The 71323-nt window shown below is 48.1% G+C and overlaps 1 protein-coding gene across 1 annotated transcript; it reads left to right on the forward strand.

The window, feature by feature from the left end:
- Positions 1 to 31152: 31152 nt before the first annotated feature.
- DUSP5 (dual specificity phosphatase 5) lies at positions 31153 to 43863 on the forward strand. Its single transcript, XM_032423444.1, has 4 exons — positions 31153 to 31712; positions 36285 to 36433; positions 39442 to 39661; positions 42370 to 43863. The coding sequence occupies exons 1-4, from the start codon at positions 31334 to 31336 to the stop codon at positions 42768 to 42770; spliced, it is 1149 nt and encodes a 382-aa protein (XP_032279335.1). The 5' UTR covers positions 31153 to 31333; the 3' UTR covers positions 42771 to 43863.
- The last annotated feature ends 27460 nt before the right edge of the window (positions 43864 to 71323 follow it).

Below are 71323 nucleotides of genomic sequence, written 5' to 3' on the forward strand. Positions count from 1 at the left end.
CTCTAAGAACCCACTGCTCCTGAATCCTGACCTTGCACAACTCCACTAGCCCTGAGGCCCCGCATTCCATCCTCGGGGTTTAATTCACTGGGGCTCTGAGTCCTCCCTTCAACTACCCCCAGGGTGGGACACATTCACCGCAGGGAAGAAAACAAACCCACAGCTGCTCCCTGTGGACATAGGGAGAACTGGGACTTGCTGGAGGGCAAGAGGCAGAAAGGGAAGGAGTGGAAAAGTACCCCAGAAAGCCTTCCCCTGCTTCCAGCATGGCGTCCTCCAGCCTGCAGGGTGGGGCTGAGCTTCCACCTTTCTGTCCTTTAACGCACATTCACTGGGCGCTGACTTCGTGCCAGTTGCTGGGCCGGGTGCCGGGGACACGAATTTGTTCAATCAAGTTCCTTGAGGGGAGGGGAGGGTGGGTAAGACCCTCTCTTTCAATTCACAAGAACCTCAGAGCCTGGAAGATAGAAAAGGGAAGCTCAGGGGCTGTAGAGCCCCTCCCTTACCTTGTACCCCTCCCGTCCTTGCCTCTGTAGCCCCACCTTCGGTCTCAGTGCAGAGGGGACGCATAGGCTGATGGGACAGGAAGGAAGCTTGGGGCGGGATGATCCCCTTCTGCTGAGACAATCAAAAGTCTTCCAGTGCAGGCATCTCTTAGTCCTAACCCCTAAGAGTAGAAGATGTTCCCCTTCTCCCTGCCCCCACACGAGTCCCCAGGACTTTCTCCTCACCGCCACACAGGAGAGGTGACAAGCCTTTGTTCCCCACTGGAGCCCCTCTTTGCATTCCAGGTGAACCCTAAAAGGCACAACTAATGCCCTTTACCTAGAGCAGTGGTTCTCAAAGTCTAGCAGGAGGATCCATCATATCCAATTACCTGGACACTTGTTAGAAAAGGAAATCCCAGGCCCCACCCTAGGTGGGGGGGTGCTCTAGCAATCCACTTTAACAAGGCCCCCAGGTGATTCTGTTGCCTCTAGTTTGAGAACCACTGGCCCAGAGGACGATCAGGCAAGAATTTACTGGGGGCTGGGTGGGAAGCGGGGAGAAGGGAAAAGGACACCCCAGTGGCCTGGCTGGGGCAGGAGGTGGGCTTCTCCAAGGGAAGGAGCTGGGTCAGTTTCAGGACCGGGACTCCGGTCCTCCCCCCAGCCTGGGGATTCTTACAGTGGGCAGGTGCACAGGTGGAGATCAGGCCCGTGGTTTTCAGGGCTTTTCAAAGGGATCGGAAACCCCCAAATATCAAGAGCCTTTCTTTGAAAAGCTGTTAATTTATTTAATCCACAATTAACATTTGAATACATTGTTACTGTAAAAAGTCAAACCATACTAAAACATAGGGAGCATCAAGGAAAGTGCTAGACCCCTCCCCAGAAGCAGCCACTGTTTTCTGTTTATACTTTGGGAGGTCTCTGTGTATATATATATATATATATGCATAAGTACACAGTGGGTGTTTTTACACAAACAGGATAATGGTGGGTGCGTTATGCTTCAACTCCCCACCCCCTCCCATTTAATAATACATCTTAGAAAGCCATCCCAGGGCTGGACCTCTTCTCAACAGTGTCTCTGGCATGGTGGCTACTGAGACAAGAGAAAAATACATGTTCACACCACCTCAGGGTATCCTCCTTTTCTTGGGCCCTCCACATCCACCCCCCTCCTCAGTGATGCCTACCCTCCCCCGGAGCGTGCACATGCACACACACACACACACACACACACACACACACACTGGCAAGGATCCAACGTGAGGAAACCCTCCTTGGCCCTTGCCCAGCCTGACAACCCCTGGACCCGCTTTTGGCTCCTGGGCAGGCATTCCTTAGCCCTGAGAGGATCCTCCCTGGAACCTGCGGGCAGACGGACAGACAGGCCCTGGAAGGCTGTGTCGCCACTGAGAGCTGTGTTTGTGCATGCGTTTATCCTGAGTGGGAGTCCAAAGCTTTCCCTCAGATTCCCAGAAGCCTCTGAAACCCCAAAAAGGATGAAAAAAATCACAGTTGTAAGTGGATTGCCCCTTAATGGGGAAGAGCATGTCAGTAAAAATCATTCCTGCCTTTCTAGAGTGTTTTCTTGCTAATTAACAGCTGTGGCTCCATGGGATTGGGACAGGGGCAGCCTTATCCTCGCTGTCCGCTCCAGCCTGCGCGCAGGGAAGTGGCGGCGTGAGAGGGAGGAAACGTTAAAGCTGGGAGTAAGAGCAAGGCAGGAGAGCAACCCCACTTCCCCGGGTCCGATAGTGTCCTCCCCAAATCTCTGTCCTGCCTGGAACCTCGGAATGCGACTTTATTAGGTCCCAAATAGGGTCGTTGTGGATACAAGTAAATTAAGCTGAGGTCATACTGGAGTAGGGTGGGCCCTTAATCCAACGACCGCTGTCCTTTCGGAAGAGACCAAACACGGGGGCCACGGAGGGGAGAAAGCCGAGGGAAGAGGGAGAAGGAGGACAGAAGATGTACCTGCAAGCCAGGAACCTGCAGGACGGCTGACAGCCTCCAGAAGCCTGGAGAGAGGCTCCTGGGGCATCAACCCCGCCCCCCCCCAATCTGGGACTCCCAGCCTCCAGAACCGGGAGAGCGTGCATCTCTGTTGCTTAAACCCCCAGCGGGTGGCACTTTGTTACGGCAGCCCTAGGTAAATACTACACAAGACAGAGGTGGCAGAAAGTAGACTTGGACCCTGGAGCCGCCTTCCCAGATTGCCCCGCTCTCAGGAACTAGAAGGGCCGAGTGTCTTGGGGTCAAGGAGTCGGCACTGTGTGCGACACAAGCTGGGGCTGCGCTCCCTCAGGTGTGCAGGCAGCCCTCGGCCTGGACAGACGTTCCCTACTAAACAGCCAAACCAAACACATGTTCCCCTCCAGGCCCCCGAGTCACCTGCCACTTGGCAATGAGTGGACTTCAGCCCAGTTCCTGGCTGGCAGCACTGACAGGCGCCCATCTGCTCCGGAAGCGCCAGCCTGGATAAACACAGCCAGGCTCTGCCTCCCACGGTTGGACCAGCCGGGCCAGGCCGGCCGTGCGGAAGCCCTGGGTCTCAGGCCTTAGACCCCCAGGGTCACTCTCCACCCCTACCTGGCCACGCTGGCTACTCCGCAAATGGGAGGAAAGACGCAGGAAAGGAAAGCTCATTGCAGGTCTTAGCCCACCTCCCAGGTCACTTCCTCAAATCCCTCCCTGCTGGGCCCAGGGTCACTGCCCCCTCCCACCTGCCCTCCCCTCACTCACGCCCACATCAAGCCATCTGCCACCCTGCCCCCCACCCCGCCCCCCATGGCAGGCACCAGAGCCTTATGACTCAGCGCCCAGCCCTGAGGCTGCTCTGTGGGTGGCCACTCCGGAACCCGCGGTGGGGAGGGACATACTGGGACGGGGGCCTGAGCTGGGGGTGGGGCAGGGGGAGAAGACACGTGCAGACCCCAGGCGGCCTTTCCCAGAGCACCAAACCCTGACGGCACTGCCTTCATCCGGTCCTTAAAGCAGACCGACTCTCCGGCAGAGGTGTTGCCTAAAACATAATGGTCTAATTAAAAAGCACCTAATTCGGTTCCTTTTTTGCCTCCAGGTTCCACCACCTGTTCTTCCGGCCCTGACCCCAGGCCTGATTGGGGCCTGTTTCTCTAGTGTATTCCGCCAGGATCCCTTCAGGGGCCACTCCCAATCCCTTACAGCCCCTGGAACAGGACATTCACTCCCGCACACCCTTGAGTGGATAAATTCCCACGAAGGTATGAGACATTTCATGGCAGCTCCCTGCAGACTTTGAACAAAGGATCTGACCTCAAGGGCTTATCCCAAGCACTAGCAGCAGTGGTGAGATTGTAGGTGTCCTTCTGGGGAAAGGAGTGAGTCAGGGTGGAGAATGTCACCCCTACAGTGTGGCAGGACAAGGGGCTGCATCTTGGGCAGGTGGCTCCAGGTGTGGTTCTGAGTCAGGCATGGCCCCCTAAAACTTAGCTCTAGAGGAAAAACCTGCAGGCTGGGCCTGTCCCTCAGCTGGAAGGTTGTGATTTGAGGCCTGGCTCCGCCCCTCCAAGGTCAGGACAGGGCTGGAGGATCCAGCCCCAGAAGGCTAGAGTTCCCAGCCTGTGGGAGCCTGCTTTGGGCAGCTGTTCACTTGGGCCGAGCCCCTTCCAAAGGCCCAGCTTCCTCCAGAGCCTCTTGTAAGCTGCATGGAGATTAGCCACCTCACCTCAAAGCTTGAAAGCAGGTTCTCTGGGTTTGGCCCTGGTTCTCTCCCTTACCTAGCGGCCCCTGGGCTCCACCTGAGGATTCTCCTGCAAAGCCAGGCAGGGGTGCTCCTTCTTCTTCCGAGCCCTGTTCCCTCCAAAACAAGCCAACAGCCCCGGTTCCATTTCAGAGTGGTTGTTCTCCTGTGGGTAACTAAAACGGAACAGATCGGGCCGAGCAAAAGCCAAGAAGACTGGCAAGTTCTGAGACACCTCAAAATTGGAAGAGCCTGAATGTGTTGAATCCTGGCTCTGCAGCAAGACTCCTTCTCTGCCTCAGTTTCTTTAGCTCCAAGCGGGGTTCCTAAGTGTACCTGCCCCAAAGGCTGTCGTGAAGGTGAAATGAGGCAGAGAATTGTGAAAACGCAGTTCGTTCGACATGTCTGGTTCCTTCTTTCCTGGAAGTGCTCGCGGCCTAGCGACAGTAATAATAATAGTCACGTTCATCATTCATTCTTTCTGGGTCCCCACAGTGAGCGTCAGACATTGTCTGAGGGTTCAGCCTACACCACCTCCCTGAAGTCTGAGTTCCTTTACCCCAGTCTTTCTTTCTTCCCACACTCTTTTCCAGGAGACAGTTCAACACCCCCAGGCATGCCTCTCCCCTCCCCCTGGGCATTGGGATATTTTCCAGGCCAATGCTCCCTCCCCGGAGAGTCTCCCAGGCACATGTGCTGCTTCCCAGAGCAGGAAGGTGGGCAGAAAACAGCCCCAGCTGGAAAATCAGAGTCTGTGTTTCTGTGCAACTTCTTTAGAATAATAGACTTGGAGAAAAAACCAAAACGCTCCACTCAGAGAGATTCTCTGTTTGCCTGGGTACTCCCAGCCTGCCCCATTTCACAGCTGCTGAAATTGTGATTTTCCTGAGGCCACACAGCAAGTAAGCAGCAGAGATTCCACCAACATGGAGCACCTGCCAGGTACTGCGTCCGCCCACTTAGTAAACACTCACGGCTGTCTCACCAGGCTCCAAGCACTGCCTAAAGCACCATGGACGTAGAGACAGCGAATGGCATTGAAATTCTCTGGAGAAAGATCAGACCCCAAACAAGTCGCAAAGGTCCCTGCTGACACTGGTAAATACTATAAGAAAACAAATCGGTATGGGATGGAGTGGTGAGTGGATTTAGGGGAGGGGTGCCCTGTTTACTTAGAGTAGTCAGAAAAGTAACACCGAGCAGAGAACTGAGTGATGAGACGCAAGCACGCAAAGAGCGAAAGAGGTGTCCGGTTAGAGAGAACGGCAAATGCAAAAGCCCTGGGGCAGGAATACGCTTGGGTCTTCAAGGAACAGGAAGAAAGCCAGTGTGGCCGGAGCAGTGAGAGTGAGGGGCAGTGGGAGAGGCCAGGAGAAGAGGGAGGCAAGGGTCAGGTCTTGCTGGGCCTCACAGCCATGGTAACGAGGCTATATTCTAATGGCAATAGGAAGCCACAGGATGGGTTTTAAGCAGGGCAATAGCTGTTATGACTTACGGTTTAGAAAGATCGCTCAGGCAGCTGTGTGAGGAGTGGATTGAAGTGGGGCAAGCAGCTGAGGAAGCTACAGAGACCTGGACCACCGTGCCAGCTGTGGGGATGGAGGGAAGAAAAAAGCAAATACCTTGACACTAACACTGAGCCTGAGGCCTGGCATCCACCAAGTAATACTCAACACAAAGCTGGGAGCCCGAGAAGAGGGTGCTGGTGGCCCGATGAGTGGCCAGGGTTAGGAGATGGGGTGGCAGTGGCAGGGGGCTGGGGAGGCTCCCTTTCCCGGGCTTAAAGCCACACGAGACCAGCAGCTTTGTATGGGCAAGGCCAAACTTTGGGGATCCCACATCCTTCTTTCAGTTCCCTAATATGTATGATGTCTTTCCATTCTTAAAAGGTCATTGTCAGAGCCACTATCTGTGACATATATATGTTCCAGACATAAAAACCTGGGAGTAATTAGACTAAAAAACAGCCTATATTCATTTTTATATTTCAAAATTATGTTTAACTCCTACCTACACAGGACAAAAACTTCAGAGTGCAAGAGCACACAGCAAGAAATAACTGTCCCTCCACCCCATGCTCATCCCTAAAAAATATTCTGTTATCTATTCATCTTTAATTTGTCCAGAAATACTGTCAGCACATACAGACATGTATATTCCATATCCTACTTTAAAATATGGAGCTAGCATAGTATACGATTTTGTACCATCTTTTCACCAAACAATATTCCATGAAGATTGTTTCATATGAGTCCGTGAATACTACCTCATGCTTTTGCAGCAGCTGCATGGTACACCATTGCACGGCTGTATCTGATAGAAAAATAGGTATTGAGATAATTTGAGATAATTGAGATAGTTTGGGCTAATAGAAACTGGATCACCACAAACACTTTCATATATAGGTCTTTGGTGTTTCCATCAAACAAATTCCTAGAAGTGGAATTTCTAGCTCAGGAGAGAATTACATTTTTTTTTCTGTTTAAATACATATCAACAGATTGCTATTTGGAGCAGTTGGAGCCATTCACTCCCTAGTCACAGCCCTAGCTGACCCTGACAGCATCCCCATCATGATGTCAACGCAAGGCATTGTCCAAGGGATTCATCTTCCCCAATCTCATGACGCCTGACGATGTGTGCACATTAAGTGTAAGCCCACCTTCACTGGCATGGTGGATATTTTCACTCCCACACTGTGGATCAGAGAGCTGGCCCCAGGACAAAGCCAGTGTCCCTGTAGAGAGGACAGAAACCATAGGCGGGAATAGTATAGGCAGGGCCAGCCGTGAGGAAGCCAGGGCCAGAGAAGGCCATGGTCGCCTCCACAGACATGCAGGCTCCGGCCATCAAGATGCGGGAAGGAGAGACACAGGTCAGAAGCCAAGAGACCAGTCAACAGTCAGGTCCATAACCCTCTCCACCAGGACCAGACACAGCGCTGCCTCATCTGCATGCCTGGGCCAGCCTGAGGCCCGGATGTGAGTGTCATGGAGCCATGTTAGGGCCCTGGGAAGTAGGTCACTTGCTGGAGGAGTAGGGAATTTAAGGGCAGAGATAAGAGTGGATGTTGACATCTGGGACCAAAGCCCCAAGTTTCCTTTCTTCCCACTATAAACAGGTTGGTGGCTGTAAAGCTGGAAAATGCAGGCTCCATTAAAACTGAGAGAGAGAGAGAGAGAGAGAGAGAGAGAGAGAGAGAGGTTTCTGTCAATAAACCACAGTAGCCACATGAACCTAAGTTTAGCATCTCTTAGCCTGTTTGGGAGCCTCTTGACTGCCGACTCTTCTAATGGGCTCCACTTCCGTGAACTCAAAGGTGATAGAATCAGCTTCAGCAAAAACAATGTGCTAAATAAAGAAATGCAATCAGAGCTGCTGACCTTCAACAGAAAACTCTTTTTGTAGGCCTTGGACTTGAAGTGAGGAATGTGTGCTTTGAGAGGGTGTGTGTGTGTGTGTGTGTGTGTGTGTGTGTGTGTGTATGTGCTAAGATTAAGAATTTCCGGGGTGGCTGGAAACAGAAAGTTCTACCATGTTACTAAGACTTACCTATTAAAAAAAAAAAAAAAAACTTAAGAAGTTAGAGTAAAGAGGGCAAAGAAACCTGAATGCTTTGAAATGGACATTAGGGCCCATATGGATGTAGGGGGTATTACTCATAGATAGGATTCCCAAGGGGGTGGGTTTTTAAAGTCCTCTCCCAGGCTCATGGGACATGCCTGAACAGGCATTTGAAAATCTTCCTCTGGAATGCTCCAAGGCGGACACTGCCAGGCACGAGCTCCCCAAAGCAGGCCCATGCTAGAAGTTTGTCTCCATAAAGAGCTTGCTGAGACCTGAGGGTCCGAATCAGGCAGTCATGAAGGCCCCCAAAAGGGTCCCAGGGCATTGGCGCAGAGAAGCCCAGAGAGCAATCTGCTCAGCACCGACCATCTGAGATACTGGGGTTCTAGTTGTTCACCTTTCTGGATGAAGATGGTCTCTACATCTTCTCCAGCTTCCAACTACGTCTGTCTTTCATGCTGCCTCCCCATCCACTCCCCTGTCTCAGGCAATCAGTAAATGAACCATTTTTGATCCTACGAGTCCAAAACCCTTTTAGGTACAGTGGGGGAGACAGAAGTAGGGTACCAAGTTGGTCAAGATGTTGGCAGTGGGGGCTCTTACATAAGGTGGTGGTGGGGGATAAGTAGGTATAATCACTTTAGAAAACGATTTGGCACCATCTTGTATGGTTGAACTTGCACACACCAATAACCTAGCAAGGAATTCCTCTCCTAGGTTTATACCCTGGGAACTCTTGCACCTGCGTGAAAGACATGTACAAGGATGTTCAAAGAAGAATTGTTTATAATAGTAAAATTATGAAAAAGCCAGATGTCCGTGACCAGGAGAAGGAAAAAATTGTGAATTATGGTCTATTCCCATGATGTAATATTACACAGCAGTGAAAATAGATGAACTATAGTTACATGCAGTAAGATGGATGAATCTTAGAAATAAATGGTGTGTTAAAAAAGCGAGTTTCAGAAGACTATGTACACTAAACCATTTTTTCTAAAGCTTAAAAACAAAGCTAAACAACTTTTTTCTAAGGAGGTCATACAAATTTGTCCTAAAATTGTTCTAGAGCAAGAGAATACTAAGCATAAAATTTAGGACAGTCGTTACCCCTGGGGGCAGACAGGTTATGGATGGGGAGGAGCCCACAGGCAGGGTCATGTCTGAGTCATGTTCTAGTTCTTAGGCCACATAGCAGGTTATAAGGGTTAATTTTATTATTATGTTTTATTTGTTGCCTATGTCCTTTTATATCAAAAATACACAATAAACATTTTTTAAAAGATTTTATTTGTTTGAGAGAGAGCAGTGGGGGGTGGGGGAGAGCAGAGGGAAAGGGACAAGCAGACTCCATGCTGAGCACAAGCACAGAGCCCACAGATCCCACAACCCTGAGACCATGACCTGAGCTAAAATCAAGAGCTGGATGCTCAACCAACTGAGCCACCCAGGCACCCCCACAATAAACATTTTTAAAGAAACAACTCCTGCTCTGAGTGAGATGGCCATCTACATGAGAAGACAGAAGCACAGACCCCCCAAAAGACATTTTGTATGTGATAGTATAAGAAAGAACCCTATGAATGATTGTACTTGTTTGGACTCTTGGTTGCAAGTGCCAGAAACCAAATTCAAACTAGTTCAAGCAGAAACAAGTTGCAAGTAAATAATAAGTAAATAAGTAAATCTGGCTCATTCATTGAGGTGGGGCCAGGTCCAGGAACTCTAAAAACTCAAATAATGAGCAACTCACATCTTTCCTCTCTCTGCTTCTCTCTGTGTGTTGGCTTCATTTTCTCCCACCGTGGACCGGTAGCTTCCATCTCATAAGGGGAGAAGGGGTGCATGTAGATAACCCCAGCCTGGCTTGCATCATGCCAGTTTAGCAAACCCTAAGGAAAGACAGAGAGGCTTTTCTCCCTATGTTCCATATCCAAAATCCCAGGCAAGGATTCTGATTGGCATGCTTTGGGTCATATGCCCATCCCTGGGCCAATCATGATGACAGGAGAAAGGACATGACGGCCCCATCTAATCGCAGGGAGTGAAGGAGGTGTGGCTCCCTAGAGAAAAGGGCATGCCCTCATCAGAGGAAGGAGCGGAACCGAAGTCCACTCTCAGGGCTCAGACAAAAGGGCAACAGGAGCTCAAGGAGCAGAGACAGCAGGGAGGCTCTTTGGAAGAGGAGGTCCTAACAGTGTGGGCTGAAGAAGGAGCAGAATTGGAGGCCTTGGGTAGGGAGGCGAGGAAGCTCCTGCCAGACCCTGGAGGCTGGAGACTGACTGTGTAATGCAGGAGTGGCTCTGGGTGACCCTGGGGGAGCCATTTTAATTGTTCTGTGGGTTGGTCAGCTCCAGGGTGTAAAAACAAACCCTAATGGGAGGGATTCCCTGGTAATGGAAAGTCGGTTCGCAGAAGGCAGAACACAGGATGTTGCAGAAGCCCGGAGGACGCCCCCACATGGGCCTCGGGCTGACTCAAGCGGACGCCTGGGGCCATGGAGGGGGCAGGCTGGGAAGAGAACACAGCTCTTCCTTCTAGAAGGAGTTGCCTAGAAGAATGGTTTCCAGACAGGCTGATTTGGCTCACCACCCCCAGACCATAGCCCTCAGCTAGTTATGTTCCAGAGGGGCGGCTCAGCATGGCGACCAGTGCCCAGCGGGCCTGGGGACCACTGTAACGGCCTAAGGAGAGGCAGGGACCACCCCAGGCCCAAGAGTTCCTGCTTTAGAGAGATCAACAATGCCACACATCCATTATGAGTCCAGGGCTGTAGAGTTTGCCATGGATTGGAATCCCCATTCTTCCGTGTGACAAGTAAGTGACCTGAACAATTTGCCTCACTCTGAGTCTCAGTAAAATGCCCCAAATACAGTAGTTGTACCTACCTGAGGAGTGACTGTGAGTCTCAGATGAGAAGAGGTTATGGTTGGCATGAGGTTCTCCATCAATGTTTGCCATGGTTATAGCCATGATGTCATGACTTACAGAGTCTGTTAGATGAGAGCTGTGGGCCCTGGACAGTTCAGACAGCCACTCAGAGGCCAAATGACCCCTTGTTGAGGACCCTGTAGAAGACGCTGTGTTTTACATCTGAAGCACTTTCCCAGCTCAGGGCCTTTGCACTTGCTGTACCCTGCACTTGAAATATACTTCCCTTGGACTCTACATCGCTGGCTCCCCATCATCTAGGCTTAGGATAAATGTCATCTCCCCACAGAAGCCTTCTCTGATTGCCCTAACTAAAAAAGGAACACCCCGCCCCCCCCCCCCACTGTTCTATTACTCTCTTTTATGGTCTTCCTATCATTATTATCCTCTGATTTAAATTTATATATTTTATTTGCTTTTATCTAAGTCCCCTTTGGAATATAACCTCACCATGGACAGACACCTGTTTTACCTTTACTCCTGGTTACCATGGCAGATGACAGATGCTTACATGTTTGTGAAATGAATAAATGAAGAATGCTCTGGTAACACTCAGACCTTGCATTTCAACTGAGGCTCAGAGAGGTTCACTCACATCTCCCAAGCATTTATTTGCATCTGGCTCCTCAGAGTTCCTGGCTGTGAGGTCTTTGTTCAAGCCAAGCAATGAAGACACCAGAGCTGGGCACTTACCTCCTGGCCCCCCCATACCAACCTGGCCCTCGCTGGAGTTCACGTGGTCCATCCAGAACCGCTGTGTGGGGTTTACGCTAGCCAGCTGGGGATTAGCGAGAAAATCCATTGGTCTATTAATGCACATTCGCAGAGTGCCTGAGTATCTGCCCTTGGGGAGTGTCCTAGGCTGATCTGGGGAGACAAGGCCTGGTGGATATCCTCCTTGGCTGCTGTCCCGAAGCCTTCTCCATAGCACCTAGTAGGTGGTATAATGTCTAACTCTGAAGGACGATTTATGATTTCAGACTGATAAAGATCACTGAGATGAAAGCCTAACCCTCCAGTTTGCTGATCGGCTTGACCTTCTCTCCCTGCAAGCCACTGTTTTCAAGGTAAAGTCTATGCTCCATCTATAATGCATCATGAGATGCTTGTAAAATACAAAACAAAACTAAACTAAACAAAAAACACAGGCTCCTAGCCAGCCTGGACCTGCTAGATCAGAATCTCTGCAGTAGGTTTTGAAAGCTGCATTTTTCTCAAGATTAAGTAACTGGGCAAGATCACACAGTGAGTGATTGGTGGAGCAGGATTCACATTCACACAGCTGGGCTCTAGAGCCTGTGCTCCTAACTTTTGCCCAGTGGTGGCTCTCCATTCCCCACAGCCGCCTGCCCCACCAGGGACTCCGCAACGATTGTCTCACTCACTTCCATCTGCACCTTTCCCCTTCCAACATGCAGGTCCAGTTCCCCTGCTCGTGGCCTCCTCCTTTCTTTGGTTGCATGCAGTGAGTACGTCTGTCTCCCCGGTAAAGTCAGAGGGCAAGCAGTTATACGGGTCACTTCTGCAAATCCCTGGAAGCCAGGACAGGGCCTGGCCCAGACCAACTCCAGTGTCCGTGGGTGGCTAGAAGGATACAGTCATCCAACCAATACTTATTGCGGCTACCATGGGCCAGGCCCTTTTAGGCACTCAGGATTCGGCAGTGTAACACCAAACAAAAATCTCAAGGAGCTCACATGCTACGGGTGAAATGTACATGTGAAACAATATTGGCTTCTGCAAAGCCTGCTGGGAAGTAAATGAAACAAACTGTAAGTGTGAGAGAAAGGTAGAGCTCTGGGAGCTGAAGCAATCAGGGAGGGCTTCCTGCAAGAGGCGTCATTGGTACCACCTTCCTTATTGTTGAAATCACCTAAGACAAGGTCTTCTGAAGACTTGGATTTTCTCCCTAGAGCCTCACTCCTAGTGGCCAATGCTAAGGCCCTGGTATATCAGGCACTGTTCCTATAGTTCACAGCACCTTGACCAGGGTCAGCAGGAAAGGTTTGGAATACTTGGCTAGAGGGGCAGAAGGACAGTTATTAGCGGTAATGTTATTTCAAGTTAAATCATTGTTGGAATCCAATCTTGACCTGCTTCTCTTGGGTTGCTTTAGGATTAAATGCTTAACTTGGGCAAAGGAGGAGAGTCAATTAATAGAAGGCATCATTGCCGTTTCGGGTAGAAAATGGTCTCAAACAGTCCCAGCTCCTGTCTTACCTTAGTAGTCAAGAAGGAGAGGTAGGAGATAATCTGGGAGATTCTCAGATTATGCGGCACCTTGCAAACTATGGTGAAAAAAACTGGATTTAACTCTGAGATGGGAAGCCATTGGAGGGTTTTAAGCAGGGTGATGATGAAAAATCACCAGCTGTTTCGAGAATGAACTGTAGGGAGGATAGGGCAGAAGCAGAGATCAGTTAGGAGGCCACTGCCAGGGTCCAGGTGGGGGGCGGTGGCGGCTTGGACCAGTAGCAGGAGAGGAAGCTGAGAGAAGTGGACAGACGGGACTTTTGGACGCATCAGATGTGGCAGGGGTGGGACACAAGGGAAAGAGGAATCAAGGAGGACCCCAGGTTTGGGGTAGATAAATGGGGGTGCCATATTCTGAGATGGGGAGGAACAGGAAGAGCATGTTTAGGGGAAAAAATCAAGAGTCCTGTTGTGTCCACGTTGGTGGAGGCAGGCCGAATAATGCCCCTCTAAAGATGGAGACTGTGAGTATGTGACTTCAATGGCAAAACGACCTTTGCAAATACGACGAAGTCAAGAATTTTGAGGTGAGGAGATTATCCTAGACCCAATGTCAACACAAGGGGCCTTAAAAGTGAAAGAGGGAGGCACTGAGTCTGAGTGACTCAGTGTGAAAAGGACTGAGCCCACCATTGCTGGCTTTGAAGATGCCGGAAGGGAGCCATGAATCAAGGGAGGCAGACAGACTCTAGGAGCTGGAGAAGGTAAGGAAATGGCTTCTCCCCTCGAGCTTTCAGAAGGAACACGGTCCTGCTGACAATTTGCTTTTAGCCCAGTAAGACCCATTTTGAACTTCCAACCAAGTTCTGTTCTACCTCTCTCTCTTGCCCACAAAATTCCATCCAGAGGAGCATCCGTGAATACTCAAACGGGCCACGCTGGTCCTGGCCTTTGGACCTGGAATGTTCTTCCCCTGATTCATACATTGCTGGCTCATTTTAATCATCCCATCATCAGTTCACATGCCGGCTCTTCAGAAAGACCGGTCTGGCTCGTGCTCTGATTGCTCTTTCTTTTCTCCAACCCTGACCACAGAGGCTGGCTTTGCTGAGTGCATTCGTGTGTTTCCTGTCTTCCCCACTACCAGGAAGGGCCATGACAGCAGGGAACTCATTTATCCTGTTTACTAATGAATTCCTAGTACCTGAGCCAGGGCCTAGAATATAGTAGGTGCCCAATAAATCAAATAAAAACAAATGTGATTTAAAGAAGAAGGGGCACCTGGCTGGCTCAGTCAGTGGAGCATGCAACTCTTGATCTTGGGGTTGAGTTTGAGCCCCATGTTGGGTGTAGAGATTATTTTAAAAATAATATCTTTTAAAAAATAAAAATAATAAAGAAGAAGAAAAGCCAGTCCTTGGTTTATGTCTGCAGAAATCTAGAATCTGAATGTCATCAATTAGCTCCCCTTGAATTCACTGAGCCTACTTGGTGCTGCTTCCGTGGGACAGATGGGCAAAAGCCAGCCTCACTACTTGCAGGAGCTCACAGCCCAGGAGGAATGCGTCAGAAGGAAGGGAAGGCTGAGAACTCAGATACAAGACCCTTCTGACAAGTGCCGCAGAGCAGAGGAACTAGAACCCCGGGAGCCCAGAGACGTCTGACTCCACCTGGGAAGAGAAAGGAGGAGATGCTATTTGAGGAGGCTGGGGGTCTGCAGGCTGGGAGAAAGGTCCAGAGAAAGCTCTTTTAGCTGTTTCTGAGAAGGCAATCCCCATTAATAGAAGACATTTCTGTCTGAGGAATACAAGCAGCCTAAGATGCAACTTTTGCCCTCAATAGTTTGTCATCTAGCTCTGGAGACAAGCAGTAGACGTGCCCCGCACGGCGTCAGGAGGGACGCAGTGCAGAGAGCTTAAGGTCCCGAGTTTGGGGTCAGGCAAGCCTGTGCTACATTCGCTCCCACTTCTGCCCTGACTGTTGCGCCTCAGTTTCCTTATCAGAATTTTCTCTCCTTCACTGGGTTGTTGTGAGGCTTGAAGCAGATAATAAATGCAGCACAAAACCGTGCACCCAGTAAGTGTTCGATAAAAAGCAGCCATTATTATTAAAATAAGTAGGTGGGACACTGGGTGGGACTGTCTTCATGTTTTTGAGATTTCAGTGGTGGGAGGGAGGGACCTCTCTAAGAGACTGAGGCAAAGGGTCTGTGACAGGATCCAGAAATCTGCAATTTCACGCCCCCCCCCCCCCATAGTGATGTTTAGGCCAGTTAAGGCTGGGAACCCTTGCCCTCCGCGTGGCCATGTTCAGCAGGCCAGACTCCTCTGCTTTTGCCCTTCAAGGCAGCAGCATTTGGCTGCCTTTCTCTTGGAGGCTGGATGCCTTAACCTTGCCCTTTAACATGTAGGCGTTGGAGAAATACCTGGGCCACAGATCCCTGGGTGCAGGGTAAAATGCAGGCTGTGGGACCTGAGGAGACCTGCATAAGAATCTATAAGGATGAGCCCCAGAAATCTACAGAGAATGGAGTTCCTGAAAACACTGCTTCACCCTGCCCTCTGCTTGGGGTGCTTGGGGTGCCTGCCCCACCGTAATTCACCTGAGCTTTGTCTTCCAAGGCCCAGACACCACCTCTCCTGTCCCCCTTACACCCAGGGCTGAGCCCCGTTCTCTCGCCAGGGTCCACACTCATCTGTGATTGCAAGTATCTCACCACGTCGCGGGGTCTGGGTATGTCATCTCCCAACCCAAACTCCCTCCCTCACACAGTGTGTTCATTCACCGATCTAACCTCAGCTTCCAGCAAGTGGTGTGCACTCAGCAGGACCTGCGTGAATCTTCCACGTATCAGTGGGGGGGTTAATCTTTCTCCCCTCCCCCCATCTCTCAGCACAGTAAAAATTTTAGAAGGCAAGATTTACATCCAATCACTGGCCTTGCACTACAACCAACCTACTTGGTGAAAGGAAAGGCTCACTTCCTTGATGAAGTCAGGACTTCTCAGGGCCGCTAGCGACTAAGGCTGGGCTATTCTCATCTAATCCAGATTAACAACTTCCTAGCAAAACTGGGTTTTTACATGCTGATCAGTCTTACTTAATGACTGGACATTCCCTGTTTTCCACTTTCCAGCCCCTGAGGGCTGGCCACACCCAGGAAGCCAAAGGGAACCAGCACCCGGAACCAAGATCAAGGACCATTGTCCTTAGGTTTAAGCTACAACAAATGGCTTAGAGTCAAGTCTTTATAGGCCTGTAAGGCTCTAGGCAGTCTCCCTCCCCATCCCCATCCTCTAATCCTCTGCCTCTTATTTCTTGGACATGATCTCCTGCAACTCATTTCAGCAAGGGTTTCTCAAATTTGGCCCTAGTGATGTTTGGGGCTGGGTAATTCTTTGAGGAGCAGGGGAGGCTGCCCCATGCACTGTAGGATGTTGGACAGCATCCCTGGACACTAGTAACGCCCCACCACAAGTTGTGACAACAAGTAAGTTCTCCAGACACCACCAGCTGTCCCCTGGGGGCAACTTGGGGAGCAAAATCACCCCCTGTTGGGGCCCGCTGGTCTCATCTACCCCATTCCAGCCCCATGGCCCTCCTTGCTGTTCTTGCTCCCAGCTCAAGGTCTTTGTGTTCGCTCTTCTCTCCACCTGGCTAGTGCAGGGTCTCTCCTGCACTTCCAGATCTTTACTCAAATGTTATCTGCTCATCAAGACCTTCCCTATTTAAAATCGCAACCATCCTAATAATACCTACAACCCTTCTTTGCTAATTTTTTTCCATGACATTTATCACTATCCCACACACCACAAGTCTTACTCATTTTGCTTAGTTGTCTACCAACCTCCAGAAGAATGGAGCCCCCTGATTACGGGATTTCATTTGTTCCTTTGCTGTTTTATTTAGGTCTTCTCTGCCCACTGCTGCGTCCCTGGGCTCAGATCTGTGACTGCCACACGGCAGCACTCAGCAAGTATTCATTGAACAAATGAATGAATTAGCTCTGATTCCTTCCTGCCCCAGAAGCTCCTGGCTCAGGAGACAGGACAAACCTGAGTCACTTTTCCAGCTCTCTCGCCATCTAACCCTGTTACTGGGTACTGTTGGGGTACTGTTGGGGTGGGGGTAGACTCTGCTGGGCCTGTAAACATTTTACCCTTTCCTGAATCAGTGTTTCCTTTAACTGCCCCACTTTTGAAGATAGAGAAGATCACATGGGGCAAGGGCTTTCAGAGCTGGCTATTAACAAGCAGATGTTCTCTTTTCTTTTCTCGCCTCTGTTTTTCTGAAAGATTTTATTTATTTATTTGCGAGAGAGAGAGAGTGTGAGCAGAGGGAGGAGCAGAGGGAGAGAGACAAGCAACTCGGCACTGAGCACGGAGCCCTACACACAGGGCTCCATCTCAGGACGCAAGATCATGACCCGAGCTGAAACCAAGAGTCAGATGCTCAATGGACTGAGCCACCCAGGCGCCCCGGTCTGTTTCTGTTTTATTCCACCGTGGGTCTTTGTGCCAGAACCATAGTAGTTTATTTATTGTAGCATTATAATATTGAGCCTTTCAGGCCATGAACATAGTATATTCTTTCATTTAATTAGCTGTTAATTTCTTTCAAAAATATTTTGTAGTTTGCTGTGTAGAGGTCTTGCTCATTTCGTTTGAGTTATTCCTAGGTATTTGATTTCTTTTGATACTGTGGTAAATTGTATCATTAAATTTTCTACTTTCAGTTACTAATTGCTAAAATCTAGAAACAAAGTTGACTTTTGAATACTGACCTTCTATCCAAAGATCTTGCTTAATTCATTTATTGATTATAATAATTTTTATAGACTTCTTTAAATTTTCTGGGAACATAATCATGACATGTAGGAATAATGACAGATGTATTATTTTCTTTCCAAAGAGTATACCTTTTATTTCCTTTTCATGCCTTTTTTTTTAATGAGTAGATACTGAATTTGTATTTATTTATTTATTTATTTATTTATTTATTTATTTATTTTTGATGTCGTGTTCCATGATTCATTGTTTGCATATAATACCCAGTGTTCCATTCAATACGTGCCCTCTTTAATACCCATCACCAGGCTAAAATCCCCCCACCGCCTCCCCTCTAAGCCCTCAGTTTGTTTCTCAGAGTCCACAGTCTCTCATGGTTCGTCTCCCTCTCCGATGTCCCCCCCCTTCATTTTTCCCTCCTACTATCTTCTTTTTTTTTAAACATATAATGTATTATTTGTTTCAGAGGTACAGGTCTGTGATTTATCAGTCTTACACAATTCACCGCGCTCACCATAGCACATACCCTCCCCAATGTCTATCACCCAGCCACCCCATCCCTCCCACTCCCCACCACTCCAGCAACCCTCAGTTTGTTTCCTGAGATTAAGAATTCCTCATATCAGTGAGGTCATATGATACATGTCTTTCTCTGATTGACTTATTTTGCTTAGCATAATACCCTCCAGTTCCATCCATGTCATTGCAAATGGCAAGATTTCGTTTTTTTGATGGCTACAAAATATTCCATTGTATATATATACCACATCTTCTTTATCCATTCATCTGTCGATGGACATCTTGGCTCTTTCCATAGTATGGCTATTGTGGACATTGCTGCTATAAACATTGGGGTGCACGTACCCCTTCGGATCACTACATTCATATCTTTGGGGTAAATACCCAGTAGTGCAATTGCTGGGTCATATGGTAGCTCTATTTTCAACTTTTTGAGCAACCTCCATACTGTTTTCCAGAGTGGCTGCACCAGCTTGCATTCTCGCCTCTGTTTTTATGGCTGTGATTGTCACAGGAAGGCATGTGCAGCCTCACAATGCCCCTGCCCTTGTGCCCAAACCATATAAATATTTATATGCATATATGTGTGCACACACACACAAGTTATACAAATAATAATAACAGCTGACCTTTTCTGAGTGCTTCCTGAATTCCAGGCATTGTGCTAAGCATATGCATCTCCTTGCTTAACCCTCTAATATCCCAGTGAGGTTGCTTTTGTTATTATTGTCATCCCACTTTTACCAATGAGCTGCAAGAGCTTCGGTGCCTGATGCAGAGACACAGATCTGAGTATGAAGCCAAACAGGATGGTCTGACTCCAACATCCCCTCATTCCTAACCACTACAATAACTGCCTCTCTCAAAAGATGTGTTCATTACCAGAAAGGCAAACAGTAAGCAGGGAGAGCACACTGCGCTCCCCAGAAGGAACTGCTGTTAGCTGATAACTTTTATACTAGAGAAGTTTTTATACCAGCACAATGCATGTAAGTGAGTTAAAAGGTCACTGGGTGGCTCAGGCATCTGCCTTCGGCTCAAGTCATGGTCCCAGGGTCCTGGGATTGAGCCCCACATCGGGCTCCCTGCTCAGTGGGAAGCCTGCTTCTCCCTCTCCCACTCCCCCTGCTTGTGTTCCCTCTCTCGCGCGCTCTCTCTCTGTCAAATAAATAAATAAATAAAATCGTTAAAAAAAAAAAGGTCTATAGCATATGAACACACACCTGTCTGGGTAAGCGGGTTTCCCCTTTTCCTACAGTACTAGTGCCAGACTCTTTGTTCCACTTGGTTTTTTCACTCTAATAATACATTTTGGACTAGAGCTTTCAGCTTCACTAAGGTGATGCCTCCCCTCCTGGGAGCTAGCTTTAGGTTGATGGGCTGGCGGCTAGGGCTCAGGATGAAGTGATGTAATGAAGACAAGCTAAGGCTGAAGCAACACGTGCTGGCCAGACAGCAGCTGTACGGGTTTGGATTCTTAACGAGGTCCAGAGGTGCCTTTAGAAGGGGTGTTTGGTTGTTGCTGCTTTTGTTTTTAGCTTAAGTGGCTCAGGGTACCATTGCCTTGGCTGAGAAATGAGTAGGCCTCCCTGCCTGAATAAGCAATTCTCAAAGGAAGCCCTTGGAGACTGGGCTAAGGGAGCCAAGGGCTTCCATTCCTCAGATCTTTAAGGATGAGAAGCATGACTCCCTGCTCAGCTTCCAGGCATAGCCACTGTGCTAGGCGCCCGACTCCTGGCAGTTAGTTCATTTCATTCGCACAATCCTACCACGTAGGTCTCACTACCCCCATTTTAAAGATGAGAAACTGACGCTCAGAGAAGTTCATAACTCACCCAGGAGCACAGAGCTAGTAGGATGCAGCGCTGTGTCTTTCTAAGGCCTCGAAGAATCACAGCAGAAGGCTGGAGCTGTTTGAAATCTTGAGACTCCAGCTCCTTATTCTGGGTAAATGAAGCACACAGCCCGGGGCCCAGACAACGCTGGCTGCAGGCGGCACGGCCAGTCTAAGGAATTGGCTCGGGCTCCGGTTTTTCAAACTACATTTGCTGTAACAAACCTCCAGGGAAGTTGGTTGAATTGAATGAAAAAGAGTTAGTTCTGTATCCTGGTGGCCCACAGGCATTGGAGTAACTGACTTCCTGAAGAGGATTTGCCCACAGCTAAACAGGATTAGCTGCCTGTCAATATGAATCAAGGGCGGGGGATCCTAATCGGTAACTTCCCCCGAAGAGAAAAGCTCTACACCTGCCAAGGAGGGTCAGCTGATGGAGCTGGCCCAAGGGGAGTGTGGGGTGTAGGGCTATTATTTCCGGAAACCTAAGACTCCAGAGAAACTGATCTTTCAAACAGACCCACTCACTCCAGCAGGCTGCTTACCAACAGGGACAGTCCTTGAATCTGGAGCGCTCACCCCAATCTGCCAAAACCACGTGTGTAGCCCCTGGGAAGTCCTTTGTTTCAATCCGTTCTTGAAAGAAATGCAACCCTCTGTCCAGAGGTGTGTAGGGAAAAATGTCCCTCAATGGGAGACCCAGGTAAATAAATCATGCCAAATCTGTACTGTGGGATTCACCCGAGGCCCCCCCAAAGAATAAAGGACATCCACAAGATGACAAGATCACTGAGACCTACTGGTAAATGGGAAAAAAATGAGTTGCAGACTAATGAACAGAATAAAGAACTGAAAATTAGGAAAAGATACAAAAAGGGTATCACAACTTCACGAGGAAAAATTTAGAAAATACAGAAAAGTAGGGGGGATCACCCCTACCCCACCTCCCACCCTAAAAAAGAACACTTGTAGGGTCCTATAAATTTCTCTCCCGTCTCCTTGACAGATGTGATCATGTCATATAAGGTGGGGGTCAGCACACACCGGAGTGGGACCAGGGTGCAAATCCCAGGGCTTCCCCGCCCTCACCTGGGTGAGCCTCAGTCTCCAAATCTGTTCTGTGGGAGTAACTGCACCCGCTCAGGGCTGTTGTATTGATTATATGAGGCCAACAGGGAAAGCACCTAGGCAGTGGCTTTAGGAAATAGCACTCAATAAAGGCGGCTATTGTTATTATGTCTAACCTGCCATTTCCCTTAACGTTTTAACATAATTGATTCTGAATGTTATTCAGAGGCTTTGAAAACATCACATTTAATGGCTGCTGGATATACCAATTTCTTTGCCATTCTCATGAGAAATGTTTTGGCTGCTTCCATTTTTACCTTCTTATAAATAGCTCTGTGATGAACACTGTTGTGAATATAGCTTTACCTCCCCCGGATTTTGGAGATTTTCCTTAAGATCATTTCCCAGAAGTGGAATTACTAGGTCAAAGGGTAATAAACATTTTTAGACTCCATATACATAATGCCTGCTTGCGCGAAGCAGGTGTTAGTTCCTAGACCTAGCCTCCCCCCACCTTCTCTCCGGTCCCAGAACTCCCCTGCCCCCCACCAGGGTGATCTCCCTGGAGATGACACCTGGCTGCCTCCCCCTCCCACCCCTGTGCTGTCTCCCATTCTGTCTCCTTCAGCTACAGAGCCTTTCTCCTCTCTCCCGAGTAAATGCTCCCTGGTTTTCCCTTCCTACACATTTCCCCAGCCTGCCCTGACTGCTTGGGCCCTCAACCATCTCCTCTCCCCCTGATTTTAACCCCCACCCCTCCTTGAATCTATAACCAAGTCCAGCCTGACTTGTGGACCCTCTTTCTCTTTCAGAGTCAGGTCCGTAACAACCGACCGTAGGCCCCTAAAGTCAGGAATGAATTCTTGAGCTCCTCTTCCTTCCCCACTCAGCCCAGAGCTGAGCGGTAGGGTGCTCGGACCATACTGAATTTCATGTATTCATTGGGCCAAGTGGAACTATGGAACAGGTTACAGCTATGGAACAGGCTAAAGCTTATGGCTGCAAGGGCCTTAAGAGCTGGCTCTTTGGACAGAGGGAGAGAGAGAGATGTAAATAATCAAATGTAGCTGTGAAGGACAGGGCCTTTGATGCAAGTTTATAACAGAGGAGAGAGAAGGAAGGGGTCAGCCCAACCTGGTGGACTTTGCTCAGGGGATGACACTTGAATGCCTTGCTGTGTGACCCTGAACAAGTCACTTAGCCTCTCTGAACCAGAGTGCCCCCATCTATACTAGGCTCACCTTCGCTGGGATGTAATTCACAGGTTAAATAAGTTATTCAGCTAAACTTGCCCAGCCAGAGGCATGCAGCTGGTACTCAATAGATGTTTCTCATGGTGAAGTCTCAGCACAGACATGTGGGTTAATAAACTGTCTGGGTAGCACTGACAAGGTGCTTAAGGCCATGGGACTCATGCATTTTAGCTGGCCTGTTCTCACTTGGGATCTAAGTTGCTGGGTGCCCATTTCTTCCAACGAGAAGCAAGTTTCTTGGGGGATCTAGCTGCCCGGGTCTTGAGTCCAGAGTCTGGAGGGACATGCATAAGGGCAGGCATCTGCCAGGTGTGATATATGCTTACAAGGAGTTTGGTCATGAATCATCTTTGCCTCCAGTGTGGTTAAGCAGTGGGATAGAATGTTGAAAATGTGTCTTTTTAACATCCTTTTCCTGGGCACACAGCAAACTCGCTCCCACTTAGGCTGCAAATCATCCCATCCTAACAGGGAGGACTTCGGACAAGCTGGCCAAGGAATGGAGGCTTCCGGGGGTGATGTCACCCAGGGCTCGAGGAACGCCAAGGGCACCAGGCTGAGCTCTCTAGTTATTCATCTTCCCTGTAGTCAAGGCAAGCTCAGAGCAGGCCCATCCCTACAATAGATGCAGCTCAAGGTTATGGCCAAGGTCAGGCCTGTTAGCAGTGTCTTTTGGTGGGGGTGGGAGGGGTAGAGCAGGGATTACTGGCCTCAAGTTTTGATTTAAAGCTAAGCAAATACTTAGACACCACCTAATTCAATTCTCCTTCCCTTTTGAGGAGGGGGAAACTGAGGCTCAGAAAGGTTAAGAGATGTGCCCAAACTCACACAGCTATGGCAGGAGTTATAAAGCTAGGACTTGAACCTGCCTCCTGGTACCTTGCTCTTTCCAAATCCCACTGATGCAATAAGTCTCATCATTCTCTCTTCTATCTGGGGTTACCTCTTAACCCACCCCTACCCCCCATATATACTAATCACTATAGTATTGACAATAGAGCTACTATCTATTGGATAAGTTCCTGAAGTAAGCCCCACGCTAAATGTTTAGGACGTATTACCTAATTTAAGCTTCAACACCTCTAGGCGTTAAGTACGAATAACTCCTTGCTACTCAAAGTGTGGTCTTTGGACCAGCACCCGCAGCATCCTGTGGGAGCTGGTTGGAAATGCAGAATCTCAGGCTCCACAATGACGATTTGCATTTCAACAGGTTCCTCTGATTTCATGCACATCAAGTTTGAGAAGTGCTGCCGTAACCGATCTCCCTTTGGAGGCCAAGGAACTGATGCGCAGAGAGGAGAAGAGGCTCCCGCGGTGTCCCACGGCAGGGCAGGTGTCGCCTTAGCCAAAGACCTTGCTCTGAACGCTTGAGGTTTAGGAATGCTTTCCACTCGTTCTGGACCACGGGAGATAGAATTCCAGACCCCACCTCTCCCAACAACAAGGAAATGACTGATGAGAAAGAATATCCCAAGCGCTTTACGAAGTACTTTCATGTCTATTATTTTGTTTCTACTTTACAACTTATTAATTATCCCAACTTGATGCAAGAAGAAACTGTAGCTCAGAAGATACAGTTGCCACTGGCCACTCTGCTCCAGAACCCAATTTGTTGGGGTTGGCGCGGGGTAGCATCCTGACAGCAGGAGAGACTACTGTAGGTAGCACGCAGATGAAAACCTCCCATCTCAATTGTCCTATATTTTAATTTCTGCTACAAAAAAATAGAATTAGATTATCAAACCTCAGATTCTTTCTTTGGTTTAAGACAGAATAAGGGTTTTTTGTTTGTTTGTTTGTTTGTTTGTTTAAATGAGTCTCTGTAAAGTTAATTTCGGGAATGACAGAGGAGGTAGTATTCAGATATGACAAAATCCATGAAGGTGGAAAAAGACTGGAGTCTGGGAAACATCTTCAAACACCACAAGACACACAGGGAGGGGGAAAAGAGAGAGGGAGGATGGGAGGAGAGGGAGAGGGAGGGGGAAGGAGTGGAGGAAATAAGCAGCCAATATCTCTACCCAGAGGCTGTTGACATTTCAAGTCTGGGTGGTTTCTCCCATCCTCCTTGCCCCCAGGGTGTCTTACTGTGTAGCTAATACAGGCTCACTCAAGGGTGCGCACGTGCACGTACACACACACACACACACACACACACACACACACACACACTCATACTTGCACCAGCTATTTATCTTTCCGGCTTGAATCTAGAATTTCTAGGTTGAAGTTCGGGAGACCACAAACTTGCTCCTTCTAACCTCCTCCCACCCCAGCCCACTTCCTATGGCATTCAAAAATGCCCCTGCCTTATCAAGACCGAATTTGAAGAGCAGAATAGGCACTGGGATGAGGCTGGCCTGGAGGACAGAAGTCCTGCTCCCATCCTTCAGAGACAGCCCGTGGCTCCTCCATGGAGGGGAAGAACTGCACCTCTTTGCTTTCAGGAGTTTGCTCTCCCAAATCATCTCTTCCTTCCTCTAACCATGTCCAGGAATTTTTTTTTTTTTTTGGTAGAACCCAGGAACTGTGAATAAATGGACATTCTCTGCTGCACCCTGGTTTCATTCAGGGATCACAAGTAAAGAGTTCTGGCAAATAAACAAAGAGTTTTCTAGGAGTTTGGAAAACCATTATTGTGAGGAATGAGGACTATTGTCTTAGAAAAGAGACAGTAGAGAAGGGACAAGATGACTATTCACATATTTCAAACAGGGTTTAGACTTATACAGTGTATTTCTCCAGACACAGAAGGAAAGTATGGAAGATAACAGGGAGGTCGGCTTCAGTTCTGTGACCTGGGTCAACTATAAAATGGAGGCAATAGTACTTACATCGTAGGGTGGTTGTAAGAATAAGTGAAGTGCTCAGGATATCCCTGGCATCTCATAATATCTCAGAACATGCTTGTTTCCTTTTTTGGCCTCATTCAAAAATGTCTCCTGAGGCAGTAAGCTTCCTTTCTGGAAAATTTCAAGGTAGAATTAAAATTCCTTACTGCCAAGATTCTGTGCTTCGGTGCCTCTAATCACTTTTCATAAAGAAAAATAATGGCTCGCATGGAGCCCTCACCATGCTCCAGGCACACAGAGGAGGGCTTTTTGTAGGCACTTTATTTAATCTTATCATCCCTATGAGGTAGGGACTATTATTAACCTCCCCCCCCCCTTTTTTTTTCTCCAAATGAGAGCATTGTGGCTTAGAGAGGTGAAGTAACTTGCCTAGGTCACACAACGAGTAAGAGGCAGACCAGGGACTTGAACTTCAGGATGTCACACCCCCAAGTCCTTGCTCTTAGAATTGGCGGGGTTATTTATCAAGTCCCCACTCCTCTTCCAGGCTCACCTGCTCTAATACTCCAGGCTTTAGCCATCTCTTTTTGTAAAATGTCTTCATTTCTCAACATTTTCAAAACCACCCAATTTCGCAATTATTGTGTGAACAGCATCTTGTCTCTCCTGCCTTACTATAAGTGGGTCTGGTGATTTTTACTCTTAACTATCTCCCTATACTCAGTAGACTTTCCGAAGAACAAGTTCATAGGCTTCTAATAATTCTTTGATTGCCAGCTGCGTTAGGCAGCTCCTCTTCCCTGCCATGCCTACCCCCATCTTTTTTTTTCCTGTGCTATTAGAAAAGTCTTTTCTTGGCTGGAACAAATACTACAGTCTGTTCAACTAGCTAACATTCATTGAGTTCTTAATAGGCGCCAGGCAGTGTTCTAAGTACTTTACATATATTAACCTATGAGCTACAGAAGAGGAAACTGAATGTACCAGGGCACCAGGATTTAACCGAGTAAATGAGTAAATGCTTTGCTGATGGATAGTATTAGCAACAGTGGCCATACAAATATCTTTGGCTTGCATCATGCAATACAGCTTTATGTACATTCTGTCATCATCAGTCACCATCAGCAAACAGACATTAATGTCCCTATTTTATAAAAGAGGAAACCATGGCTCTAAGAAGATGAGTGATTCTCACCAGTCACACAGCAAGTGCCATGGACTCATGAGGAAACACTGTATTGACCCCATTCCAAGAAACCTGGGGGCAAGGGAGAGAGAGGTCCATGGGGAGAAAAACACCCACGCACACAAAAGTCATTTACAAATATTAACTCAAGAAGAGGGGCACCTGGGTGGCTCAGTCGTTGGGCATCTGCCTTCGGCTCGGGTCATGATCCCAGGGTCCTGGGATCGAGCCCCGCATCGGGCTCCCTGCTCAGCGGGGATTCTCCCTCTCCTGCTCCCCCTGCTTGTGTTCCCTCTCTCACTGTGTCTCTCTCTGTCAAATAAATAAATAAAATCTTAAAAAAAAAAAAAAAAAAAGGAATAAAAGCTGGCCACAGCAGAGATTGGATGGGAATCCAGATCTTTGACTCCTAGTCCAGTGCTCTTTCCTTTATGCAAGATGGTGGGAAGCAAGTCTAGGGTCCAGACCTGGCTGGCAGCCTTGATTTGGGATCATAAGCCTGAGAGAGCAGAGAAGAAGAAGGAGGAGGAGGAGGAGGAGGAGGAGGAGGGGAAGAAGAAGAAGGCGGCAGCATTTTTACTTCCCTCCATTTTCCACAATGAGCATGTGCTACCTGCATAATCAGAAACAAATAAATGAAGAGGGGGGCAAAATTCATCCTTCTGAGAGGATCCTTGGGCAGGCCCTGGGGTTGCCCTGGGCCCCTCCCTGGCATTTTTGGGTCCTTTCTGATCCATTGTCACTGGCCACCTGGGCCCACCTTATGGGCAGGGGGCTGGGAAGCAGGGCTGGGAAGAAATCCCAGAAGCTCCTACTGAGGCTGAGATGAGCCGAGACGGACACAGGAGTTCCCAGGTCTGTGTAACTCCCTGACACTGGAAGCTGAACGCTGTAGGCCCACAACATTTTTAAAAGGGTGACCCCGACCCTCCAAAGGGTTAGAATCCCAGATCACAACGATGAACCAGGGCGTCAGGGTTAGGATGACTGCTCAAACGAGCACCGAGAAACCTAAAAAATCTTCTTGTCCGGGCGCCTGGGTGGCTCAGTCGTTAAGCGTCTGCCTTCGCCTCAGGTCGTGATCCCGGGGTCCTGGGATCGAGCCCCGCATTGGGCTCTCTGCTCCGCGGGAGGCCTGCTTCTCCCTCCCCACTCCCCCTGCTTGTGTTCCTGCTCTCCGCTATCTCTCTGTCAAATAAATAAATAAAATCTTAAAAAAAAAACAAAAACAACTTCTTGTCTCCCTTTGAGTATAATTGGCAGGGAGAAGAGGCCCTGCCTCATGTACTCACAATATTAATTTAAATTCTGCTTTTTTTCCCTGAACCCATCCTCACCCCCATTCAAAGCAGTAGGGTGGACAGGCATGAGTATTTACATAATTCCAATCTCAGACACCTTCCTCTCCCTGCTAGGCCTGTGGCCGATGAAGCCCAGTTCCTGACCCTAGGAAACCGTGTGTCCACAGCTTCTATCTTGCCTCTTTACCCAGGGTCTAATGCTGTGATTTATATACTGTGGCCAACTTTCTTCCCAGGTGCTTCCTAAAAAGCCAGCTGCAAGTCTCAGCAAGCACTGAATTCCATCCTACCACATGGATCGGGCTCCCACCACGTGCTGGATGTTATGACGCAGGCACAGTTGGTGAGATAAATCCTCAGTGTGGCCTGGGAGGTTAATGGCAGGACAGATGACACTCACGTGTCAGGTTGGGGGAGGGAGAAACTGCACAAAGGTGAGACCCTAGGAGGGCAACTGATTAACAGGCTGCGGATAAAGGGGGTAGCTTCTTGGAGGTGCAATGGTAGCTCTGGAGCTGTGTGTGAAGGTGAAGGATCCCTATACAAAGGAATGAGTTGTGGTCCTGTCGAAAAGCAGCAGTCAGTAAAATGCTGGGCAAGTTTAGGAAACAGGCAACAACTGGAGCCTGGGGGAGGGGCAGAAAGGAAGGAGAGAAACAAGGTTAGAGATGGGTTCTGGCCAACTGGCCAGAACGAGGAGGACCTTGGTGTTCTACTAAGGAATCTGGACTTTATCAGACAGTGTGTAGGTGTCATTGAGGGTTTCCGAGCAGAGCAGGTGGGCTCTATGCTCAGATCCATGCTTAAAAAGATCACATTGCAGAGGATGAGAGAGCAAGGAGAAGGCTTGGAGGTTGGGAAACAGGACACTACTATACAGCCCAGTATGGGAGATGATGGGGCCTTTTAACTATAGCCATGGGCGGAACGAGCTACATAATTTATGGGAGCTGGTGCAAAAAGAAAATGCAGGGTTCCTCGTCCAAAAATTATTAAGAATTTCAAGAGAGTGACAGCAGAGCATTAAACCAAGCATGGGGCCCCGTGTACCAATACAGGTCAGACACCCATGAAGCCAGCCAGCCCTGCCCCGGGACTGGAAAGGGCAGAGTCCTGGGACCTGGTGATCTGTTGGACATGGAAACAGAGGCTGACAGATGACTTTTCTGCACTGGCTGCCAGGCCACCCCCCCCCCTTACTGGGTACCCCCTTGAGTGGTCCATGATCACCTCTAACTTATTAACACGTCTGAATGTCACCCCCCCTCCTGCTGCTACTCACCCAGATCTGTTCCTGTAGGTTCTCTATCTAAAGGTGTCACCATTCACCCAATTACCCCAATTACCCCAGTTGAAAACCTTGGCGTCCCCTTTACTGTCTCCCCATCCCATCCCTTCCGGCAATTTACTTCCTAAACGTTTCTCCCATCTGCGTGGCCTCTTCAATCGCTGCTATCACTGCCAAGTTCCGGCAGGCCCTTATCAGCTCAGGCCTGGATTACCCACAAAAGCCTCCTATCTGTCTCCCTGACTCCAGTCTGGACCCCTACCCCCACTCTCAAATAAAACATCCTCCACAGTGCTGCCTCAGAGAGGTTCCCAAATGTCACCTGACCAGGTCACTGAGTAAGACCCCTCATCCAGGGCTGCTCCAGCCAAAGGATAAGATCCAAATGCCGTAAATGGCACACAAGGCCCTCCGTCATCTGACCCTGCTTAATTTTCTAATAAATGCCAGAAGTGCCTTGGTCTCCCACACACCAAGCAGGCATTTTGTTTTGTTTTGTTTTTCTTTACCTCTAGCAGTTTCCTCTGCCTGGAATGCCTTCCACCCTCCCCCTTCGAGGCCTGGCTAACCTCAATTCATTCTTTGAAGTTCCCCTCAGCTCTCCCCTGCTCTGGGAGGCCTTCTCCAGGTCCCCACTCCCTACAGCCTGGATGCTTTTCCATACTGACTGCAGGACCTTACAGAGGCCTGGTGCTGCGCCAAGCCTCCTCTCTGGGCTGGGGCAACCCGAGCAGAGAGTGGGTCCTGCTCACTTTGGTGTCCAGCCCCCAACACAGAGCCTGGCCCTGTGGGTGCTCCAGGCTTGCGTGGCTCTGGCTGAAATGTCTGGTGGTGGATGTTGCTGGTGACACTGGGAGACAACTGCAGGGAAGGCTGGCAGGAATAACCCCACAGAGAAAGAAAACCCCCACATCCCATCTTCCTTAAGTCTCTAGTGTCTGGGCCAGGACAGCGCCTCTGATTGAATGCCGCTGTGACCCAATAGCAACTATCTAGCGTCCGGTTTGATTGCCTGTGATTTCAGAATTTGATTTCTGCTTCCTTCTAAAAACCTCATTCTCCTCTGTCTGTAGTAAACAAGCACCTTTCTAGCGGAGGCAGGCTGTTTTCCACTGAGCAGCCCCCTCCCCACTCCGGTCACGGGTTAGAGGGTAGAAGCATGTTTCCCTCACACCTGTCCCTGCAGCGAGCAGAGCCCTGGCACAAAGCTGACCCTCAATAAATACTTGCTGAATGAGGGAACGTGTCCAGTTCACTAAGACTGGGGATGGGAAGCCTGACGTTGCTGGGGACTGGTGGGGGCAGACAGCCTGGGATTAGACTTGATCCACAGATAATCCCCCAAATCCAGAAGCCACCTGGATAGTTGCCTGGACTGAGCTCCATCAACGGATGCATGTTGATGCTGCAGCTGATTCCGTGACAGACTTTCCAGGGGCCAGAAAAGAGCTCCTCAAAAAACAATTATTCTAATTATTATTGAAGTGTGACGGAGAAAAGGCTGTTAGTCCTTTGCTGGCTCTTCTCTCCATTTTTACTTTTAGGTACTTTTATTATGGATCATTTGAAGCAAACAGAAAAGTGCAGAAAACAATATCATGAACCCAGTATAAGGTACCCATCGCTGAACTTCAACGGTTACCAACACAAACCCAATCTTGAGTCATCCATAATCCATCCCTTGAAGCCAATCCCAGCTATCATCTCGTTTCACGCGTCAAGACTTGGGTGAAGACCAAAATCCATTTCCAATTCATCTGGGGGCACTGGCCCTGGGCTCCCCTCGGCCCGGCCTTGGCTCGGTGCCTGGCAGGCCCCCACCCAGCAGGTTCGGCACCTACGTCTATGAAACTCAAAGCCGGATTGTGCGGCGCCAGGCCCTGCCTCCTCCGCTTCCTCCTCTTCCCGCACAGCGTGGGTCACCTCGGCCTCGTGGCGTTCCTGACACCCCACCGGCAGCCCTCGGTGATGCGCGAGTGAGTGTCTCTCCGCGCAAAGCCTCAGAAAGCGGAGGGAGGCGCCTTCCACTTCCTCTTTCTCCGGCTGACTAACGCCCGGCGCCCGCCCCACGCCTCCGGCTCCCCGGGGCGTGGCCACAGCCCGAAGGGGCGGGGAAATACCCATATTCGGCCTTATATGGGCAGCCACGTCACAGGCCGCACAGTCATTCACATAAAACGCGGCGCTGCTGGCGGAATCCCCGGCTTCTGGGGCGGCGAGTGGCCGAGCCGGCTGCCGAGCGTCCGGGGCGGGAAAGAAGAGTTGAGCGGCCGCACCGGCGCCGGGCTCGCTCGCTCGCTCGGCCGGCCGCAGCCTCGTGGGTCGCCCTCCCGTGCCTCGCCAGCGGGCACCCTGGCCGTGGGCACCTGCGGGGCGCGCGGCGCGGGACCGCGGGGCGGCGGCATGAAGGTCACGTCGCTCGACGGGCGCCAGCTGCGCAAGATGCTCCGCAAGGAGGCGGCGGCGCGCTGCGTGGTGCTCGACTGCCGGCCCTACCTGGCCTTCGCCGCCTCGAGCGTGCGCGGCTCGCTCAACGTCAACCTCAACTCGGTGGTGCTGCGGCGGGCCCGCGGCGGCGCGGTGTCGGCACGCTACGTGCTGCCCGACGAGGCGGCGCGCGCGCGGCTGCTGCAGGAGGGCGGCGGCGGCGTGGCGGCCGTGGTCGTGCTCGACCAGGGCAGCCGCCACTGGCAGAAGCTCCGCGAGGAGAGCGCCGCGCGGGTCGTGCTCACCTCGCTGCTCGCCTGCCTGCCCGCCGGCCCGCGGGTCTACTTCCTCAAAGGTGAGCGCGTCGGGGCCGCCGAGCCCCTGTCACCGCCCTCCCCCCCCCACCTCCGCCCCCCGCGCGGCGAACGCCCCGGGGCTCTGGGGTCCCCTTCTCGTGCGGGGCGCCTTCCGCGACCCGGCACCCGGTAGTCTCCACTTGCCCGAGTCTGCGCCCTGGGGCTTGACGGGCGCTAGGGAGGGCGCTGCCAGTGTCAGCCCTCAGAGCGTCCCCCTCCCCACCCGCGTTCCTCGAAAGCTCCCGGCCGCCTGGGTGGGTGGGGTTGGTTGCGCAGCCGGGGGCGCCGCTTCTCAGCCGCGGGGGCCGTCGGCTCGTGCTGGGCGCGGGCCCCCGTTTGCTGGCGCCGGCTTAGCCGCCCTCGCTGGGGCCTGGGCTCTGAGCCTTTCTGACAGGCAGATCAGGCGGGATCAGCAGGTCGCGACCCCCCGGAGCGTGGCGCCGCGGCGTCCCCTCTCCTCCCGCCTGGACAATTAACGTGTGTTAGGCTGTCTTCACCGACCCCTCTTGCCTTTTTGACCCGGGCCAGTCCCTCCCCTTCCTTTCCACTTCATTTTACTGCTTTTTATTGTTTTCCTCTGGCCTTCCCTTCTCCCCTCCCAGGCCTTTCTCTAGCTCCATTTGGAGCTGACAGCCTTCCCACCCTTTTCACCTTTTCCCTCAAACCCTCCCCCCCCCACCCCCGCAGATCATCCCCGGGGCTGGCCTCCTGCTGTCTGCCAGGGGTGGGAGGCTGCCGGCCAGCGAGCCCCAGGATTTAGGAGAGGTGTAGCAGGGTGGTGGTGGAGGGGATTCCGTCGCCTTTGGTTTGAGATGCCCCAGAAGCTGCCCCACCGGTCCGTCCATTACACCTGCTGGAGAGAGGACTTCGACTTCCCCGGCCCGGGTAGTGAGTGACTGACTTTCAAATTACAGAGCATTGATTTCTGGGTCACTTCCTATGACTTCTCCCGCCTTGTATTTAGGTCCTTTGTAACCTCCAACGTACGGAAGACAGTCCACAGTGCTGAGATGAGTTTTCAGCCCAAGCTGTGCCCCGAGGCCCTGCCAACGCTGTTGCAGACACCTTGAGAAACAGCAGTGATGTGGTTCAGAACTCGGGTGCAGTGAACTGAGCGTTGAGGGCCCTGTTTCAAAACCACGCAACTTGGGGAATTTCACACACTCCAGACCTGGAGAGCACACTCGGAGCCCCCACCTCTATTAGCACCTCTTGCAGACTGTCCCCTGTTGATTCCTGTTAGGGAGATGACAGGCAGAAGATGATCATCTTCCTTCTCTACCAGCCTCAGCTTGCAGGAGAAGGAGGGATGCCCTCCAAGCGCTGCAGAAATTTCACACTTAGCCCGGGATTTCTTTCTCTTCCTGATGGTGGTTTTTGCCTCCCGTTCTTAGCCATGAGTACAGGAAAAGCTACTGCCTTCCCAGTAGCATGAAAGATATAGTCCAGGAAATCCCCCGTCCTACCTCTGCTCCCCACCCCTCTCCAGGGGGGCGTCATGCTGACTGTTTAGAAGTTACTGCCACAGGAAGTAAGCGGCTCTGTAGACTCACATCTCGGGAAAATGCATGTCTAAAATGTTTTTTTTTTTAAATGACAGTAACACACACAGGTAAAATTTTTAAAAGCACAAAGGCTGTACGATTAGAAGTGGGTCTTCTGCACGCCCTTGAACCCAGTTCCACTCTCCAGAGACAGCCACCAACTATTTTTTGTTCGTCTTTAGACAAATTAGTTTTCCACCAGTATCTTTAAAAAATAGAATGGTTTTGTATATTTCCTGTTCCTGCTTCTTACACTTAACTAGATCTTGGGAGATTTATCCTTATCAGAGCATACGTGTCCATTTTACTTATTTTTTTATTTTTAATATTTATTGGAGAGGGACAGAGAGGGCGCATGCGAACAGGGGGAGGGAGAAGCAGACTCCCCCGCCTTAGCAGGGAGCCAGGAGCCCGGCGCAGGGCCCAGGGCTTGATCCCAGGACACTGGGATTGTGACCCAAGCCAAAGGCAGACGCTTAACCTACTGAGTAAGGTGCCCCTTACTTCTTAAACCAGTCCCCTGGTGGTAGCCAGTAGGTTGCTTTCAACCTCGCTATTTGAGGCAATGTTGTTGGGTATATTTTTTGTTCAAATGCTTTACGTGTGCAGTCTTCCAGTGAGATTCTGAGAATTGCCAGGTTGATAGTTGTGTGCATTTTAAATTTCAGTAGGAATTGTTGGATACTTAACAGTATCTTTTATCTTTAGTGTTACTTTATAACACTACGAATGTTAAATTGTTGTCCAAGAAAATTTTTATTTCTTCATCTACCTCATGTCCAGATATGATGAATTCAGGTTTTAATCTAGCAGCATTTCAGATCTTGGGGGCAATAATGACTTTTATACTTCCCTTTATCGTCCTCCACCCCCCCCCAAAATAACACTAAAATGGGATGACAACCGAATGGCATTGTCAGTATGTATTTATATACAGTGTCCATGCAGCTTCTCTGCTCCCTTGGTCATGCAGCGGTGATCAAAAGCAGAATCACTCTGAAGAGGATTGAAGCAGCCAAAAGAATTCCCACAGCTCTTGCAGCTCAAGTGAGGCACCAGAGAACGGTCGTCTCTCCCTGCCTCTGAAGGGAGTGGGTGAAAGAGACCATCTAATCTGAAGGACTCCTGACCCCAGCTTGAAGAGACAGCCCCTTGTTTATCTGTCCCTCAACTACACTGAGCAGCTTTGTCTGCCTGCCTTATTTTGTCAACAGGCAGGCAGGACCCGGCCCACGGCCCACACCCGCACCTCCTGTCTGTCCTGACAGCCATCTCTTTTAAGTGTGCTATTTAAAGACAAGAATTGGGGTGGCCTGAAGGCTTGTCTTTCCCAAGCCTCATTCTTGGGAAAGTTTGGGAGGGCCTGGGCCACTCTTGACTCCATATTCCCATCCCGTATCACTCAGTTTGTGCCCTGGAACCCAAAACATTGGAGGCCCAGGCACAGGAAGTGACTTACTAACTAGGGTCACCTCTTCCAATGAAGCTGTGGGTCCCTAAGTGTGACCTTCTGTCTACATCCTAGGAGGGAAAGGGTCCAGGGGCTACGGTGGGGGCAGGAGGAAACTAAGCCACAAACACCACCACCTCCCACCTCCGTTACTCCCTGGCGTGTGGTCTCCTATCATGACCAGGAGGACCAGAAGCTCATCTGGGGAGGGCCCAATGGGCTTTTTGTTGAAGTGACCACAGAGGAGATTTGAGTGTACTCAATGGGGGCGGGGGCAGTTCCAGCAAGCTGGGAGGAAGCAGTAATGGCAAGATGACTCATTCTAGGAATTGGCTGCAGCTTCTGGGAGGGAGCTGGAGACCGCCATGTTATCCATTAACCATTTGTCTACTGCAGGGGTTTAAGGCCACCGTGGGCTCCACTGTGGGCCTATCACACCACTAAGAGACAGAAGAAAGGGGACTTTGTGGAAAATACATGGGCTCGGAATGCATATTTAATTGATGATTTGACCCTAGGTGAATTCTCTGGGTCAGAAAGAAATAGCAGGTTTTCTGGAGGCTCTCGGAAGTCCCTTGGGTCCTTTTGGATTGGGAGTGAGGGCTTCCCCAAGTGAGACTGTCCTGTTCACCTGGCAGCACTTGGCATGTTTTTCATTTGGTTCTTTCCCATTGAGTTCTGGGCCTGAGACTTCTTTAATATGCCCAAGTTTCTGTGACTTGGTCAGAAAGTATTTTTTACCTTAAGTGACCCATCTGGAGAAGTTTAAATGTAATATTAAGGATTTTTACAGTCATACCTGCTGGTAGTTATCATTTGAGGACTTGTAGGGAAGAAAGATCAGGAGGGGAAGCTAAGGAAGATAGGAAGGGTAGGTGGTCTTGAAGGGGAGAGAAACAGTTTTTACATATTGGGACTGAGAATTAAGTTCTAAAGGCCTCGTGCCTCCAGTTTGGTTTGGAAGGTAATTAACTAGATTGATTACTCAAAATTGGACCTATAGAGAGGATTGTCAGCAGTGTTCTTTAGCTCCTTGGGAGTGAGAAAGGGCAGGGCTGTTTTATTGCACTGAGTTTAAGCCTCATATTAGCCCCCATTCCCTTATGAATAGAGGGGATTGCATCTATAGTCCAGTTCAGAGCTAATGGGCTAGGGATGAAACAGACCAATTCAGGAGTCTCTTCTTGCAAGTGAATGCAATTTTGCATAATCACACCTGCATTTTAGATAAGTAAGTGAAAATAGCTTTTGTTTTCTGGAGGGATTTTGTTAATATTGCCAGATGTCAGAGTTCCTTTCAGCTGCTTCTGATAGATGCAAAAATTAATCATTGCCTCTCTGAACTATAACTTTTTAGAAAAGAGGGAATGTGTGTTTGTGTGTGTGTGTAGCCCATTTCTGCTCCAAAGCTATTAGTTGGTTTGGCTCAATTTTTTTTACAAGACCAGAATCTATGTTAGCTTAATATTGACTCTTCCACACTTAGGGTATTGATTAATTCTGGACATTTTCTAAAAGCCTGAGAAATCAATGCTTAACATCTATCTTCCTTTTTTTCTTTTTTTTTAACCTTGCAGGAGGATATGAGACTTTTTACTCGGAGTATCCTGAGTGTTGTGTGGACGTACAGCCCATTTCACAAGAGAAGGTTGAAACCGAGAAAGCCCTCATGAGCCAGTGTGGGAAACCAGTGCTCAGCCTCAGCTATAGGCCAGCCTATGACCAGGTGAGTGGTTTTGGAAATGCCGTCTTGGCTGCGGACTCCGTTCCTTCCTCGGCCCCCTGGCTCTCCCCCTCCCCGCTCCGTAGCACTGGTGCGTTCTTCTGTGGATCCGGGTGTCGGCAGAGCCCTCTAGCTTCAGAGAGCTGTTGCTTGCCAACTTGAGTTTCCATCCAAGAGTAAATGGGCTTCTTTCCAGCAAACAAGCTGACAAGAGCAAAGGAGCCACAGGACGCTTGACAGCTTCTGGAGAAAGGGGGAAGTGAAAGATACATTATTATTAGTTGGCCTAGGAAGTGCAGAGAAGCTTCAGAATATCAGTTTAGGTTTCCCTGAAGATGTTTCAGAGCTGACTTTCAGGCTTCCTGTGTTAATCTTCTTTGTAATTGTTCATGCTCTGCAGTTTCTGCAAACCAACCTAGTACCTGTGGAGGTGTGTCTTTTTGTTATTTTTAACTGAAACGGGACTGGGGGAGGGTTGTGGGGAAACTACCCTTTGGATGGCTAAGCAGGCTCTAAGGGTTTCTGCTGCTTACAATTCCATAAATTCTGAAACCAGAGAAGATCAAGAGACACTGTAGAGGATTTCATGCTCCTACAAATATGTAGGTTTTTTTTTTCCCTTCCAGGAATGTTACTTTCTGGCAACTCTTTAAAGCCTGAAAGTGTGTGAAAGGCTCAGTCAGGGGTCCCCTTCAGTGCTGGAGGATGAGGGAAAGGCGGGCAAGGACCCAAAGCTGGCAGAAACCAGAGCTCAAAGCCCACCTTCCCATTTTACAGAGGGGAAAAAATGTGTCTCACAGCTGGAGTTGATCTCTTTGCAAAGAATCCTGTAGCTGGGCTGGCAACAGTAGGCCCAGAACGCCTCCCTTCTCTTAACTCTGGTTCTTTTCAAGGCCTCGTTCTGTTTTCCACAGAAACAGAACCTCTTTTGGAAGGGGCCCATCCTAGGCACCTGACTTGGTGGGAGGAGCTTTTCAAGTATTTCCCACAACATGTACTTAACATGTCCAGATCATAAGAAGGAAGACGTCTGGATGCTGCCTGGCATGAGCAGAACTCTGCCCCTGGGAATAAACTTCCCAGTAAAGCCAAGTGACTTCCCTGAAATGGGATCCCTGGTTAGGAAGTCTATTAGCTTGGCAAGGTGCCAGGGTTATTATTTTGTTTGTTTTCCTTTATTGAAAAACACAGCGTATGATGAACCCTCAGCATTCAAGCCATGGGCATGTGGTTTAGCTGGATTTCTATTTTCTGTTTGTTTGGGTGGTGTTTTCCCCTCACTCCTCAGAAAGTGAAAGAGAAACGAGAATTGTCAGGATGTTGCAAAGGCACAGCAGACCTTTGGCCAAGAGAGGACTGGGGAGGCCCTGATGTGTCTCCCAAGGTTCATCGGGGAACCCCCTAGTGCTATTTCTTAGAAGCGCTCTGCATTGAGAGAAGCCAAGCAAGGTTGTGTTAACCTTTGGGGTTTCTGAAGTCCTTTGGTTTCTTCCTCTTGAGTCTAAACAGAGGATTCAGAAAAAGAAAGACACATGGTTTCAGGGGTGTGTTGTTCTAGGCTTTAGAAGTACTTGGGTAAGATTCCAGGCACTAAAGAGAGGGAGAGATCTATGTAGGTACATCGAAAGTGTTAAGTCCAAGGGCCAGCTCTAGTAGGTGCTAATAAAAATACTGGTTTTTGGGGTACCTGGGGGGCTCAGTCGGTTAAGCACCCAACTCTTGACCTCAGTTCAGGTCTTGATCTCAGGGTCGTGATTTTGAGCCCCTCACTGAGCGTGGAGCCTACTTAAAAACAAAAACAAAAACAAAACTGGTTGTTACTCTTACTATCTTTGGTAAAATCCTCTATGACTTTCTTCTAAGTGGCCAAACTGGCCTTTGCTTGAACACTTGATTTCTCAGGAAAGAAAAAGCACACACCACATGCCAGGTAATTTAAGCGTTGCCTTCGGCCAGCCCTCATCCTACACCCCTTTCCCTATTACGAGTCCGGCAGAGTTTCCGTTCTGCTTTTATTCTGGGACAGGAAATGGGAACACAGGAAACGGATGGATGATATGAGAAAGGCTCCCAGAGACTCAGCCATTGCCGCCGCCGCCCCCCACCCCCAAGCCCAGTGTTTCTCTCTCAGTCTCTGGGGCCTCCCATTGTCCCAGTTATCTCTGGTTTTTCTTGCCACCCTGGAGCTGCTAAGGCTGCCAGAGTCTGACCAGCTAGCTGTTTTTAACTTTGCCTCAGGGTAGATGGTCTCAGCTTCTAATTGGGATCCTCCTTAACTGGAAACCTGGTGTGTGGGTGGCCTTCCGAAAGGGTAATGATGTAAGCATCTCTCACAAACCCTCAGTCCCACGTGACAAAGATCAGGGGGAGGAGGGACCCCTCTCTCCTCGGCTTAATAGGTTTTCTTTAGGGATTCCAGGTAAACAGTGGTCATTTCCACTTCCAAGAAGCAACCTTTCTGGGGGGCACACTTTAACATCTCTGAAACCCACATGTGTCTTCGGATCAATCATCGGGGTCCTAGGTTTGATGAAATACGCCATGAAAATATCAGGACTGTAAGGTGGGGGCACTCGTCTTGAGTTTTTACCTGTTCCGTCTCGAAGGAAGCCAGGGACTGCCCCAAGGTTAGAAGGCTTGCCCTGGTGCTGCTGGGGCAGCTGGAACGTGAGCATAAGCCTCTCCGTTCTTCCCCTTCACGCACATCTTCTCCTCCTTGTCGGCACAGGAAGGCTGCTAGCGTTCCCTACCTCGATATGTGTAAGAAAATGAAACATCTTTGCTGCGTGGGCTTGGCTGTCACTGAGTCACAAGGCAGCCACGTCGGGTAGAGCGTTTGCCAGGCTCTCCCCACACTCTGGGCTGAACTACCCTGGCTCTGAACTCTCCACCTGGAAACCAGAAAGGGAACCTCCCACCTTACAACAAGTAGGTCGGGGTTGTTTTGCTTCGTCTACTAAAGGAGCAAGCTAATCCGATATTTCCCGGCTGTCCTTTTCCCCTCCCTCCAGGGCGGCCCAGTTGAAATCCTTCCGTTCCTCTACCTTGGAAGTGCCTACCATGCATCCAAGTGCGAGTTCCTCGCCAACCTGCACATCACGGCCCTGCTGAACGTCTCCCGGCGGATTTCCGAGTCCTGCACCACCCACCTACACTACAAATGGATCCCCGTGGAAGACAGCCACACAGCCGACATTAGCTCCCACTTTCAAGAAGCAATAGACTTCATCGGTAGGTTCAGTCACTCGTCCTCAGTCGTTCGGGGAGCCCAGTAGGGGCACCTGTTCTCGGTTCTGAGGTATCGATGGAGGCTGCTAGCCTTTGCCAAGAAGAAAAGTGTCTCGTCTATGCGACCACCAGGAGTTGGAGCCAGGAAGGGCTGCAGCCACCAAAGAGGCAGAGGGCAGGATTCGAGTTGCTATTAATAGGAGTTTTAATTTGCAAGATAAATGAATTAATATAATTTTATGGCAGTACTCACTGCCGCTCTTGTTATTTTTCCTAGCTGGGTGGGAAGCAGAGTGTGTCCGTGCGTAATGCTCCACGCCAGGGAAGCAAGGGAGGGAAAGAACGATCCTCACTGTGCTCCTACGTAGGTTGGGGCATTTTTAGAAAGCCAACAGAAGGATTGAGAGAGCACTACTTACACACCGAGCCCCGAGGGCCCTGGCAGCTTTTCACAGTCTTTGGCAGACTGCTTTAGGGGCAATTTGTTTTGCATTTTCAGCTAATTTTGGATTAGAGATAGCATTTGATCAAGCTCCATGCTCTGTGCATAGCAAAGTTGGCATCTTTCATGTGTGTTGGGCAGTTATCATTTAGTCCCCTGGACAGGCCTGGAAACCTCTGGCCTCTCTGCCTGGAAAGGGCTCCTGGCCTTGAGCATAGGCTGGATTGTTCCCTTGTGTGACAGCTTCTCTTTCCCCCCTCTCTCTGCCTCGGTGGCTGTTTCAGGTTTGCAGGCACGACTCCCTAACCTTGTGGCCTTGCCTTCTTCCCCTGTAACACACGTAGGTGTTGAAGCTGAGATGTGACTTTCCTTATCTTGTTTTGAGGGCTTTTGGAGGGGGAAAGGCAGGTGTTGGGCACAGCAATAACTGTTCAGGGCAGGTAGCAATTAAGGGGACCCCCTGCAGCCACATGGTGGGCCCTGTGCTCATCACACGTGGTTTCTCCTCTATAGGAAACCCACTGGGAAAGTCTCCAGAGGCAGAAGGCTGAGCCTGTCCTGGTCCTCTGAGCTTCTGGGCTGACAGGATTACTTTGGATCTCTGAGAGGCAGCCCAAATGATGGGTTCAGAATGGGAACCCCTTGACATTGTCTCCCTGACCCTGGGAATGCCTTGCCCTTCTCTGCCTGTTGTTTAATTACCTGGATAGCTACTCAGTGAGGTCATGAAACCCGCCCCCATCCATTTCTCAGAAGCCTCCCTCTCCATCCTGTGTATTGTGTACACAACCACACAAACCCACAGCCTTTTGAGAGCACACGATGCTTTTCCCCAGACTCCTTGCCCTGCTGGTGAAAGGGGGGCACTGAGCCCATACCATGCACTTGACCCCTTCCCAGGGGAGGGCCTGGAAGGGCACGTGGTAGACAAGCCCTGAGGGGCAGAGCAAAAACAGCATACTCTAGGCCCTTTGCTTTCTTGGACGTGGCACTGGGCAATTAAAAGCTAGTCTACAAGGAGCAAAGGAAGATCGGAGTCATGACTGTGCAATCCTAAGGGTTGGGGTCCCCTTTGAACTAATTTACAGGAACTTTTTTTCTTTTGAGTCAGACTAAATTGGGGGTACCTCTAATGAGCTACACTGTATCCTTTGGGACTTTTGTTCTGTTGAGGAAACTCCGGGGTTCCTCCTTGACTCTTCAGAAACTTGATCTTTTAGATCTTACAGATTCATTTGTAAACTTCTTGAACTTGAGGAGGGAGCTGCGTAAGGGAGCTGACTTTATTTGCCCTTCAAAACCTTAAGTGTTTTTGCACACTGTGGCTTTACATTGTACCAGGTACATCAGACTTCCTGTGTTGTAATGTTGTAATTGTTTCCTCACTAGCAAGAGAGGGAATTGGAAAGACTGTTTTTTGTGGTTTTTAATTGATGTGTGTATATATATATATGCGTAACCTTTCGCCCCTCGTTTTTAACTGTTGTAGTTCTTTTGGGGGGAGGAGTGGAACAGAAAAGGAGGGAGACCTTGTCATATTGAGCTAAAGAATGCTAACTGATGGTGGTAGCTTTATAGCAGTGAGTCCCATTGTTGTGCAAGATGGAGTTTGCAAAAGCCATTTATATCTTCCAGTCTAGTAAGCGTCACTTAGCTAGGGCTATAATTAGTGGCTGTGCACTATTTATCGTATGTTTGGTGGTGGGAACCCTGGGAGCTGAGCCAAGCATCCTGCCCTGGCACAGCCAGACAGGGTACCCAGGGAGGCTGGCAGGCCTCTAGCAGGAGAGGGCCTAGGTCCTCCCCATTAGAATCAGATCCCAAAAGGCAGGAATTGCTTTTCTGAGTCAGTCTTTGACCCTGGGGCGCTCTCAGAAAAATGTACCTACCCAATAAATTTCCATGCAATTGTCAAGGATTTTGCAATGTCCTCTTGAAACCCATCCGTGGAACCCAAGTTAGGATGGCATCTCCAGGAAAGGGAGTACTACCCCAGATCTAGCACCTTCAGGGGCAGAATCTGTGCAAGTATCCTGGAAAACAGGGAAGCACGTCTGAAGATTAGAAAGGCCCTACGTGGGGATAGACATTGGGGAGACCCCATGAGCTCTGTCCTTGCCAGTGGGCATTAAAGACTGGGAACCTCAGCTCTTGGGCAGATGTGACATTATGATGACTAGGTTACTTTTGTGTTGAATCCTTGTATCTTGGCATCATTGCCTTTGGGTTCCAGTCCCAACTCGTCCTCACTGTCTTGTCTTCCTTCCAGATTGTGTCAGGGAAAAGGGAGGCAAGGTCCTGGTCCACTGTGAGGCTGGGATCTCCCGTTCGCCCACCATCTGCATGGCTTACCTCATGAAAGCCAAGCAGTTCCGCCTGAAGGATGCCTTCGATTACATCAAGCAGCGGAGGAGTGTGGTGTCGCCCAACTTTGGCTTCATGGGCCAGCTCCTGCAGTATGAGTCTGAGATCCTGCCCTCCACGCCCCAGGCTCCCTCCTGCCAAGGGGAGGCAGCAAGCTCGTCATTCATAGCCCATTTGCAGACACTGAGCCCTGACCTGCAGGGTTCCTACTGCACCTTCCCTACCTCGGTGCTGGCCCCGGTGCCCACCCACTCGACAGTCTCAGAGCTCAGCAGGAGCCCCATGGCCACAGCCACCTCCTGCTAAAACCGGGATCGGGGAACGAGCCCAGCCCCAAGAACAACTGTGATTCTGCTTTTTTGAAACTCGTGGACATTTCATACCTGTGCAATACTGAAAACCTCACTCTGTCCTGCTGCCCCGGCGGGACAATGAGCGGTCACCAGGCTTGCAAACGTGCTTGACGCTGACGGCGGGGATAGGTTTTGGGGACCGAAGGAAGGCCAGGCCATGATGAGACCACAGCGCGTGCTGACTACTGTACTTCCAGACCCCTGCCCTCTCAGGACCGCCCGGGCCCAGCACCTCCGAGCTCGCCTTTCCATTTCCAGCACAAGGCAATAAATACCCACAGCAACGTGGGAGAGCGCAGTGGCTAGACCGGGAGAAAAGGCAGTGATGAAGCCAATTCATTTTGAAGGAAGCACAATTTCCACCTTACTTTTTTAACTTTGGCAGTCTCCGTATCTGTCTGTTGCTTCAGGGCATAAGCTGATCACCACCCAGTCAGGAAAGCAACCCTGTCCAGGGCTTGGAGGGACGCCATCTAGATGCTGATTTGAACCCTCCCATGTTTCCGAGACTCCCTCTTGGGTCCAGGTGGAGGCGGATGGTTGAAGTAGCAAGACGTCGACCTCTCTGGGTGTCCTTTCCACTGTGGGTTCTTCCCTGACTTCGGACTTCGCATGATTTCTTACTCATACTTGAACCTTCCTCGTCACCCCTCTCCTCAAAGCATCTCTTGTGTCGTTTGAAAGGAGTTCTTCAGACCTTAGACCAAAAATCACCCCTTTCAGGGGGTGGCAGCGGGTGCCAAGAGAAAGAGGGACCCGCCACGTCCGGGTCAGTGGCATTGACACGGTCGTCTCCCCAGCTTGCTGTCCTTAATGTGTGCTTGTCTCGTCTCATGACACACGTTATCTTCCCTGCCCCTGGGGGTTGTCTTCAAGCTGTGGACTTCTGGGGTTTGCAGATTTTGTAATGTGGTACTTCTTTTTTGTCTGTAGGTTCTCTCCGGGGGAAAAGGCAATAATTTCCTAAAATCCATATGAATGTGAAGAAAAGCAGTATGTTACTGGGTGTTGTTGTTGTTGTTGATGTTGTTTTTTATAGTGCAAAATAAAAAGATGAAAAGAAAAAAAAGCACTGCTTCGTGTTGGTGAGTTGGGGTAATAAGGTAGGAGTACATTTAGGTGGGGACACAGCATATTTCACTGGATCCAGACGAGCACTAGGGTGACGGTGGCTGTACCACTGTAGACTGAGTCTGCATCTGCTCACGGCTGGTGACCTTAACAATGCAGAATATTGTTTTCCAACTGAGAGGCTTCCCTAAGCTCACTTGCAAGAGGAGTCCTTAGGTGCCGGCCACACGGAGAGGTGGTCAGAGCATCCACCCATTCAGGGCTCTCGACTCCCATGAGCCCAGGCAAATTGTTCTCCTTGAGCCTCAGATGCTTCATCAGTGAAATGAGCTAGAGGATCCCCAAGGTCCCTTAAAGCTCAAGGCCCTTGATCGCAGCAAACCTGAATGCCAAGCTTGTGGTCAGCCTCCTTTTAGTGCCTGGCACATGGCAGACACTTAGAAAAGGTTGGAAAAATGCCCAAGGGACAGAAGTGAACTAGGTGACAGTTCACCGTAAGTGCCTGCCCCGGTTCTTTTTCACCCTTGGGACTAATTCTGCCAGGTAATTCCCTCAGTCAATGAGTGGGTTTATTTTATTTTATTTTTTTTTAAGATTTTATTTATTCATTTGAGACAGAGATAGAGCATGAGCAGTGGGGGGAGACAGAGGGAGAGGGAGAAGCAGGCTCCCTGCTGAGCCAGGAGCCCGACGTGGGGCTCGATCCCAGGACCCTGGAATTATGACCTGAGCCGAAGGCAGAGGCTTAACCATCTGAGCCACCCAGGCGCCGCAATGAGTGGGTTTAAATCCCAAGCTGGATCGACTTGTCCACTGAGTTGTTTCCTATGTTGGTGGAGGAAGGAAAGAACAATATTGACTTCTCCCCACACCTGTCGAGGCTTCTGCCTCAGCCTAACTCTTGGGGCCTGTTTCCTAATCAGGACCTGATGTGGGAGTTCCAAACATACCCCTCGGTTCTGGGGGGCCCAGAGAGATGGCCTGCTCCCCCGCTCAGGCACTATGTCCACAAATAGCAAGATGGTGGCCTAGCCCAGGGTAGCTCAGCTCTTTCTAAACATCTCACCTCAAAGGCTTGGCTTGAGGCCTTGTTCTCTGCAAGCCTTTCCTTTTCGCCCCTCTCCCTCCACAGATTCCTTGGCAAGTCCTCAGGGAAGAATGCCACCCACGCCAGAGAGGCTGCATTTCCTTCACCTCATGCCCCTCATCTGCATAAGCCAAGCAGGGCTTTCACGGAAAGTGGAGTGAAGAACGTCGGACAGGGAAGAGGGAAGTCCTGGCTTCTAGCCCTCACCTTGCCCCTAACTCTAGCACTTTGGAGCTAATCTAATAACCTCGCTGGACCAAAATTCTCCAGGGTTTGGTCATGTTGATGCCTGAGTTCCTTCTGGGGCTTCAAATCCCTGAGCCTCTTGGAATGTGACCCGGAAGCCTGACCAGGTGCTGAGTGGCTGGAGGGGCCTGGAGCAGGGAGAGACGGGCTGGGAACCTGGGTGCAGGCTGGGGTGATGTGCTAAGCTGCGTCCCACTTGCTGACATTTGCTTTATTGCATTAAAGTCTTTCTCTGAAGGGTGAGTAAGTCCTCTAAATCAGGCATATGAGGATTGCTCATAAGCCAGTGAGTCACTGGAGGGTAAGCCAAGTGAAGCCCCACAGCTGGGGATGGCTTTTGACTCTCACTCCCTTAATAATCTCATTAATTACACCTCCATTTGTGTCAAGACCAACTTCTCACTGGCTTCCAGTGCCAGGTGGGGAGTTCAAGGTGGTGGTGTCTGGCTCCTTCATCCCCAGTTTGTGAAGAACCACCTCTGTTGGTCTCTAGCCCCAGTGCTGGGAGAACAGAGATAGTAGTTCTCCCCTATTCTGTGTCCCAGCTGTGGCTGTGGGTGAGCCCCTTCAGGTCCACCCCCGCTCCCGAGCTGGGCCCAATGGGGGCAGGAAGTGTATGAGCAGTCACACACCAGCGCACTGGCAGACGCCCTGTGCTCCCGTGGGTCTCCTTCCTGTGAGGATCCAGGAAAAATGCTGCCCCGGTCTCAATACCCTCAGAGGCTCTATGTCTCTGAATCGCTGGTGGTTTATCTTCTGCACACCATAAAGCTCACGCCTGCCCTGTTTCCCTCCTTGCTCAGGCCATGAGGCAGCCCAGAAAGAAAGTTTTCGCCTACCTTGTGACAATTATATAATTGTCTGCAATGACTTTATGGCATGTTATTTTGTTTCCATTAAAATTTCCCAATTTTCTTTTATTTCCATTTCCACAGTGACTTACAAAAAAAACAAACCCACCCTTGGGTGGTAAAGATTAGACATACCACGATGCATTTATGGAATGAGGTGGTGTATAAAAACATGGAAAGAAGCCTGTTTCTCCTCAGTGTTGCAACTCTCCATCTCACTCTGAAGGATTCATCCACGAGACTGGCTTCCTTTGCCTTCTCAGTAACTCTGCCAAGGTCTGTATTCTTTCTGGGATAAACCCTGTCCAGACCCCAAGCCCCATGGCTAGGGCCCTCATTCCTTGTCTCTCAATCTCTGGCACTGCCCTCCACTTCAGCCCTGTATTCTGCTGCTGGTAACATTTAATGGGCAGAACCCTGGAACAGATGGACAGATTGCTCAAAGCCACAATACAGCCCCTCCTGATCTCTACACACCAGATGAGAGGGATGTGACTCCATGCCTAGATACCCATCACTGCTCCATCCACTCAATGCTGAGCACCTGCTAGAACCTGGGGGAATGAGAGCCAAGTGGTCCTACCCTCATGGAGTTCATAAGCACTAATGACTGTCACTGGACTTTCTGTCCCAGACTGGAGCTGGCCTTTGAAGCCCCACACAATCCCCTTCCCCAGCTCCCCTCTTCTAGGCTCCAGCTTCATCCTCTCCCCTCTGGTCCCAGCATACTTCATGCCCCAGCTCCCTGACATGGCAGCCTGTACACATTGCTGTGTTTACCTGTGCTAATAACTGAGCTCCGCCTTGGTGCATCCCTTATTTCTCTTGTATTGTTTACTAACTTGTTTTGAACGCTGTATTTAGTCTTGGCCCCACCTCCGCTCTCACTGGAGTACAAAAAAGAAGTGAGTTCTTATTGAGCCCTAGTCTTCTCTCAGTCATTTGGCTAATACCAAAAGTGTGCAGGAAGCACCTACCATGTACCACAAACCAACCTAGGCGGGCACCCAGTCATCGTCAAATCTAATGCTCACCACCACTCCGTACATTTTTTACTATATCCATTTCCAAATGCACAAGCTGAGCCTCAGAGAGATTAAGTAACTTGCCCAAGGTCACACAGCTAGTAAATTGTAGAGCAAAGATGAAGTCATTTCACTGAACTTCTACCCCTCTGAGCACCTGGGATATATACTAGATGCTTTTGTCCATTGGGCTTTTGTTTGCAAGGAAGAGTCTCCTCAGACCACATTAAGGAAAAAGGTTTGTGGATAGATGCAAATTGTGTCTATTTGCTCTTGACACACTGGCTTTCTGACAGCCACTACACACGCCATGTTCCCTCCTGCCTCAGGACCTTTACACATGCTAGTTCCTCTGCCTGGAACATGTTTCTCCCCTAAATTCACCCTTTAACTAAATAACTCCCACTGGTCTTCATGTCTCAGCTCAAACTTCCCCTCTCTAGGGAAGCCCTCCCAGACCAGGTCAAATGTCTCTGTTCATCTCTCATAGCTTCCTATCTATATTTTTTCTTCATATTTCACCAAAGCTTAAAGATTATTTATTTATCCATGATTATCCTACTGTCTCTCTTCTCCAGACAAGCACCAGGAGAGCAGATTACATTGCATTTCAAGAGGGCCCCAGGGGGGCACTTGGGTGGGTGGCTCAGTTGGTTAAGCATCTGACTCTTGATTTTGGCTCAGGTCATGATCTCAGGGTCCTGAGATCTGAGATCGAGCCCCACATTGGGCTCCCTGCTCAGCAGGGAGTCTGCTTGAGACTCTATCACTCTCCCTGTGCCCCTTTCCCCCAGCTCACATGCTTGCTTGCTCTCTCTCTCTCAAAAATAAATACATAAAAGAATATAGATCTTAAAAAGAGAGAGAGAGAGAGGGACCCACCATGGGCCTGATTTATAGTGGGTATTTAGTAAGTATTGATTGAGTAAAGGAGTGAATGAACAAAAACTGGGAAGGAAAAATGTCAGGACCAGAAGCTGGGCTCTCCATCTCTCCACATAATCTCCTTTACCCCATGCCATTTGCCAATTCTTTCCCAATCCTAGAGGAAACAAGTTTCCTAGATTTAATGACTGTCACCCTATTGGTCAGAGTTCATGTCACCACACCACCCTGTTAGTCACGGGTCAGCTGCCCTTAGGTCAGGTGTCCATTCTGGGACCAACCAGTTTCCTCTAAGTTCAGAGACCTGCCTGGATCAGCCTCCCTGAGCAGGGCTGTAGATAGGGCAGTTTCAGCTAGAAGGGGCAGGGACCCTGCCGTATACTTGGCTAACTTGCCATGTAGAGTGCTCAATTCCAGCAAACTGAGTGTTGGATCCGAAGGCCCAGGAAACCACCACATAGCCTGGGCACAATGAAACTCAACCCTTCTGGTCTCGTTCTACTGCCAGTGAGCACCCTAAGGTGATGAATTATGGTACCTAAAGTTAATATTCTGGTAGTATGTATTTATAGCAGCAGATCAAATTGCTTCCCACCCACACACCCACCACCATTCACTTGTAAAGTTTACAGAAACCAAGAAGCCACTAGGTGGGAGCTTAAAATAGACCCTAGAAGCATCTGTACACTTTTCATTCCAGGCTTCTCTAGCAGCCCGGAGAAAATGTGCCGCTTGAGAGGAAAAACCTCTCAAATATATCTCTATGGGAGGAAGATGAAAAAAATTATTTCCAGTCTTCAGGTAGACTTAGAATAAGGAAGCATAGCTGCCAGGCCCAGGGAACCTAATGAGTTTAGAACCTTCAAAAAGATCTTTTAAAAAGCACTTACGATGGGCAGGCTATATGCTGGGTATTTTGCGTATGTTCTCTTACTTAAGGGCCACAAAACCCCAGCAGAGTGGGTACTGTTAGGCCTGTTTATGGGTGAGAAAACGGAGAGGTGACATACCCAGCCTAAGGTTACATAGCTAGAGCTTGTGGGTGTCAGAGGCAGGATACCTAACTCGCATTGGACTCCCAAAACCATACTCTTTCTCTGTACCACACTTTTCCAGAAAACGAAGTTCAGAAGTGTCTCGGTTGTGTGTCTCCATGTCTACATCCCTTAAAGGTGGTTATGACATCTATTTGTTCTTTAGAACTGGGTTTCAAGAGATCTCATGGCAAGAGTTCATTAACTTGACAGCCTTCTCTTCCAACATGATTACTGGGCCATTAGATTTGGGAACTGAATTTCAAGAAGGATGTGGACAAACTGGTGGGTTTACAGATAATGGACAATGAAAGGATTGGAAACTATGTCATACGAAGAAGAGCAGGGAAAGGTCAAGATGTGTGGCCTCCAGAGGAGAGCCAATGAATGGTCTGACTGAAGTTGTAGAGTGGTGTCTAGGAACTCAGGGGCTAGAGTTTCATAAGCCTGGGTGTGAATTCTGGCTCTGGCTTTTGCTAAATGTGTGGACATGGACAAATTACCTCATGTCCCTAAGCCTTGAAGTTCTTATCCATAAAAGAGCTATACTGATTGAATCTACCTTGTGGGTACAATTTTGAAGAGTAAACGTCAGGAGGAATAATTGCCTGGTGTGAAGTCAAAGACACAGTAAGTCTTCAATGAATAGTGGTCATGATTATTAATTACAATAATTGCAGCAGTGAACTACCCACTGGTGTAAGGGTTGGGCAAGCAGAGTGGGATTTCTATTGGCAAGGCTGCTGTGGAGAGGATTCAAGTCTCAGGGCCTTTGCACACATTCCTTCCTCTGCTTCATTCTTTCCCTTCTTCACCTGCTCATTTTTGGATCTCCTTGGTACCTCACTCATGATTTCGCTTCTTCAGGGAAACCTTCCCAGATTTCAGGATTCCATATTAAATGTTCCCCTGGTACCTATGGCTTCCCTTCAGAGCACTATCACAATGGGAATTAAATAATGATGTTCATTATCTTTAAAAATTAGCTTTATTAAGGTATAATTTACATGGTATGAAATTCACTTATTTAATTTTTACTGTTAAATGAGTTTTGACAAATGTATACCTATAGCCATGTTAACATCGCCGCAGTGAAGATATGGGCTATTTTATTGACCTGCAAAATTTCCTTGTGCCCCTTTGCATTCTCTGGGTTGTTTCCAGCTTTTGGCTGTTATGGATAAAGCTGCTATGGACATTTGTGGACATATTTCCAGTCACATGGTAAGTTGCATTTCTACCATCAAGGAACGAGAGTACCAATTGCTCTATATTCTAGTTTACACTTGGTATTAATTAGTTTTGTTTTTTTTGTTTTTTTGTATTTTTGAGTTTAGCCATTCTGGTAGTATGTAGTGGTAACTCATTGGATTTTTGAGTTTCTATTTCTACAATTACTAATGATGTTAGCAATTACTTCACGTACTTACTGGCTATTCATAGATCTTCTTTAGTAAAGTATCTATTGAAAATTTTCTTTAAATGAATTATATGTTTTATTATTGAGATTTAGTAACACTATCTTGATTACTTTAGCTTTGTAGTAAGTTTTGAAATTGGGAAGTGTAAGTCTTTCAATTCTTTGTTCTTCTTTCTCAAGATTGTTTTGGCTATCCTGGGTCTTTTGAATTTTAGTAGCAGCTTGTCAATTTCTGCCAAAAAATCAGCTGGGATTTTGATAGGGTGTGTGTTGAATCTGTAGGTTAGTTTGGGGAGTACTGCCATCCCAGCGATGTTAAGTCTTCTGGTCCATGAACATGGGGCATCTTCCTATTTACTTAGATCTTCCTTATTTCAACAGTTTTGTAGTTTTCAGTAAGTCTTGCACTTCTGTCATTAAATGTATTCCTAAGTATTTTCATGCCGTTGTAAATGAAGTTCTTTTCTTTTTTTTTTTTTAAAGATTTTATTTATTTGACAGAACGAGATACGCAGCGAGAGAGAGAACACAAGCAGGGGGAGTGGGAGAGGGAGAAGCAGGCCTCCCGCTGAGCAGGGAGCCCGATGCGGGGCTCGATCCCAGGACCCTGGGATCATGACCTGAGCCAAAGGCAGACGCTTAACGACTGAGCCACCCAGGCGCCACCAAATGAAGTTCTTTTCTTAATTTCATTACATGGATTGATTTTTTTTTTTTTAAGATTTTATTTAAGTAATCTCTACACCCACTGTGGGGCTTGAACTCACAACCCCGAGATCAAGAGTCAGAGGTTCCACTAACTGAGCCAGCCAGGCGCCCGGACGTGGATTCATTTTTGAGTGCTGATCAAACCTTGCTTTTCTGGGATAAGCCCCATTTTACCATGACATGTTATCTTTCTTAAGTATTGCTGGGTTTGACTTATTAATATTCCTTTATAGATTTTTGTACCTGTGTTTATGAAGGATATGGTCTCTAGTCTTTTCTTTTGTTGTCATGTATTTGTCTAGTTTTTGTATCAGGATAACGCAGCTCTCATAAAATGATTTAGGAAGAGTTCCTTGCTCTTCCAACTTCTGTAAGAGATTGTATAGACTTGGTATTATTTCTTCCTTAACTATTTGGTGGGACCTACCAGTGAAGTCACTGGGGCCTGAAGTTTTCTTTTTTACGAAGCTTTTTAACTATAAATTCAGGTTTTTTTAGTGGATATAGAGCTATTCCAGTTATTTATTTCTTCTTAAGTGAGCTTTGGTAGTCTGTATCTTTCACACGACTTGTTCATTTCATCAAAGTTGCTGAATTGTTTAGCATAAAGTTGTCAATAATGTTTCCTTACGATCATCTTACGGTCCTTGGATCTAGAGTGGTGTTCCCTGTCCTATGCCTGATACTAGTAATTTTTGTCTTTCCTTGTTTTTTTCCTGATTGGTCTGGTTAGAAATTTATCAATGTTATTTATATTTTCCAAAGAACTAGCTTTTGGTTTTATTGATTTTTCTGTACAATGTGTCCATATTCTACTTCATAGATTACCACTCATATTTACTTTTCCCTCCTCTCATTTACTTTGGGTTCAATTTGCTCTTCCTTTTCTAGCTTCTTAAGGTAAAAATCTGTCATTGATTTTATACTTTCTTCTTTTCTAATATAAGCATTTAGAGCCATGAATTTTCCTGTAAACACTCTACAAATTATTGATAGGTTATGTTTCCATTCTCATTCAGTTCAAAACATATTCTGATTTCCATTATGATTCCCTTTTTTATCTGTTCAGTTAATTTCCAAAATTTGGAAGATTTTCTATATATCATTCTGTTATTGATTTCTAGTTTAATTCTGTGGTGGTCATGGAACATATTTTGTGTGGTTTTGCTCCCTTAAATTTATTGAGACTGATTTTATGGCCTCAATATGGTCTGTCTCGGTGAATATTTCATGTGCACTTGGAAAAAAAAATGTGTGTTCTGCTGTTTTGGGTGGAGTGTTATGAAAGGTCAGGCCAAGTTGATTAACAATGTTATCCAAGTCCTCTCTATCCTTGCTAAGTCTGTCTACTTTTTTATCAATTACTGAGAAAAGAGTGTTTAGGTCTTCAGCTACACTTGGAATTTAGCTGGTTCTCCTTTTAGTTCATTTTGTTTGTTTTTGTTTGTTTGTTTAAGTAGGCTCCACACCCAGCATGGAGCCCAATGCAGGACTTCACCCTGAGATCAAGACCTGAGCTAAGATCAAGAGTCAGATGCTTAACGGACTGAGTCAGCCACCCAGCTGCTCCTCGGTTGCATCCGTTTTTTGCTGCATGTATTCTGAAGCTCTGTTAAGTGTAGCAGTGTCTAGGTCTGGTGTGTCCTCTTGACGAATTCGCCCCTTTATCACTGTGAAATGTCTGTCTTTATCTCTGGTCATATTCCTTGTTCTGTAGTCTGTATTTCCTGATATTAATATCGCTACTCTAGCTTTCTTTTTCTTTTTTTCTTTTTTTTAAGATTTTATTTATTTATTTGACAGAGTGAGACACAGCGAGAGAGGGAACACAAGCAGGGGGAGTGGGAGAGGGAGAAGCAGGCTTCCCGCCGAGCAGGGAGCCCGATGCGGGGCTCAATCCCAGGACCCTGAGATCATGACCTGAGCCGAAGGCAGGCCTCTAATGACTGAGCCACCCAGGCGCCCCTCTAGCTTTCTTTTGATTAGTGTTTGCATGGTGCATCTGTTTATCTTACTTTTAATCTATCTGTGTATTTATATTTAGAGTCGTTTTCTTGTACACAACATGTAGTAGGGTCTTGCTTTTCTTGTCCAATCTATCTCTCTTAAATTACCTTTAATGTAATTATCAATATGTTGAGCTTACACCTACTATTTTCCTGTTGGTGGTTTATTTGTCCCCTCTGTTTTTTACACCTGTTTTCCTCTTTTCCTGACTTCTTTTAGACAAATTGAGTGTTTTCTTTTTTTTTAAGGTTTTATTTATTCATTTGAGAGAGAGAGAGAGAGAGCATGAGTGGAGGGGAGAGGCAGTGGAAGAGGGAGAAGCAGACTCCCCACTGAGCAGGGAGCCCGACACGGGGCTCGATCCCAGGACCCAGAGATCATGACCTGAGCTGAAGGCAGACGCTTAACCAACTGAGCCACACAGGCGCCCCGTTGTACTTTCTATAATTTCACATTTTCTCCACGGTTAGCTTATTGATTACACTTATTTTGTTGTTGTTGTTAACGGTTGTGCTAAGGTTTAAAATATACAGCTTTAATGCATCACTACCTTCAAATAGTACTATTGTTTTGCATATAGTGAAAGAACCTATAATAACATATTTACATATCCCCCTCCCTACTCTTTGTACTCTTGTAGTGAATTGAGTTCTATGTAAGTTATAAACCTCATAATAACTTGTTATACTTTCTGCTTGAAACAGTTGCTTATCTTTTAAATAGATTGAAAAATGAGGGGAAAAAATTACATCCTTGATTCATATAATAATTGGCTAGCCCAGGGAGTATGAGGATGACCTCACTGTTATATCTCAGGCATGACTTCCAGTGAGAACACCAGAAAGTCTCTGAGTCCCCAGCTGCCTACAGTCCCCAGCTGCCTACAGACCTCCCTTGGGCGATAGTTTATCTTGGTTCCTGCCCTCATAGTGGACAGGGCTCACACAGCTCCATAGTCGGGCTTCTAAATCCTTCTTCCTTACAGATGTCACAGTCAAGGACAGCTGTGATGTGCCCTTAAGCTCTTTTTAAAGCTTACGAGGACATTGACCTTCAACACCAGAGCATTAATAATCATGATGCCTCACATTTATTGAACTCTTTCCATATGACAAACACCTTGCTGAGCTCTTGGTGTGCATTATCTCTTAAATCTCACTGCAATCTGATGTGGTAGATATTGCTATTCTTCCCTTTTTACAGATGAGAAAATGAGGCAAGAAAGTTTAAAGTGCCTAAAGTCATGCAGCAAGATCAATAAGGGAACCAAGATTTGTTTGGTGTGTTTGTGGTCTGACATCAGAGCCAACCCCTCTCAAGTACTCTGTTCTATGCCGTCCCCGTGACCTGCCTGAGGACATTTGCCGCCCTCCTAACACACACAGCTCCAGTAATACTATATACCTGGAGAACCGCTGGGTTTGGGGCCTCATCTCTCCCTGTTCCTTTCAACACATCAGGGCCTGTGGCTAAAGAGCATATCCACAGTTGATCGGTGTGGGTTAGTGGCAAGAGCACTGGAATGGGAAACAGGACTCTGTTCTCATTCCAGCTCCGTGGCTCACCAGTCATGCCTCTTTAGGCACATTAGTTAATGTCTCTGGGTTTGTAGTTTCTCAATACCTAAGTCAAGGGGATGGAATTAGATCATCTCAAAGCCTTCTTTAAGACCAACATCCTGTGAGTCTATGAATTAGCGACCTTGCTGATAGAGAGCTAATAATTACCCAACCTGGCAGGACATCTAAGATTTATTTGCTTTAATAATATTTATCAAAACCACAGAGCTTAGCCACTCACTTTATGCTCATATATCTTCTCTGGCTTCCTGTTTATCCCAAAGGTTATCTTTTCAAACTGCCCTTTGGGCTTATAAAATTTCCTTTGTGTTCACTACATATTATTAAGTGAACAAAAAGCAGGTTACAAAACTGTTGTATCCCATTTTATTAAAAAAACAAATGTGTGTGTCTACTTACATATATAAAATACATATACTGTATATACAATATATACAACAAAATATATAAACATATATAATATAATTATATAAATATATAAATATAAGTGCATATATACTTATATTTATATTGATGTTTATGTAGTCTAAAAGGATGTACATCAAATGTTAGAATGACTTTTTCTGGATGGTAAAAAAACTGGTGACTTTCATTTTATATTTTCTTTATACTTTTTTGTCCTTTGTAATTTCTTTTTTAAATTAAAAAAAATTTTTTTTTATTTTTAAGTAATCTGTACACCCAACATGGGGCTAGAACTCACAACCCTGAGATCAAGAGTTGCACATTCCACCAAGTGAGCCAGCCAGGTGCCCCTGTCCTCTGCAATTTCTTTTTTTTTTTTAAGATTTTATTTATTTATTTGTCAGAGAGAGAGAGAGAGAGAACGCGAGCACAAGCAGGGGGAGCCACAGGCAAAGGGAGAGGGAGAAGCAGACTCCCCACAGAGTGGGCAGCCTGACCCAGGGCTCAATCCCAGGACCCCGAGATCATGACCTGAGCCAAAGGATGATGCTTAACCGACTGAGCCAGCCAGGCACCCCTGTCCTCTGCAATTTCTGTCTAGTGGAATTGCTTATATGTTTAATATTTATTGCTTATAAATACAAGAGCTTACAAACCGGTAAATAATGTCTCTTTTGGACTTGGAATCTCCCACCACCACCACCCCCCCCCCCCGGCTTTAACTTCGTCTCTAGTGTCTTCTCCTGACTACATATCTTTCTATCTTAAGTGACAAGACAAGGGGGACAGGGTACTTGACACATGGGACAGAGTAATCGAGGAGTCAACCTTCTCTAGCCCCAGCTTTTGGCTGTCCCTGCACCACACCCCCTTCCCTCACTCTCCTCTTCTCCATATGAACCAACATCTCCATATGAACCAAGTCTTCCTGCTTCCAGTTTCTCCCTCTACAATGGATCTTGAGCACTTCCAGCGTTCATTCATTCGTTCACCAGCAATTATGCATCAATCAGAGTAATAATGGAATAAGTGTGTAGTTTAGAGATGAGAACTGAGGTTTGAGTCCTAGGTATACCAGAATGGTGTAAAAAGCACTTGGAAGGGGCACCTGGGTGGCTCAGTCGTTAGGCGTCTGCCTTTGGCTCGGGTCGTGATCCCGGGGTCCTGGGATCAAGCCCCACGTTGGGCTCCCTGTTATGTGGGAAGCCTGCTTCTCCCTCTTCCACTCCCCCTGCTTGTGTTCCTTCTCTCGCTGTCACTCTCTGTGTCAAATAAGTAAAATCTTTAAAAAAAAAAAAAAGCGCTTGGAAGACTATAAAGACCAGATCAGTGGGAATTGTCATTGCCCTGTACTGAGCCCCATGGGGAAATGATAACGAGGAGCCTCTGCCTTTAAGGACTTTAGACGCTGTTTGAGAGGATCAAGGGGTAAAATGCAAAGGGGGAGGAGGAGGACAGGGAGAGATGCAGAGATAATATCCATAGGCATGGAAAGAACAACTGGATCCTGCAGAGGAGGAAGAGGACAAGTCAAGGGGCCAGGGTGACTGAGAACATGGTAGTACCATTTATCCATTTTTTATCAATCCACTTATTCATTCATCCCACAAATGCACATGGAGCATCTGCCACCAGCCCAGTGCTGTCCTAGGTGCTAGAGATGAAACCGCAAACAAAATAGGTAACAGTGCCCCACCTACCTCATTTTGCTTACATTCTAAGGACAACAAGAGAAAAAGGAAGTAAACAAGTGCCTAAACAAGTTCATTTCCAAGCGTGATAAGTACTATAAAGAAAATAACAGCAGGTAGTGTGTCAGAGAGCAAGCCCAGGAGGTGACTTCTGTGCTTATATATATCATTAGCTGACATAGAAGTCAGCGGCTGGACTGAGGAGGAAAAGGTGAATTTCATGGTAGGGTGGCTGACTCAGAGATGTGAAAATTCACCTCCTGGTGAAAGTATTTTACCTCTTCTCAAACTCTGCATCATCTCATTCTCTGGCTCAGAAACATTCAGTGGCTTTTCTTTGCCCTCTGGACAAAACCCCAGTTCTTTAGCTTGGCGTTCAAGGGACCTTCAACCTCACCCAGCCAGCCCATCTGCCTGTCCCTGTCCTCACGTGCACCTTCCATTCTGGCCTCAGCGGCAGCTTCACTGTCTCTACTGAGGCCGGGGCCCTTTGCATTTCCCTACTTGGGTCCTAGGAAAGTCTCCTGAATTCTCTAGTCCACAACTGTCCTACTCTTCTTGGGGCTTAGGCCTTTTCTTCGTCTGTCTGACCTCTTACATTGTTTAAGTGTCTTCTAAGCAAGGGAGGGGCCAACTCTCCAATAAGAATTCAGTCTCCTTGAGGGAGGGCCTGGCCCCTTCATGATCTTTTGTCTGTTGGATTTGCTCTGTACACCTGCCCAGAAACACACGAAGCAGCTTTACGGATCAATTATCTTGCCTAAAATTTGGAGGGAAAGACAGAACAAAAAGAATCCAGAAAACCAAAGAGTTTCTCACCCAAATTCACAGAGCCAGGAGATGACAGAATTCACCATGGTCAAGTGTTCGAAGCAATCAGCAGAGAATCCTTCAGTTTGCTAGAGGAATTAGAAGTCAGAGTGAAATCCATCTACCTTGCACACCTGGGGATGAACCTCCTCGGCACTGCATGCCCTGAGCCAGAGAGTTCTAGAATTCCTTCCATCCCTCAGTCCACAAGAGGGACAGAGGCCTGGGTTCTGGGATAAACTAATCCACAACCCCTCTCTCCAAGTCTTCTTACCTCGCTTTTCTCAATTTTGTCATAATTTCCTCCTTTTAACCGGGGGGGGGGGGGGGGGGGGGGGGGACGGGGCACCTCAGTTTACCCATCTGAGATACAGGATGATGGGGGATCCACTGTCCCCTGCCCTTCCCTCCTCCCCTTCGGCAGGATTTGATACTGACATTCAACTTCGGGGGCTCTGAGGCCAGGATGTCAGGGCTGGGGGAGGTTAGGAGAGGAACACGTGATTGTCATGATGGGTGTTTGGGATAAAAGCCCGTACCGTGAACACGTGTTCATGGTGACACTCCTCTGCCATGTCTTTCATCTGGGGAATCTCAAAGCTCTGGACAAATGGTAATTAATTTTCACAGCAGCTCCACAGGGGGGTGCAGTGCTGCCTGCTGGAGGCCAGAGGGGCATTTTCCCAGCACCCCTCCCCCAACCCCTGCTGCTCCCTCCCAGCTGCTGCCCCCTCCCCCCCCCAAGGGGACAATGCCAGGTGGATAGGATATCTCTGTCTTAGACTCCTTCCCAGGACTTCTCTGCCTAGAAGGCTGCAGGGGTAGATGGAGACTCCCAACTACCCTCCGGCCCCCACCCCTACCCTGCTTTCCCAGAGGATGACTAAGAGTGAACCAGGGCAGGAGTGGGAGCATTTCCTGCTTCCACTGGCAGGCTGGGGCCAAACAACTAGTTAGTTGACTCAGCGGGAACCACAGGGCTCCAAAAATACAACTGCCTCTGCCCAGTTCCACCTCGGGCTCCCTTGGCCCTTTGGACACACTCACCTGCTCCTCCTCCCCCTCCTTCCCAGTCCAGAGAAGCTACTGAAATGAGGTTTGCCTTACTTCTGATTATAGAAGAGCTATAAGCTCATCGCAGAACATTTGGAAAATATGGAAAGATATGAAGGAGAAAAGTATTTTATTAATTCCACGATTCCACCACTCCCCAAATAACCACTTTTGAAATCTTGTTATATTTCCTTTTTATTTTTTCTGCATTTGGGGGTTTTTATTTACAGATTAATACATAATCATGGCAAATTTTTTATTTATATTATAAGATGATTTATTCTCTATTTTTTATATGTATAAAAATAAGGGCAGAGGTTATAAAGGGAAAAAGTCAAAGTCCAACCCAACTTTCTATTCCCACACAAGAGGAAACCACTGTTAAGAGTTTTCTTGCATATCCTTCCAGAAATTGCCTATTGCATGTACAAGCATGCATATGCATACTCATTTCAAATGGCTGAGGTCATACTGTATAAATAATTTAGCCTTTTCTTCACTTCACATGAATACATGGCCATCTTCTATTCTGTTAAAAATTTTGGTTAAGCCACATTTTTATTGACTTCTTAACATTTTCTCTTATTGGTATGCCATAGTTGATTTAACCTTTTCCCTACTGTTGGATATTTACTCAGGTGAGGGGCAGGAAGAGGGAAGCAAATCAAAATCGAGTATTGGGAGGAGGAAGCAAGCTGGGATAGACTGAGGCTCCTACAGTGTCCCAACCACTGTTTCTGTTTTCCCAATCACTTGGGGTGAGAGTTTAGCTACTATCCCCATGCTGCAGATGAGGAACCTGAGGGTCAGGGAGGTCAAGGAAGAATCTGCTTGGAGGTAAGAGAGCCACGGCTTGAAGCAAGATTTGTCAACTCCAAAGCCCGTGGTGGTTCTATTTTGCCAAGATGCTTTTGACAAGTCCCAGGGTTTAAGGTTTCCCACTGCTGGGTGTGGGGAAGGGACAAGCCCTTCATTCATTCATTCCAATAATACTGATGTGCTAGACATGAAGGATTCAGGGGGAAAATGTCCAGTGCTTGTCCTCTAGAAGTTTACAGTTGCTTGGGAGGTTGACCTGCAAACCAACTATCATAACCTGGCGTGGGTGCCATGGGGATCACACCCGAGGTTCTTCTTCCAGACGCCAAAGGTCAAAGAAGGTTTCTGGGGGAGGAGACCCCATTCTGAGTCAGTTCTCTGGCAGCAGTCAGGAAGTACCGGTGGGGCTTGAACTGCCTCTCTTCCTTTCCTTCCCGGGTCCCATGGTAGGGCAGTCACTGGAGACTGGCTTGGCTCCTCTCTGACCTGCCAGGGCCCCGTGGCAGCAGGGTGGATGGTGGGGCCTTTGTTTCTGAGAAAAATTTCCAAACAATGTTTCTGGTTTGTTTTCTAGAAGTTCAAGAAATGTTTATCATGCGCTGGGGAAGAGTGGGTAGCACAGGAGGATTGGTTAAATGTTTGAGCTCTGGATGGACAGGTCTGGACTGGAGTCCTGCTTCCACCACTTGCTCTGGAACTGCTGGAAAATCACTGATATCAGTCAGAGCTCTTGGTAACAAGCCACAGAAATGGACCCTGACTGTCTTAAACAAAGAAGGGTATCAAATACAATGCAGTCGGCAGGGGGTCAGGAGGGGCTAGTCTCAGGAAAGGAGCAGAAGTGAAGGCAGCTCTCCAGGCTCAGAGTGGTAGGAGACACAAAACTGGCCCTTGGCCAGGAAGTGTCTAGTCGGGATGTTGACACCACCGCAGCTAGATATCACAGCAAATGGAGTTCTAACCCTTCAGCATGCAGGGGTCCAAGGCCCAGGCCCCAGGCGGGAGCATCCACCCACCGTCCGCCTGAGGTGGGAGGATTTGCTCTTGGACCTCAGGGATAGGAGGGGGTGGGGAGTGTTTCCCTCCTTCAAGCCCACACATGAGGGCAAGTCTTGCACGCTAGCCAGGGGGCTTTGGATCCAGGACAGCCAAAAACTCAATGTCTAGGACATGCCCTAATATCTCAGAGGCTTTGTAAAATAGAGACATTAATAATGTCCACTTCACAGGATTGCTCTGAGGATTTTTTTTTTTTTTTTTAAAGCAAGTAAAGTGCTTAGCACTGTGCCCGGCACCCAGTATATGCTCAGTAAATGCTAGTTTACTATTGTTGTTGTTGTAATTATTGTTATATTACTATTATCATCCACTTTCTCTCTTTTAAAGTAAAGTATGGCTAGTTTCTACTATAAAGTAATATATGCCGTAAATACTGGAAAGTTGAAAGAAGAAAAAGAAATCACCTACCACCCACAGAAAACCACTGTCAACATCTGCGTGTTTCCTGCTGGTCTGTTTTGTATGTATTGGTTTGGGTTCTTTCATTCTTTCTTCCTTTTTTTTCTTTCAAATAGCTGTGATCGTCCTGTGTGTACAGTCTTGCCTCCTACCTTATAGCATATGCATTTCCTTATGTTATTAAAGACTTTTCATAATCATTATTCTTAAGAACAGCAAAATATCCTGTGGAGTAGATAGAATTATTCCCCAAATGTTGCTTCCACTTATCCAGGAAGTGGGAGAGGACAGGGAGTGGTATGCATTTATAAATGGAGTGCTTTTTCACAAACTATTTCTGATTCTGGAACGCTTCTTTGGAATACTAATTGAGGCTTAACTGTCATCAATTAAGCACTTTGTTCCAAGGAACTTTTAAGAGTCTGTGTCTTAAAATTCCCACAATTCTGAGGCAGGTCAGGGGGGCATGACCTTCCTGGATGCATACCACCTCACTGTGTTTTGATGGGACATTTTCACTGCCACCAAGAGTATGAGTCCCACAGTCCCACTGACACCCTGACATGGCTGGCCTGCCCACTGCTTTCTCACGTTCCCAATATGCTCAACCACTGATTAGACCAGGGTGGTTAATCCTGCCTGTGCAATCACCTGCCATTAGGGTAGTGGGAAGTGTCCCAACTCTGCCTCTTACCAACTGGGGACTTGGGGCAATTTTCTTACATCTCTCAGCCTCTTCTCCAAAATGAGGAGAATCGCGTATAAATTTGCTTGGACAGTGAGTTTTTCTTCTTTCTTTCATCCCCAAGAGTTTCACATTCTCCACTTCTCCCATACTCACCCCCACCCCACCCCAGCCCCCACTGGCCTCCCAGCACTTGCCACTTGCCGGTGTCAGGCTGGGTTCCAGGAAGCGGCGCTGGCTTAACAGAACAAAACAAAACCAACCACAACACAACAGCGGGGGCGGGGGGAGGGGTGTCACGTGGTCTGCCCCCCCCACCGGGGGTGACTAAAATGGCAATGATGCTGATTATTTGGATTTCCTGGGCAGGGCCCGGCACCTGCCAGTGGTGGGGCTTTGGAAGCAACAATAATTAATATTTTGCCGAGCGTGATTCTGATCGCCCTGCCAAGAAGGGGGTCCCACCCTGAGCTGGGAGCCCCGTGGGAACTGCCCGGGCTGCATTCCCGGGGCGGCAATTGTGCAATAGGCACCCGCGCCCAGCCAGGGTGGCTCTGAGGGTGGGGCGGGCAGAGGATGCGCCCCAACCTAGCCCGGCTCCCCTGGGCCGGAGGGGCGGAGCGCTTACCTTTACCCCCACCCCCACCCCAGTCTCGGGGGGCCCGGACACCCACGTGCTCCTGAATCCATCCTGGGCCTGCCCAGGGCCCTGCGCTGGGGCCTGGTCCTGTGGGGGTCGCCTGTGTGAGAGTGAAGAGACCAGAACGGTTATCTAAGAAGGGCAAAGGGAAACGCAAGATGCCTCTCCCCCTCCTGCCCTTCCAAAGCACCATCAGAATCTCGAAGATGCAGGGCGCTCAGAGGGCAGCTTGTCCAACTCGCTCATTTCATGCGGGAGGAAACTGAGGCCCAAGAAGAAGTGAATTACTCTTGAGGAGAGTGGCTGGAGCTTTTGGAAGCACTATCCTTGACATTGTTTATTGGATGTGCCATCAGTGACTCAGAAAAGCTCTCCCACCCCCAAAGCCTCCTCCTCCCGGCCGCACCTGAAATTCCACTTCACTTCCTTTACTTTAAGGCTTTGGTGCCAATTAAAAGTTCAGCTTCCCCTGGTGGGGATCACTTCCCATGTCAGTAAGAAGTCGTTTCTGTTCCTTTTTCTGAGAGCAGGTGCAAGGGAGGGAGGGAAGGAGGACGTAAAACTTCATCGTGGTCGGAGGAGTCCACGTGTGGCTTCCCAACTATGGTATTTGTGTATTTGTCAGTTTTCGGTGCCCCAGCAGGGGCAGTTGCCAGTCACTCCCACAATACTGTGAGGTGGGAGAACCCTGACCTGTCATTCCCACTCATCAGATGAGGAGATGGAGGCTCTGCAAGGTTTAGTAACTTGCCCAAAGACACACAGCTAGGAAGTGGCCAGGTGGGGTTGACATCATGGCACTCAGCTGCTCCCCACAGCCCAGTACAAGGTGTGATGTTAGGATTTCCTCTTCATTCATTCATTCATCCATTCATTCATCTAACCTGCAGGAAGTCTGCTGGGGCTCTGGGGATGCAAACAAACAGGGCAGGGAATAGTGTGAGAAGAGTGGGGCACTTGCTTTGAGTACAAAAACCTAAGGGGGGGGGTGCCAAAAAACTCAAGGACCAACATAAATAATATTTTAATGCAATATTTTTAAAAATCAAATCAGCAAACTAGGGCCCATAGGCCTGCAGCCTATTTTTATAAATAATTAAGACTAAATCCCAGTCCCTGTTTTGTCCACGGAGACAGGCCCACATGGAGTCTTTATTTAATTCCCCAGGAATGTTCTCAGACAGCGAGCAGGGGATGCAGGAGTATTTGAGGCAGGGAAGGAAATGTGCAGAGGTCCAGATGTAGGACACCACCAGGTATATTGGGGGAAATTGCAACAAGCTTACTGGTGTAAGAGAGACAGGGTCAGGAGCCAAGGGAAGGAGTGGTGAGTGACCAGGTCTCAGAGATTAGGGAGAGAGGTAAGAGCGATTCTCCCACTGTGCTGAGAATGTACCCCGAAGATCTTAGACTTTACACCACAGACCTGGCGCCTATTCTCAGGCTGACCCTGAAACTGAGGGGATCAGAACCAAACCAGAGAGGGCAGGTCTCCTCTCAGAAATATGCTTAAAACCACAATGAATGTATTTGACTGGTTGTCCCCAGATGTACCTGGGGTATCTGTCCCCCCATCCCAGTACTCTGTGGCTTTATCTGAGACTGGACGTCTCCTGAGAGTGGAAGCTGCCCACAGGCTGCTACCGCCTTGGGTGAGCTGCCAGAAGCCAGGGAAAACCCTGGAAGGATGGAAGCTGTTGAGGAATCCTCCTCGCTTGCTGAGAATACTATAAATGCAGATTTAAAAATATTCCCTGTAAATCACCCAGACGAAAGCTAGGCATAAAATAAACACTCAAAAAAAAAAAGGTGGCTATTATTAGTACTTTATGTTTATTATAAAAGTATTTTTAATAATTTTTTAAAGATTTTTTATTTTTTATTTAACAGAGAGAGACAGAGTACAAACAGGGGGAGCAGCAGGCAGAGGGAGAAGCAGGCTCCCTGCTCAGCAGGGAACCTGATGCAGGGCTCAATCCCAGGACCCTAGGATCATGACCTGAGCCGAAGGCAGATGCTTAACTGTCTGAGTCACCCAGATGCCCCAATTTTTAATAATTTTTTTTAAAGTTATGATTTGCAAGACCCATTTTTAAAAATATTTTATTATAAGTAGGCTCTACACCTAACATGGGGTTTGAACTCACCACCCTGAGATTAAGAGTTGCGTGCTCTACCAACTGAGCCAGCCAGGCACCCCTGAAAGACCCACGTTTGACTGACATTATCCTCTTCCCCTGTATGTTTGTGTCAATTGTTGATGGTTGCAGAAGTACTCGCTCGAGCAGGTTGTCCACTAATAGCTGAGAGGATACAGTGTCTCAGAGGGATTAGAGTTCTGGTGGAGTTTTAATCCAGGAGGACTTCCTGGAAAGGGAGGACAGCGAGGGCAGAGTTCTAGAGAAATTGATGAGAAGATGGATAGAAGCATTCTGAATGACATGGTATCTGAAAGATGGAACAATTTTGCTTACCTTTTAACGATGTTAATGTATGTGATATTTAACGATATCACATACATAAAATGGTTGACACAGTGAATGGTGTGATGAAGAAGGAGGGGTGGGGAAAGGGGAAGAGAAAGAGACAAAGGGGCTGAGAAGCAGAGACCTTTGTTCTAGGCACAGCTGTGGAGACCCTGTGAAGACATCAGTTCCCTTCTTGACACTTCAGATTTCTTTTCTTTAAAATGGATTATTCAGGCTAAGATTTCCACCTCTGAGAGTCTCTGGTTATAACAAACACAGAATAATAACAGCTATTGTTTCTTACCACCTACCCTATGTCAATCTCTCTTCAAAGTGATGATCATGTAACATCTCATTTGAATTTCACAACAACCCGCTTAGTTGTCTCCATTATTATTTCCATTATATTGATAAGGAAATAGAGGTTCAGAGAAGTAAAATAACCTGTCCAAATGGCAGCTCTAGTAAGTTGGGTCTCTGACCCCGGGAGGTCAGGGAGATGCTGCCTCCCGGGGGCTGTCCCACCCCTACAGAGAAGCATTTCCCCACAGGGCTGGGATCTGGGCTGGCGGTGGCCCCCTGGAGATACCAATGTCGCAGGAGCTCTCCTTCCTGGTTTCGCTGCCCAGTTTCTGTGGCAGGACCAGCCCATAACTTGAACATCTCTCTACCCACCCCCACGCCCACCTCAGCACAGTGACTTTCCCCAAATGCTGTGTCACTCCTAACAGACAACGTTCAGGGAAAAGCTCTGTGGTTGAATCACAGTGACCACTTCCTGTCCCATTCAGGGCCCCCTATTCTCCAGAGCCCTCTCTCTGCCATACCCTGTTTAGTAATAAGAGCCATGATATTTATGACCCCCCGGGTTGCTAGAAAAGCTTAGTCACCCCTTCTTATACCCTCATCCTACCAGGCTGAGGGGCACCAACTCTCAACATCAGCCCCATTCCACAGCCCTGCTCTGGAGAGCCTGGGGTTGTGTAAGGAGGTGAAGGGATGATCCCCCTCCCTCCGGACTGGTGATGTAAGGCTGATGGGGACAGGTGGGCGGATGTGCAAGCTTCAGCCATGAAGTAAAGGAGTAGTCACTGACTCTGGGGGCACTGTGTGGGCACCCGCTCGGGGGTATTGTTGTCTCCTTGTACATGGGTCAGGACACCGAGTAAGACAAATACAGATGGGGTTGTGTGTCTTGGGGGAAACCCCAATTCTCTCCCAGTTGCTCAAAAAGGGCTTCCTGGAGGCTGACAAACTGCAGCAAAGTTGAGTGTGAGAGTGGAGGAAGTCATCAGATATTTGAAAGCTATCTGAGAAGGAGACTTCCTTTGAGTCAATGCAGAATCTAAGACGACGGAGCCCATTCAAGATCTTTAGGGGCCGTCAGCCTCTAAAGATTATGATATCTCCTGCCCACCCTTATCCCCATCCTAAAAACAAGTATAAGGAAGTCTAGTAATGTGCTGATTTTTCCACTGATGACCACTTCAGTGCTTTTTTTTTATTTTATCAATTATCAATGTTCTTTGAAAAAAAAATTATTTTTTCAGTGGCCTCCACTTTGCTGATTCCATAAGCTGTATTTGGTGTGTCTGTTGGATAATCCTGCACTGGGGACAGTGGATGGTTGTCAGAGGGCCACATGTGTCAGCTAATAAAGGGAAGATCTTTCCAGCCCTTTGTGTTGGGTGACCAGTCCAGATGTAGGCTGCCCCAGGGAGGGAGTATTTGTTCACTGGTGTGTTCCCACCCCCACCGAGGCCAGAAGACCCTATGGTGGGGGAAGGATGTGTGGGAGGGGAAGTCTGGAATGGAGATGGGTCACTCTCTAAAGTCCCTTCCCACCCAGTGGTCGTAGGGTGGGAATTCCAAGCACTTTGGAAGGAAGTTGTTCATGAAGCTTACTCCAGGCTAGAGGTCACCAGCTGTGGGAGTGGGCTTCTGGGTTCCTGTTGGGGACTTTGAGGAGAAGAATTTCCCTTTCCACTGGGAAGGCAAGCTTAGCCCTACCTTGGAAGCCTTAGACCAGCCCTGTATGTAACTACGTCTGGAAAACCAGCCATTGCCACAAGATGGCACCAGTGGTGGATGGGTCAGGACCAAATGGGTGGGACTAAAGAGCATCTGGGCCGCAAATCCAAGAACTCTGTGTTCAGTCCTGTTTACACATAAGCTCCCCTCTGCTCTACTATGAGCTCTTTGAAAATCACAACTGCCGTATTTGTCCTTGAATCCCTGGTGCCCACCCTCCGTTGACTTACTTGAATGAATAGAGTCAGGAAAAATGGGATGGCATATTTCCTTTAGACAATACATAAATACATATTCTATAGACAATAAATAAAATACCTTTGATTGCTTAGTAACTTCCCAAAAGGATACACAGTTAACTGGTCATCATGTTTGCCTCTGGAAAGAGAGACCAAGGTACTAGGGTCTGGGGGTGGGGTGGGAAGGAAATTATTGGTCACTTAATATCAGTTTTAACCATGTGTATTTATTAATTACATAAACTTTCAGCAACCACAGTGGGTATTTGAGAGGTATTAGATGTGAGTGCATGACACTCCTTGGAAGAGACTCTCGACCTTTTAATCTACTTTATTGACTTTTAATTTACATTTTCACGACACTGAAATGTTTTCCAGGATGGCACTCATTAAACACATCAAGTTAAAAGCCGGCTTGTGATAAGGGCAGCCAAGCACGCTTTCCCCAAGAGAGGAGTCGGAAAAGCGATTGTTTCATTTTGGGTACATCAAATGACAGTCACAAATATGACCAGGAGTGATTGGCAAAAGATTACCAAGTATTCATATTTTTTAAAGAAAATGAGTCCAAATGCTTCATAAAATCAGCTATTGCAGACAAGCTATAGACTTCGAGGCTGGGCAGGTAATCAGAGAGAGTAAATCACTGGACCCAGCTAAATTCTAAATTCCCAGAAGGTTTTCTTAAAATCTTCAGAATAGACTTCACTGAAGTTTGCAACCATCCCTGGAAAAGTGAAAATTTCCACTTCAAGGTCCAATACCTGGAACCAGATCCCTTCCTTAGCCTTTCTTGGACTCCACAGCAAAATCCCAATTTCCTTCTGTCATCTGTGTTAACACCAGGGTGCTTGTCCTCGGGGCATCGCTCAGACTCTCTGGACCTCAATTTCCTCAACAGCTAAATGGAAATTAAAATTCCTACACTTCGTTCTGCATCCTGATTGTGATGCTAGTTACATGAATCTATACGTACTAAAATGCACGGAACGTACATCAGAAGGAAAGAAATCAATTTTACTGTATAATAATTTTTAAATAATTTTTTAAAAAAATCCTATGCTTCAAATAAGAAGCTCCTTACATATCCTTTTTTTACCTGTTTATTTTCTGTGGCATCCAGTACAAGGCTTAGCCCATAGACATTCAACAAGCTGAATATTTGTGGAATGAATGAATACTAGAAAGAGCAGAATGCTGATCCCAGGCAGGCACTCAAAAATTGTTTGATTCTGTCACCCTCCCTTTAGTCATTTTGGATAGTAGGAAGTCTTCAGACTATACTAGCGGCTTGCTCAGTTCTCTGCCACTTGGACAATGTTTGACCTAAGGGGAGAGAAGAGGAAAGCTGCTGGCCAGGAGAGTGACCTGGCTGATTCCTTGTAGCCATGGATACATTTTATAGTGACGGAGTGTCTTCTCCACGCCAAGCATTGTGCTAAGTGGTGTGGAGACTGAGACCATTCAGATACATCCCTCCCAGGTCGACTTGCACAATGGAAACTGAGCGTTTATCTCAATGCCCTGGGTTACTGCATGCGGGGGCGGGGGGGGGGGGGGGGGGGGGGGGGGGGGCACCCAGCTTCTGGTATTTATAGAAGCCCCAGCTTATTTCAGATGACCCACTGGGAGCTAGAGTGAAGGAGGCTAAGCAGGAAAGCCGCTAGGGTAACAGCGCCTGCGAGCACGGTCCCTGGGCCTTGACCCACCAGGTCCCCCAGCCCTCATCGGGTCTGGAGGGACCGATGTACTCTAAGGCATAACAAGAGTGGGAATGAGGAAACAGGAAATGAAGGTATTCACTTATAAGGCGATTCCTGGAGTCCAACAGCAGAACTGTTCCCTCTCCTGAGGATAAGGCAAGCCTAGGCTACTACATAAGCTGAGGGTTGCTCCGACCACAGAAAGAGCACAGAGAGGACTGGCAATTCTTCATGGGGGAAGCAAGTGGTGTCGTAGAAAGAGGGTGGCCTATGAGCGCGAAGGAATTGGTTTGAAATCGTGGCTCCGGCACTGATTTAACTGTGTGACCTTGAGCGAGTTGCTTCAAGTCTTTGTGTCGGTTTCCCGGTAGACAAAGTGGGCACAATAACACCTAACTCATATTGTTTTGTTTTTTTATTTTTTTAAAGATTTTATTTATTTATTTGACAGAGAGAGACACAGCGAGAGAGGGAACACAAGCAGGGGGAGTGGGAGAGGGAGAAGCAGACTTCCCGCTGAGCAGGGAGCCCAATGCGGGGCTCGATCGCAGGACCCTGAGATCATGACCTGAGCCGAGGGCAGGTGCTTAACGACTGAGCCACCCAGGCGCCCCCCATACTGTGCTAAAGTATAAATGGGGTAACGTATGGGAAGATCCAGGCACAAACTAGACATAACCAATCGGTCACTTCCTTTTAATTATTGTTTATAGATAACTTTCATTTGCAAAGGTAACACATGCTAATGATTGAATATCGAAAATATCCTATAAGCTAAAAGATAAAACACTAAAACCTCCCATAATCCCATCATCCAAAGGGTGCTATTGGTAGCATTTTAGTAATGTCCTTCCAGGCTTTGCATGCTTTTTAAAAAACAAAACAAACAAACAAAAAAGATGGGATCCCACTCTCATGCCATCTTACAACCCACTCTTCAATTATGAGTGTGTACTAACATCTCATGTCTTGAAATGGTCTTTGACATTTTATTTTATTTATTTATTTTTTAAATATTTTATTTATCTATTTTAGAGAGAGAGAGTGAGAAAGAGCATGAGAGGGGAGACGGTCAGAGGGTGAAGCAGACTCCCCTTTGAGCAGGGAGCCCGATGAGGGACTCGATCCCGGGACTCCAGGATCATGACCTGAGCCGAAGGCAGTCGCTTAACCATCTGAGCCACCCAGGTACCCTGGTCTTCGACATTTTAAATCTGGCATAGCGTCCTACTACATGGCCATACCATCATTTATTTAACAATCCCATATTGCTGAGCATTTGCACCAATGATAAACAATGCTAAAATGAACAACTTAGCAGCTGAACATCTTTTCTTTGTCCCCTATGATGAGTTTCCTAAAGGAGAGTTGTTGGTAGAAACTAACAAAGAACCTTCTGAGAACTTGATGTCAGGTTGTGCTCCCACCTACCAAGTCCAGTAGGGCCTGTTTTATTGATCACTGGTGAACCCTTTTATTCTCTCCAGCAGCAGTAGCCTATTTTCTCTTCTCCATTCTAGGGATATTCCTGTCCAAATATGTAAATTTGGCTTCCCAGCCTCGCAAGTCCTCCTCTGCCCTGTCCAGTTGTGGAGGCACAAGTTCTGATGATTGTCTCCTACCAATTTTCCAAGCCAGCCACCACATCTTTCTCACAGAGGACCCATGACAATTAGACGACTGCTTATCTGCTATTGGCTACATTTCCCAAATCTCATCAGCCTTGTTCACAAATCTCATCTAGGGTGAGTTCTTTCTTGAAAAGATTTCCAGATAGCTAATAGCACTCATTTCCTGTTGGCACTCCTAGTTTCCACTTCCGAGAGTAAAGCTCTGGCTTTGTCTCTAAAGGCGGGGGTGGGGAGGAGGGCACTTCATCAAAGCTGAAAGTAGCAAATTTGGTTCCTCGGACAATCAGCAGGGAATGAAGGCTCAGATCAATGGAAGGGCACCCGTGAAGTAAAGGGGTATGGGGAAATCAGAGCTCCCTGTTCACACATGCACGGGTTCCTTGAATCATTGGCCCCACATCAATCCAACTCCTGTTTCTATCATCACATTGACTTCTCTGACTCTCCTGTTTCCTTCTTTCCCTTACAAGGACCCTTGTGATTACATTGGGCCCACCCGGAAAATCCAGGATAATCTCCCCAACTCAAAATCCTTAATTTAATCACACAAGCAAAGTCCTTTTTGCCATGTAAGGTCACATAATCATAGGTTCTGAGGATTAGGACTTGGACATATTTGGGGGCTATTATTCTATTCACCTCACCTGACCTGAGTTTTCTCATCTGTAAACTGTGAATCTTTAACAAAATATTCTCCAGGGTCCCTTCCAGGTTTGGCTGGTGGGACTATTTCAAAACGTGAAATGTAGGGGGCCTGACATGTAGGAAGTGCACTGAATTTCTTTGGGTTTCCCTATTTCTTCCTCTAGGACTCCACCCTCTCCCCTGAATGCTGCTGTCATTTCTGCTTATGCTTCTATCGACTGAACAAGCCCACATAGTTTGCTTACCATGTGCCAGTCTGTTCTAAGCATTTTGCAGCTACGAAACCATTCAAACTTCATAACAATCCCATGAAT

This window comes from Phoca vitulina, unplaced genomic scaffold (assembly GCF_004348235.1).
Source record: "Phoca vitulina isolate PV1807 unplaced genomic scaffold, GSC_HSeal_1.0 scaffold28, whole genome shotgun sequence".
In the NCBI taxonomy this organism is placed as follows: Eukaryota; Metazoa; Chordata; class Mammalia; order Carnivora; family Phocidae; genus Phoca; species Phoca vitulina.

Bases quoted from the DNA above. Each gene is read 5' to 3' on its own strand.
- DUSP5 (XM_032423444.1), top strand. From the start codon at position 31,334: ATGAAGGTCACGTCGCTCGACGGGCGCCAGCTGCGCAAGATGCTCCGC. The intron at 36,434-39,441 runs GTGAGTGGTTTT...CCCTCCCTCCAG, and splicing joins ATAGGCCAGCCTATGACCAG to GGCGGCCCAGTTGAAATCCT. The intron at 39,662-42,369 runs GTAGGTTCAGTC...TCTTCCTTCCAG, and splicing joins AGAAGCAATAGACTTCATCG to ATTGTGTCAGGGAAAAGGGA.